This window comes from Lepisosteus platostomus, chromosome 4 (assembly GCF_059453375.1).
Source record: "Lepisosteus platostomus isolate fLepPlt1 chromosome 4, fLepPlt1.hap1, whole genome shotgun sequence".
Lineage (NCBI taxonomy): Eukaryota > Metazoa > Chordata > Actinopteri > Semionotiformes > Lepisosteidae > Lepisosteus > Lepisosteus platostomus.
Window position 1 is genome coordinate 76,056,915 of NC_142614.1, and position 58,794 is coordinate 76,115,708.

At 54.5% G+C, this 58,794-nt stretch overlaps 4 protein-coding genes across 9 annotated transcripts; 2 read left to right on the forward strand and 2 right to left on the reverse strand.

Moving 5' to 3' along the window:
* Positions 1-293: 293 nt before the first annotated feature.
* On the forward strand, positions 294-21,690 carry LOC148673859 (histone-lysine N-methyltransferase Smyd1-like). 2 transcript variants are annotated; one of them, XM_088630770.1, is made up of 10 exons: positions 295-673; positions 7,694-7,870; positions 14,876-15,089; positions 15,481-15,611; positions 16,793-16,831; positions 18,809-19,004; positions 19,479-19,571; positions 20,110-20,273; positions 21,052-21,220; positions 21,339-21,690. In XM_088630770.1, the coding sequence occupies exons 1-10, from the start codon at positions 552-554 to the stop codon at positions 21,492-21,494; spliced, it is 1,461 nt and encodes a 486-aa protein (XP_088486896.1). In that variant the 5' UTR covers positions 295-551; the 3' UTR covers positions 21,495-21,690. The 2 variants fall into 2 exon arrangements, with proteins under 2 accessions (XP_088486897.1, XP_088486896.1); XM_088630771.1 differs by lacking the exon at positions 16,793-16,831 and having other exon boundaries at positions 294-673.
* A 511-nt stretch (positions 21,691-22,201) lies between these two features.
* LOC148673860 (fatty acid-binding protein 1, liver-like) lies at positions 22,202-25,656 on the reverse strand. Its single transcript, XM_088630774.1, has 4 exons — positions 25,499-25,656; positions 23,460-23,632; positions 22,728-22,820; positions 22,202-22,290 (listed from the first exon to the last, which is right to left on the reverse strand). The coding sequence occupies exons 1-4, from the start codon at positions 25,563-25,565 to the stop codon at positions 22,240-22,242; spliced, it is 384 nt and encodes a 127-aa protein (XP_088486900.1). The 5' UTR covers positions 25,566-25,656; the 3' UTR covers positions 22,202-22,239.
* thnsl2 (threonine synthase-like 2) lies at positions 23,632-44,063 on the forward strand. 5 transcript variants are annotated; one of them, XM_088630768.1, is made up of 9 exons: positions 23,632-24,097; positions 28,810-29,036; positions 32,214-32,408; positions 35,166-35,318; positions 36,608-36,835; positions 39,560-39,708; positions 41,539-41,664; positions 42,715-42,869; positions 43,710-44,063. In XM_088630768.1, the coding sequence occupies exons 2-9, from the start codon at positions 28,814-28,816 to the stop codon at positions 43,975-43,977; spliced, it is 1,497 nt and encodes a 498-aa protein (XP_088486894.1). In that variant the 5' UTR covers positions 23,632-24,097; positions 28,810-28,813; the 3' UTR covers positions 43,978-44,063. The 5 variants fall into 5 exon arrangements, with proteins under 5 accessions (XP_088486894.1, XP_088486892.1, XP_088486893.1 ...); XM_088630766.1 differs by lacking the exon at positions 23,632-24,097 and adding an exon at positions 25,671-28,052; XM_088630767.1 differs by lacking the exon at positions 23,632-24,097 and adding an exon at positions 25,671-28,002.
* A 1,908-nt stretch (positions 44,064-45,971) lies between these two features.
* LOC148673862 (uncharacterized) lies at positions 45,972-57,952 on the reverse strand. Its single transcript, XM_088630772.1, has 6 exons — positions 57,764-57,952; positions 53,458-53,745; positions 53,066-53,368; positions 50,534-50,806; positions 49,536-49,649; positions 45,972-46,438 (listed from the first exon to the last, which is right to left on the reverse strand). Exons 1-6 carry the CDS (start codon positions 57,795-57,797, stop codon positions 46,383-46,385), a joined length of 1,068 nt encoding a protein of 355 aa, XP_088486898.1. The 5' UTR covers positions 57,798-57,952; the 3' UTR covers positions 45,972-46,382.
* Positions 57,953-58,794: the final 842 nt, after the last annotated feature.

Genomic DNA, 58,794 nt, shown 5'->3' on the forward strand with positions numbered 1-58,794 from the left:
CACTGTGATGGGACTGGTCAGTGAGACCAGCCAGAGCTGGGGGGTGGCGGGGGGTGGGGGAGGGCTAGCGGAGGTGAGCTCTTTGTTCTGGAGGTTTCTGGAAATGGGCTCAGGCCGCCACTCTGGTAAAAGGTTGCTGGTGGCCACACAGCCCACGCTCTCCCAGCTGCCCCGGGTGACAGGCAGGCACTTCTGGCTGCTAAAAATACACTGGGACGGCCCAATTTCTCCCAAACAAGGGGAAGCTGAAACACACCACAGCCCTGCAGGGCCTGGTCCCGCGGCAGTTGGCCGTGTCTCCCCCCGAGAGAGAGCTCCCTGGGGGAGTGAGTGCAGAGGCGGCCGCGGTCCTGCGCGGGTGTGAGCTGTGCGCAGGGCTCGCTCTGCGGGCAGGACGACCCCCCCCGCGCCCGGGAGCTACAGCGCTTGGGGGCAGAGTCTATTTCGGGCCCTGCTGGGGGAGTGGCCAGAGAAGGTGTTGAAAGCCCGAGTCAGGGAGGGAGCAGGCAGGACATTCCTCTCGGCCAGTGTGAGCAGCAACCCCGGAGAGCATGGAGAGCGTCGAGGTGTTCCAGTCGGAGGGCAAGGGCCGCGGGCTGAGGGCCACCCGGGAGCTCTGGGCCGGAGACGTGCTGTTCGCGGAGCCCAGCTTCGCCGCCGTGGTGTTCGACAGGTAGGCCCGGTCCTGGCCGGGGCGGGTCCGTGCGGAGCGTGCTGGACAGCACCAGAGAGGCGCAGGCAGCTCGTCGGTGTGGAGCGCGTGAGGACACGCTGACCGGCGGCCAGGCGGGGTTCAGGGCGGGAGCTGAGGGCTGTGCACAGCTGCCAGTGGGCGTGCAGTGACTGTCGTGGACTGCCGAGCTGCTGCGTGTTCAGAATCACAGCGCTGCCGCCGGGGGCTTCTGTGTGTCTAGCTGCTCAGTGTTAAGAACGTAAAAATGGTATGTCCATCTAGTCATCTAGTTGTCATCCAGTAAGTGAAAGAAGCCAGGGTATCGGCTCCACCCACAAGGCTGGGCAGCTTGTTCCCAGCTCTCACAGCCCTGTGTGGGGGGACGAGCCCCCTGTCCTCACTGGGGTGTCTCATCCAGCTGTTCCGTGAAAGAAGCCAGGGTATCTGTTCATACGCCCACAACCATGTTAGGGTGCTGGTGTGTTCAGTAGTTCACTGTTAGAGTGCTGCGCTGCAGTGTGTTCAGGTGCCGAGTGTCAGTGTGTTGGGCTGCAGTGCGCTTAGTAGCTCAGTGTCAGAGTGGTGGGCTGCAGTGTGTTCAGTATCTCATTGTCAGTGTGCTGGGTTGCAGTGGTTTCAGTAGCTCAGTGTCAGGTAATGGGCTGCAGTGTGTTCAGTATCTCAGTGTCAGTGTGCTGGGTTGCAGTGGTTTCAGTAGCCCATTGTCAGGTAATGGGCTGCAGTGTGTTCAGTAGCTCAGTGTCGGGGTGATGGGCTGTAGTGTGTTCAGTAGGGTCCTGAGTTTCCAGTGCAGGAAACAGCTAAAAGTCTAAACACCGAAGGCTGTAGATACACTAAAGGGGTAGTGCTGTTGTGCAGTAAATGGAATTGTTATTATGCTTCAGAACCTAAGTCTCAAAGTTGTGTTGAGCTAACCGCAGCAGCGTTACCACCTTGTATTCTGTATTGTGATAAGATCTCAGGAGATAAGCAGTCTGGTCCAGGTCAGTACTGGGATGGGAGACCTCTAAGGAAAACCAGACTCTTTCTGAAAGGCTGTTGGTGGGCCAGTAGGAGGTGCTCTTCAGGATCTGTTCAGAATGTCCAAAGCAATCCCCCAGCACACCTACACTGTGCTGTAGGAGGCATCGCCCTTCAGATTGTCACACTCAAGCCCTGACTAGATATTCACTGAGCTTGGGACACAGTGTTAACCCCAGTGTCCTGGAAAATTCCACCCTGCTTTTATCCAATCTGGACTCCCTCAATTCTTTTAACTTATTTTGCTTTTAAGAACTTTATTTCCTTTTCACAAAGAATTACAGAATAAACACAAACTTTACAATATTTTATGCCTATAATGGTATATACTGTACTGTATATACACATACTGTATTAAGAGAGCAGAATAAAATTCATAATTATTTAATAAAACATTCCTGGTTAGTTTTTAACAAGAAAATTACATTTTTGCTTTACTTTCTTCTCTATTAGTCTGAGAGAGCTTTAAAGTGAAATACCTGGATCTAGTTTTCCAGATACTGGTCTCCACAGATCTCTCAGCTGGATGAGCCAGACCATCTGCACCCCTGACTGAAACTTCTCTTAAATCACCTGGGGCTGCAGTTTCTCTCTCCTCTGATCCACTGTGTAGTGGGGCTGCTGGTGCAGAATGATTCCTGTGTGTCTCCCAGGTGGGGCTGCTGGTGCAGAATGATCCCTGTGTGTCTCTCAGGTGGGGCTGCTGGTGCAGAATGATCCCTGTGTGTCTCCCAGGTGGGGCTGCTGGTGCAGAATGATCCCTGTGTGTCTCCCAGGTGGGGTTGCATCAGTGGGGGATATGGTCCCCTTCTTTATGTGATGAGATTGGTGGACATTTAGAATTCTTATAGTTAGAATTAGAATTATAGAATGATTTTAATTGATTACTCTTAGTCAAATTAAAAATATCATCACATCAGCAGCAGTGCCTCTCTGTCCACCCTGTTTACAAACTCCCCCCCCCCCAGTCCACCCTACTGTTTTCCTGGAAAACTCACGCTGTGCTTCTATTTTCAACCCTCACCTCACAGACTGCCTACTATCACGAGTGTCATCGGCTTTGTCTGCAACACCCGGCACACCGGCCTGGACAGTGTCAGTGTGCACGTTGTCAGAACAAAACCGCAGACCCTTCTCAGTCATCTGCCATTGGACACAGAAAGGACCAGCTGATCACAGTATTCAGTCATGTCTGCATCTGCAGCAGGCCCTGCGCAGCTGTGCACACTTGTGGCTGTGAGGGAGTGAGTGAATCTGTTGTACAGCCCCACTCTCCCTGAGTCACAAGACTGGCAACTCTTAACTGGATACAGCTATAGAAAAAGGTCATCAGAAGTTAAAAGCCAAGTTAAGGAGTTATATCACTGTTTAGGTGATTGGAATTAGTCCAGCCCTGGCTGCAGTCAGGGAAATCGTTTCTGAAGTGTAGTGAGGACTCTCAGGAGGAGTTCGGTTTTTTGTTCTGGTTGTTTATTTTTAAAGGAAAAGGAGTTGTTATTGACTGTGGAAGGGGACCAGCCTGCCTGCAGGACTGGATCTGAGACAAACAGACGTGCTACTGAGCAGGCGGCTGACAGTCTGCCAGGGTCACCATGACTCTCCGGCGCTGAGAGATAGTCTGATCAGCCCCTGATCAGGGACTGTATCAGGGACTGTGAGCTGCAGAGCTCAGATCAGGAATGTGCATCCTGTGGCAGAGGGGGGACTGGGAAAGATGGCTGACTGGGAGAAGTGATTCTGTTCCCTGAGGGTGACTGGAGAAAGTGGACATGGGAAACGCCGCCAGCTCTCGTGAGGTCAGTGCTCACAGGGGTTAGTGCTTGTTGTGGTATTTTCTGTACTTTCCCTCAGAATCTGTTCTGCAGTTTGAGCACAAGGCCTGTGAACAAGCTCAGGTTCAACATGCTGTCTGAATGCCGGTGTAGGACACGTCCCGGGATGGTGACCACAGTGGTACAAAAGATGAGGCCTTACTAGCTCATTGTTATACAATTTCAGCACCCTAAATTCCGTGCTTTAAACTTTAAATCCTACCGTTTGGTTTGCCGAGTAAGTTGCCTCCCCACATTGTCTAGAAGATGTGAAAACATCAACGCCTGACCTACACCCCCCTCGCTGAGACTGGTGCAATCCGATCTGGGGCTGCCCTGCTGAGACCCCAGCGTCGGGTTTCCCAGCTGCAGGACCTCCCGGATCCTCCTGGCTGCACAGGCCTGACAAAACAACGTTACCGGCTCTGCTAGCCCCTGGATGACGGGGCCCCGCGCTCTGCTGTGTGTTTCGAGGTGAGAGGCTTGTCCTGAGCCTGAGACCTGCCTCTCCGGTTGGCGTTCCAGAAGCTCCAAGTCAGCTCTTCTGCTGGGAAGAAGACTCCGTCTTTCAGGGCTGCTCCAGCGCTGGCTGCAGAATTCAGGACACAGTTCAGATTGCCGGCCGTCTCTCCCACATCGCACTCATTCCTGCTCCAATATGGACGCTCTGCCGAAGTGGGTCTGATGAACTGCTACAGCAGTGAACCAGCGTACCAGCTGCCGGCTGATAACAGGTCCTGTTAATCACCCTCTCCTGAGGAGCCGTCAGGCCCTGTCTGCAAACGGCACATTCAACAGCACAGCTCAAGTACTGCCAGCTCATACCCCAAACACTGCCCCCTCCTGGATGGGTCAAAGGGGAGAGGCCAGACCTGCTATAGGGCTGCGTTTGATGGGCCAGAGGTTTTGAGCTCACAAGTTAAACGAGTGAGAGCTTTACTGACCAGCAGTAAGGAGTAAAACTGCTTGTTTTACTAAAGCTAATTTGAAAATGAACCTCATTCTAAAGATTACTTATGAAGCTACTTTAATGGAGTTAAAAATTATAATCAAATTGTATAATGGAATTCTATTACAGAAAAGTATGCAGAATCATTTATAGAGGAACACAGAGCAGGAAAGCAGAAGGGAATCACAGCATTTTCATAACATCATGCATTGGCGCTTAGTAATGGAAACTCTTGTTGATGCAAACTTAAAAATAACATTTCAAAATAGGAATCTGACAAACAGGTTTGTTTGGAGAGAAAATGTCAGCTGTGAAGGAGCTCTGAGCTGAACTTCATAAATACTCTCTGAGTTGGCAGGGATGTGCTTCCAAATTCCTGAGAGGAACCCAGGATTATTTCTTCCCTCTGTTTTGTGTGATCAGCCTGCATCTCCAGATTGCAGTCATTTTCTTTCCTCTTAGTTCTGGAAAATAGATAAAAACAAACACATTTGAACACTGCTTCAAGTATTCCAAATCCTCATGGTATTCTTCAGTGGGCTTCAGTAGAATGAACGGTGAACCATGGGGCGCTAGTGGTTCAGTAGCTACTTGGCAGACAATTTAAAACAGATAACAAGAGGTGCTTCTTTACACAAAAGGTGGTGAGAGACTGGAACAAGTTACCCAGCCATGTTGTTACACCCATTACCCTGGACTCTTTCAAGAGATCCTCAGATTGATTGGTTACTAACTTCCTAATGTCGTAGATAGGCTCCTTGAGCTGTATATCTATTATAAATCTACTGTCAGATCGGCCTTTATCTTACATGCTTAAAGCTGTAATTCATCGGTCATTTGGATCTGAGTGAATGAGCAGGGGCTGTGTCACCACCTGTGCAGTGAGAGCCTTACTTGGACTTGGAGAGCCAGGAAGCCCAGAGGCCAGCAGGGAGGCCTGGGGCAGCTGTGTGGAGACAATCAGATTGACAGCATGTGTGTCAGGCCCTGCACAGACAGCTGCAGTCCGTCTGGCTGCTCTCACAAAAGGGACAGATGTACCAGTCCGAGGAGCTGACCGGGTGTGTGGGAACAGGCGATCTGGGGGTCACCCCTCTGCAGGTGACATCGCTGCTGGCTGTGAGCCCTGCAGTAACACAGCCCAGAGCTGCGCACAGCTCGCCTGCCCTCTGCACTCGGACATTGCTGAGAGCTCTCCGGGTTTCTGTGACACGTAAAGGGTTTCAAAGACGTGCATGATGTATGGTCTGCAGTGCTTTAAATACGTTGCTTTTGGACTGCAGGGAAGTTTTGTCTAGGTGATTTGTGTTGGATGATGAGACTGATAAAGACATGGAGTGTGAGAAGCAGTGAGAGCAGTGAGAGTTTGGTGCTGCACCATCCCTGTGTGTGTGTGTGTGTGTGTGTGTGTGTGTGTGTGTGTGTGTGTGTGTGTGTGTGTGTGTGTGTGTGTGTGTGTGTGTGTGTGTGTGTGTGGGGTGTTGAGACAGGAGCCAGCTTCTCTTCAGCAGAATTACAGTCTGCGCTGACACCTGACCACCTCATGAGCAACAGGGAAGAGATAAGGGTTCTGTGCCCCTGGACGACAGGGGCTCCTAGTCCTCATATCTGTTGAGTTCCTAATTAGTAATGGAACAAACTCTTGAGCACTGCTGCTCTTTGCTGAGTCTCAAGTGGGGGTGATGTAAACAGGCCTGAAGGAGCTGCAGGGCTGTGGCTCTTAGGGTTGGGAAAAGAACGAGATCCACAAAGTTAAAGTTTCTCTGTCAACTTTCCAAAGCTCTATCTGGCTAATCCCAGCCCTACCCCCAGAAGAATGGGGCTGCTGGTGCAGAATAACCTCTGTGTGTCTCCCAGGTGGGGCTGCACTTCGCTGAGGAAGGAAGCATGTCCCTCTTACATTTGAAGCTTTAGGATACTTTTGGATGAAAGGTGCTGTATAAATCAAGGAATTTACTGTTATTGTTACAAACTGGGTGAGTGATAAAGTTACTAATTAAGGAAGTTATCCAATGGGTAAGGAACCCAGGTCCTGACTCTGAATGATAACGCGTGACTCCACTCTGGGTGTCGATCAGGAGAGTCTGCTGCAGATGATCACCGGACTCTTAAGGCCCTTTCGCCAGCTCACATTCACATGGAGCCCAGTGCAGTTCTCCCTCCAGACCCTCCGCCAGTCGATCCTTGGCCTTCATGCCCACCTCCACGGGCGCCTCACCCTGCTCTCTCACACTGCAGAACTTGTCCCAGCAGGAACCTCTGTCATTCTCAACTCTGGTTCCGGGGAAGGGCTTCACCCTTGCACGCACGCACGCACGCACACACACACACAGGCGGTGCTGTTTCCTCTGCAGCTTCAGAAAGAGCTGCCTTCCAACACAGGGGCCCTCTCGAAACCCACAAGCCCCTCCGGGATCGCTGTTCTCTCGGGTCGCTCTCCTCTTCGTCTGCTGCTTCAGCTTCTCCAGCCCAGCTGGCTGCCCTTTAACCAGCGTCTTCTCCGCGCTTGTTTCAGGATCGCTGACTCAGCTGGCTCAATAACAAACAGCCTTCAACCCGCTGCTGTAAATCTTCAAAACACAGCTGTGGGCTTTATACCGCGTTCCTGTCACCTCGATCGCTCTGGCCGCATTCCGTACCACAGCACATTCTCTCTCTCTGCCTGGCCCATGCTGGGTCTGCTGTTCGCTACCGGAGGAGACGAGTGGGGGATTCCTGAACCCTGTACCGCTCTTGACAGACAGCCTGGCTCCCATTGGGACGTATCCGACCCTCTCTGGCTCTGGCTAATTAAACAGTCTCCACTCGGCCAATTTACAGCTTGATAACAGAGTAATAATCAGTTACCCTAGGAACCTCCTACAGACACTGACAGCCCAGAATTCTGTCCTTATAATCATGGAAAAACAACTCTAAAATTGTAATAAAAAAAGAGAGATATCCTGGGACCTGAACCAGGCCTAAATCACACTCTCACAAAGTACCAGCACAGATTCTGCTTTTAAGTCTGAATTCAGAGAGGCGCTATCTCAGGGCACCAGCTTTGTGATGAGGAGGAGGGAGGATAAAGAGTTAAAAGCAAGGGTCCAGTTCTGTTGGGGCAATCTGACTGACCAGGGCACTGTGGGGTATTCATGTTTCCTCACGGGTCATCGTTTCAGTCTGCTGCCACATCTCCCTGCTGACCCTCTCGCCCGCCTCTCGCCCGCCTCTCCCCAGCCTCACGCAGCACGTCTGCCACACCTGCTTCGCCCGCCAGCCCAAGCTCCAGCGCTGCGGGCAGTGCAAGTTCGCCCACTACTGCGACCGCACCTGCCAGCGGGAGGGCTGGGCCGAGCACAAGGGCGAGTGCAGCGCCATCAAGAAGTACGGCCAGACGCCCAACGAGAACGTCCGGTGAGCCCAGGGTACAGTGTGTGTGTGTGGTGAGCCCAGGGGTACAGTGTGTGTGTGTGGTGAGCCCAGGGGTACAGTGTGTGTCCTGTGAGCCCAGGGGTACAGTGTGTGTGTGTGGTGAGCCCAGGGGTACAGTGTGTGTGTGTGGTGAGCCCAGGGGTACAGTGTGTGTGTGGTGAGCCCAGGGGTACAGTGTGTGTCCGGTGAGCCCAGGGGTACAGTGTGTGTGTGTGGTGAGCCCAGGGGTACAGTGTGTGTGTGTGTGGTGAGCCCAGGGGTACAGTGTGTGTGTGTGGTGAGCCCAGGGGTACAGTGTGTGTGTGTGGTGAGCCCAGGGGTACAGTGTGTGTGTGGTGAGCCCAGGGGTACAGTGTGTGTGTGTGGTGAGCCCAGGGGTACAGTGTGTGTGTGGTGAGCCCAGGGGTACAGTGTGTGTGGTGAGCCCAGGGGTACAGTGTGTGTGTGTGGTGAGCCCAGGGGTACAGTGTGTGTGTGTGTGGTGAGCCCAGGGGTACAGTGTGTGTGTCCGGTGAGCCCAGGGGTACAGTGTGTGTGTGTGGTGAGCCCAGGGGTACAGTGTGTGTGTCCTGTGAACCCAGGGGTACAGTGTGTGTGTCCTGTGAGCCCAGGGGTACAGTGTGTGTGTGTGGTGAGCCCAGGGGTACAGTGTGTGTGTGGTGAGCCCAGGGGTACAGTGTGTGTGTGTGTGGTGAGCCCAGGGGTACAGTGTGTGTGTGTGGTGAGCCCAGGGGTACAGTGTGTGTGTGTGGTGAGCCCAGGGGTACAGTGTGTGTGTGTGGTGAGCCCAGGGGTACAGTGTGTATAGTGAACCCAGGGGTACAGTGTGTGTGTGGTGAGCCCAGGGTACAGTGTGTGTGTGTGGTGAGCCCAGGGGTACAGTGTGTGTGTGTGGTGAGCCCAGGGGTACAGTGTGTGTGTGTGTGTGGTGAGCCCAGGGGTACAGTGTGTGTGTGTGTGGTGAGCCCAGGGGTACAGTGTGTGTGTGTGTGGTGAGCCCAGGGGTACAGTGTGTGTGTGTGTGGTGAGCCCAGGGGTACAGTGTGTGTGTGTGGTGAGCCCAGGGGTACAGTGTGTGTGTGGTGAGCCCAGGGGTACAGTGTGTGTGTGTCCTGTGAGCCCAGGGGTACAGTGTGTGTGTGTGGTGAGCCCAGGGGTACAGTGTGTGTGTGGTGAGCCCAGGGGTACAGTGTGTGTGTGGTGAGCCCAGGGGTACAGTGTGTGTGTGTGTGGTGAGCCCAGGGGTACAGTGTGTGTGTGTGGTGAGCCCAGGGGTACAGTGTGTGTGTGGTGAGCCCAGGGGTACAGTGTGTGTGTGTGGTGAGCCCAGGGGTACAGTGTGTGTGTGGTGAGCCCAGGGGTACAGTGTGTGTGTGTGGTGAGCCCAGGGGTACAGTGTGTGTGTGGTGAGCCCAGGGGTACAGTGTGTGTGTGGTGAGCCCAGGGGTACAGTGTGTGTGTGTGGTGAGCCCAGGGGTACAGTGTGTGTGTGGTGAGCCCAGGGGTACAGTGTGTGTGTGTGGTGAGCCCAGGGGTACAGTGTGTGTGTGTGGTGAGCCCAGGGTACAGTGTGTGTGTGTCCTGTGAGCCCAGGGGTACAGTGTGTGTGTGGTGAGCCCAGGGGTACAGTGTGTGTGTGGTGAGCCCAGGGGTACAGTGTGTGTGTGTGGTGAGCCCAGGGGTACAGTGTGTGTGTCCTGTGAGCCCAGGGGTACAGTGTGTCTGTGGTGAGCCCAGGGGTACAGTGTGTGTGTGTGGTGAGCCCAGGGGTACAGTGTGTGTGTGTGGTGAGCCCAGGGGTACAGTGTGTGTGTGGTGAGCCCAGGGGTACAGTGTGTGTGTGTGGTGAGCCCAGGGGTACAGTGTGTGTCCTGTGAGCCCAGGGGTACAGTGTGTGTGTGGTGAGCCCAGGGGTACAGTGTGTGTGTGTGGTGAGCCCAGGGGTACAGTGTGTGTGTGGTGAGCCCAGGGGTACAGTGTGTGTGTGTGGTGAGCCCAGGGGTACAGTGTGTGTGTCCTGTGAGCCCAGGGGTACAGTGTGTGTGTGTGGTGAGCCCAGGGGTACAGTGTGTGTGTGGTGAGCCCAGGGGTACAGTGTGTGTGTGTGGTGAGCCCAGGGGTACAGTGTGTGTGTCCTGTGAGCCCAGGGGTACAGTGTGTGTGTGTGGTGAGCCCAGGGGTACAGTGTGTGTGTGTGGTGAGCCCAGGGGTACAGTGTGTGTGTGTGTGGTGAGCCCAGGGGTACAGTGTGTGTGTGTGGTGAGCCCAGGGGTACAGTGTGTGTGTGGTGAGCCCAGGGGTACAGTGTGTGTGTGTGGTGAGCCCAGGGGTACAGTGTGTGTGTGGTGAGCCCAGGGGTACAGTGTGTGTGTGTGGTGAGCCCAGGGGTACAGTGTGTGTGTGTGGTGAGCCCAGGGGTACAGTGTGTGTGTGTGGTGAGCCCAGGGTACAGTGTGTGTGTGTGGTGAGCCCAGGGGTACAGTGTGTGTGTGTGGTGAGCCCAGGGGTACAGTGTGTGTGTGTGGTGAGCCCAGGGGTACAGTGTGTGTGTGTGGTGAGCCCAGGGGTACAGTGTGTGTCCTGTGAGCCCAGGGGTACAGTGTGTGTGTCCTGTGAGCCCAGGGGTACAGTGTGTGTGTGTGGTGAGCCCAGGGGTACAGTGTGTGTGTGTGGTGAGCCCAGGGGTACAGTGTGTGTGTGGTGAGCCCAGGGGTACAGTGTGTGTGTGTGGTGAGCCCAGGGGTACAGTGTGTGTGTGTGTGGTGAGCCCAGGGGTACAGTGTGTGTGTGTGGTGAGCCCAGGGGTACAGTGTGTGTGTGTGTCCTGTGAGCCCAGGGGTACAGTGTGTGTGTGGTGAGCCCAGGGGTACAGTGTGTGTGTGTGGTGAGCCCAGGGGTACAGTGTGTGTGTGTGGTGAGCCCAGGGGTACAGTGTGTGTGTGTGTGGTGAGCCCAGGGGTACAGTGTGTGTGTGTGTGGTGAGCCCAGGGGTACAGTGTGTGTGTGTGGTGAGCCCAGGGGTACAGTGTGTGTGTCCGGTGAGCCCAGGGGTACAGTGTGTGTGTGTGGTGAGCCCAGGGGTACAGTGTGTGTGTGGTGAGCCCAGGGGTACAGTGTGTGTGTGTGGTGAGCCCAGGGGTACAGTGTGTGTGTGGTGAGCCCAGGGGTACAGTGTGTGTGTGTGTGGTGAGCCCAGGGGTACAGTGTGTGTGTGTGTGGTGAGCCCAGGGGTACAGTGTGTGTGTGTGGTGAGCCCAGGGGTACAGTGTGTGTGTCCGGTGAGCCCAGGGGTACAGTGTGTGTGTGTGGTGAGCCCAGGGGTACAGTGTGTGTGTGGTGAGCCCAGGGGTACAGTGTGTGTGTGGTGAGCCCAGGGGTACAGTGTGTGTGTGTGTGGTGAGCCCAGGGGTACAATGTATGTGTGTGGTGAGCCCAGGGGTACAGTATGTGTGTCCTGTGAGCCCAGGGGTACAGTGTGTGTGTGGTGAGCCCAGGGGTACAGTGTGTGTGTGTGGTGAGCCCAGGGGTACAGTGTGTGTGTGTGGTGAGCCCAGGGGTACAGTGTGTGTGTGGTGAGCCCAGGGGTACAGTGTGTGTGTGTGTGGTGAGCCCAGGGGTACAGTGTGTGTGTGTGGTGAGCCCAGGGGTACAGTGTGTGTGTGTGTGTGGTGAGCCCAGGGGTACAGTGTGTGTGTCCGGTGAGCCCAGGGGTACAGTGTGTGTGTGTGGTGAGCCCAGGGGTACAGTGTGTGTGTCCTGTGAGCCCAGGGGTACAGTGTGTGTGTGTGGTGAGCCCAGGGGTACAGTGTGTGTGTCCTGTGAGCCCAGGGGTACAGTGTGTGTGTGTCCTGTGAGCCCAGGGGTACAGTGTGTGTGTGTGGTGAGCCCAGGGGTACAGTGTGTGTCCGGTGAGCCCAGGGGTACAGTGTGTGTGTGTGGTGAGCCCAGGGGTACAGTGTGTGTGTCCGGTGAGCCCAGGGGTACAGTGTGTGTGTGTGGTGAGCCCAGGGGTACAGTGTGTGTGTGTGGTGAGCCCAGGGTACAGTGTGTGTGTGTGTGGTGAGCCCAGGGGTACAGTGTGTGTGTGGTGAGCGCAGGGGTACAGTGTGTGTGTGTGTGCGTGGTGAGCCCAGGGGTACAGTGTGTGTGTGTGTGTGTGTGTGTGGTGAGCCCAGGGGTACAGTGTGTGTGTCCAGTCAGCCCAGGGGTACAGTGTGTGTCCTGTGAGCCCAGGGGTACAGTGTGTGTGTGTGGTGAGCCCAGGGGTACAGTGTGTGTGTCCTGTGAGCCCAGGGGTACAGTGTGTGTGTGTGGTGAGCCCAGGGGTACAGTGTGTGTGTCCTGTGAGCCCAGGGGTACAGTGTGTGTGTGTGGTGAGCCCAGGGGTACAGTGTGTGTGTGGTGAGCCCAGGGGTACAGTGTGTGTGTCCGGTGAGCCCAGGGGTACAGTGTGTGTGTGTGGTGAGCCCAGGGGTACAGTGTGTGTGTGGTGAGCCCAGGGGTACAGTGTGTGTGTGTGGTGAGCCCAGGGGTACAGTGTGTGTGTGTGTGGTGAGCCCAGGGGTACAGTGTGTGTGTGTGGTGAGCCCAGGGGTACAGTGTGTGTGTGTGGTGAGCCCAGGGTACAGTGTGTGTGTGTGCGTGGTGAGCCCAGGGGTACAGTGTGTGTGTGTGGTGAGCCCAGGGGTACAGTGTGTGTGTGGTGAGCCCAGGGTACAGTGTGTGTGTGGTGAGCCCAGGGGTACAGTGTGTGTGTCCGGTGAGCCCAGGGTACAGTGTGTGTGTGTGGTGAGCCCAGGGGTACAGTGTGTGTGTGTGGTGAGCCCAGGGGTACAGTGTGTGTGTGGTGAGCCCAGGGGTACAGTGTGTGTGTGTGGTGAGCCCAGGGGTACAGTGTGTGTGTGGTGAGCCCAGGGGTACAGTGTGTGTGTGTGGTGAGCCCAGGGGTACAGTGTGTGTGTGTGGTGAGCCCAGGGGTACAGTGTGTGTGTGGTGAGCCCAGGGGTACAGTGTGTGTGTGTGGTGAGCCCAGGGGTACAGTGTGTGTGTGGTGAGCCCAGGGGTACAGTGTGTGTGTGTGGTGAGCCCAGGGGTACAGTGTGTGTGTGGTGAGCCCAGGGGTACAGTGTGTGTGTGTGGTGAGCCCAGGGGTACAGTGTGTGTGTGTGGTGAGCCCAGGGGTACAGTGTGTGTGTGTGGTGAGCCCAGGGGTACAGTGTGTGTGTGTGTGGTGAGCCCAGGGGTACAGTGTGTGTGTGTGGTGAGCCCAGGGGTACAGTGTGTGTGTGGTGAGCCCAGGGGTACAGTGTGTGTGTGTGGTGAGCCCAGGGGTACAGTGTGTGTGTGTGGTGAGCCCAGGGGTACAGTGTGTGTGTGGTGAGCCCAGGGGTACAGTGTGTGTGTGGTGAGCCCAGGGGTACAGTGTGTGTGTGTGGTGAGCCCAGGGGTACAGTGTGTGTGTGGTGAGCCCAGGGGTACAGTGTGTGTGTGGTGAGCCCAGGGGTACAGTGTGTGTGTGTGGTGAGCCCAGGGGTACAGTGTGTGTGTGGTGAGCCCAGGGGTACAGTGTGTGTGTGTGGTGAGCCCAGGGGTACAGTGTGTGTGTGTCCTGTGAGCCCAGGGGTACAGTGTGTGTGTCCGGTGAGCCCAGGGGTACAGTGTGTGTGTCCTGTGAACCCAGGGGTACAGTGTGTGTGTCCTGTGAGCCCAGGGGTACAGTGTGTGTGTCCTGTGAGCCCAGGGGTACAGTGTGTGTAGAGTGAACCCAGGGGTACAGTGTGTGTGTCCAGTCAGCCCAGGGGTACAGTGTGTATAGTGAACCCAGGGGTACAGTGTGTGTGTGGTGAGCCCAGGGGTACAGTGTGTATAGTGAACCCAGGGGTACAGTGTGTATAGTGAACCCAGGGGTACAGTGTGTGTGTGTGGTGAGCCCAGGGGTACAGTGTGTGTCCTGTGAGCCCAGGGGTACAGTGTGTGTGTGTGGTGAGCCCAGGGGTACAGTGTGTGTGTCCTGTGAGCCCAGGGGTACAGTGTGTGTGTGTCCTGTGAGCCCAGGGGTACAGTGTGTGTGTGTGGTGAGCCCAGGGGTACAGTGTGTGTGTGTGGTGAGCCCAGGGGTACAGTGTGTGTGTCCTGTGAGCCCAGGGGTACAGTGTGTGTGTGTGGTGAGCCCAGGGGTACAGTGTGTGTGTGTGGTGAGCCCAGGGGTACAGTGTGTGTGTCCGGTGAGCCCAGGGGTACAGTGTGTGTGTGGTGAGCCCAGGGGTACAGTGTGTGTGTGGTGAGCCCAGGGGTACAGTGTGTGTGTGTGGTGAGCCCAGGGGTACAGTGTGTGTCCTGTGAGCCCAGGGGTACAGTGTGTGTGTGTGGTGAGCCCAGGGGTACAGTGTGTGTGTCCTGTGAGCCCAGGGGTACAGTGTGTGTGTGGTGAGCCCAGGGGTACAGTGTGTGTGTCCAGTCAGCCCAGGGGTACAGTGTGTATAGTGAACCCAGGGGTACAGTGTGTGTGTCCAGTCAGCCCAGGGGTACAGTGTGTATAGTGAACCCAGGGGTACCGTGTGTGTGTGTGGCGACCTCAGACGAGGGGTACAGTGTGTGTGTCCGGTGAGCCCAGGGGTACAGTGTGTGTGTCCAGTCAGCCCAGGGGTACTGTGTGTGGTGAGCTCAGACAAGGGGTACAGTGTGTGTGTGGTGAGCGCAGGGGTACAGTGTGTGTGTCCGGTGAGCCCAGGGGTACAGTGTGTGTCCGGTGAGCTCAGACGAGGGGTTCAGTGGGTGTGTCCGGTGAGCCAGACGAGGGGTACAGTGTGTGGTGATCTGAGATGAGGGGTACAGTGTGTGTGTGGTGATCTGAGAAGTGGGGTACAGAGTTTGTAACAAAGAAAACCTGTGAAAAATGGCAGAGCTCTTTTGAAGTAGCGTGTGTCCTCACTCCTCTTTTCTAAGCCTTTCTCTCTGGCTCTCTGTCCACCTGTCTGTCTGTGCCAGGCTGGCAGCGAGGGTGCTGTGGCGCATCGAGCGAGAGGGCAGCTCTCAGGCCGAGGGCAGCCTGACCTCCCTGGACGAGCTGGAGGACCATGTGGCCGACATGCCTGAGGAAGACAGGAAGGAACTGAAAATCGATGTCCACAACTTCCTGGACTACTGGCCGCCCCACAGCCGCCAGTTTGGAGTGGAGTACATCTCACACATCTTTGGCGTTGTGCGTCACTCTCTCTCACTCTCCTCCTGCCTTCCTCTCATTCTGCTCAACAAGCTTATGGCATGACCAGTGGATGACAGTGTTGCCAAGACAGGAGATCACATGCTGTATTATTATTATTGAGAGACAGGCTCACTGTTCCTGGTAACTCCTCAGAGCTGTGTCATATTAAAATGAGTTTCTTTGACAGATGTTTGATGCTACAGTATATTGTGTGATTGCATACCTTTGCACATCAAGCAGGGACAGATGTTCCTACAGCAGGCTGTATTTGCACACTTGAGAGACTAGTGAGTGCCATTGTGAAACACTAGGTCTCTGTAATTTCTCGCACTGAAGTCTCGCTGTACACCGGGCTGGCTGACAATCCAAACTGTGTTCTCGTTGGCAGATTAACTGTAACGGATTCACGGTCAGTGACCAGCGTGGGCTGCAGGCAGTGGGCGTTGGACTGTTTCCCAACTTGTGTCTGGTCAACCATGATTGCTGGCCCAACTGCTCTGTTATTCTCAACAATGGCAAGTGAGTACAGAGATACACTGGACACTGCAGCACCATACAGAGCCACTGGACACTACAGCACCCTACAGACACACTAGACGCTACAGCACAATACAGACACACTAGACACTACAATATCTTACAGACAGACTGGACAATAGCACTCCACAGACACACTGGACATTACAGCACCCTACAGACACACTAGACACTACAGCACAATACAGACACGCTGGACACTACAGCACAATACAGACACACTGGACACTACAATATCTTACAGAGGCACTGGACACTACAGCACTGTACAGACACACTGGACACTACAGGACCCTACAGACACACTGGACACTACAGTATCTTACAGAGGCACTGGACACTACAGCACAGACAGACACACTGGACACTACAGTATGTTACAGAGACACTGGACACTGTAGTATCTTACAAAGACAATGCCTGATGAGTCCTTTATGGATGTTACTACATGCTCCTATGCTGTATTTACTGCACTTTGCCCTGATCTCTTTCATCGTTGCTGGATTGGGCTGTGCTGCTGTCTGCTCTGCTTTTACAGTGCAGAGCAGTAAATCTCACTCACAAACTCACAGGAATTTTGTAACAAAACCATTTTCCACTCTGTGTGAAGCTTAAGAACAGCTACAGTACAAACAAGAGGAATCCACTCGGTCCACCCAGCCTTTTAAATAGTTTTAAATAGCTAATTGATCCCAGGATTTAATCTGGCATTTCTTGACAGAAGCCAGAGTTCGGGCTCCAATCACATGGCTGGGCAGCCTGTTACTGATTCCCGGCACCCCCACACTCCCGGGAGAGCTCCCTGTCACCCCAGGAGACATGAGGGGTTAGTGCCCCACTGAGCAGTGACGCAGGGTCGGAGGGGGTGAAAGAGCTGGGAATCTGGGGTACAGCAGTCTGGGAAGGGATGGAGAGGCTGAAGGGAATAGCTGCTCTCTGAGCAGGGAGGAAGCCTCTGGCTCCTTCAGAGTTTGTGCACTTTCAGAGTTTGTGTCACACGACTGCACTTTCAGTGTGAGCAGCCTGCCCAGGTTTCCAAGTGACTTTTACTCTTATTTAGTTTAGAACAGGCAAAGTCTGAGTGTGTGTGTAACAGCTCAGGGACTGGGGACACTGCCTAGACAGATACCTTGTTGTGTAAACATTCTCATTTTGTTTTTCAGTCATGCAGCAGTGAACTCATTGTTTCACACCCAGATGAGGTGGGTCTGTGTGCATGAGTCCAGTCTGTAGACATCCCCCTCTATCCCCACCCCCTCCTCCTCCTCACCCCACTGTCCACCATCATATCATGGCCGAGCTCAGAGCTCCAAACCACTGTCCAGTATCTCTCACAGATGAGCTCAGAGCTCCTGACCACTGTCCAGTATCTCCCACAGATGAGCTCAGAGCTCCTGACCACTGTCCAGTATCTCTCACAGATGAGCTCAGAGCTCCTGACCACTGTCCAGTATCTCTCACAGATGAGCTCAGAGCTCCTGACCACTGTCCAGTATCTCTCACAGATGAGCTCAGAGCTCCTGACCACTGTCCAGTATCTCCCACAGATGAGCTCAGAGCTCCTGACCACTGTCCAGTATCTCCCACAGATGAGCTCAGAGCTCCTGACCACTGTCCAGTATCTCTCACAGATGAGCTCAGAGCTCCTGACCACTGTCCAGTATCTCTCACAGATGAGCTCAGAGCTCCTGACCAGTGATCTGAATTCTGTCCTTCTTAACAGAGAAACAGAGATTGAGGAATCATGCTTTTCCCAGTTCAAGCTCTGAGGACTTAAGAGCTCAAATATAATAACTATGAAAGAACACAAGGAGGAAAGCAGAAGAAAGGGAGTGGGTATCTGTGCACAGAGAGTACCACCCTGGCTCCTCCTGTAGCTGTCCCGAGTGTAGACGTGTGTGCCACTGGGCATTTATGTCTAGAGCTTCCCCTCTCCTCCTCTCCCCAGATCCCCCCAACTTACACTCCAACCCCACCAAAGAACTCTAGGTGCTTCTATCTACAAAGTGAATTAAACAACTTTAAAGATATGTTCTGAGGATGCTGTGGCTCTGCTCAGACAGAAATGTCTTGCACTCTGAGGTTCTCGGTGTGGCCTGGCCAGCTCAGCTGAGTCTCACTAGCCTGTTCGTCTGAGGGCGGCTGTCTCCTCTCACGAAGCCACAGCCCGTTGCCTGGCGAGGTCAAGTACAGCTCACGAGAGTAGTCGTTTGCTGGGGCTCACGTGCTCAGGGGAGTTTGGGCAGCAGGGAGCTGAATGGCCCCATCTTGTGTTCTTATGAAGTGACAAGAACTTCTCACCACACAATCCCTGCAAGCAAATGTGATTGCAGTCTCCTTCGAAGATCTCATACCCCGTTTTAATTGCATAAGGTGTTGTGTTCTGGGTGAAACCTAAAACGCTTTTAAAAACGTGAATGTGTCTTATGTACGGTACACTGCAGTGCCACTACTGAGCACTTAGGAACGCAAGAACATAAGAAAAGTTACCGACAAGCCCCCCCTGAACTGTTTCGTCAGATTAGTAGTTAATTGAGCTCAGTGTATCATCCAGTCTCATCCAGCCAAAGTATCAGCTTCAACAACATGAAAGTTCCAGACTCCCACTACCCTCTGTGTAAGGAAGTCCCTCCTGTTTACATTTTGACTGTACTTCCCCTTAGTTTCCACCTGTGTCCTCTGGCCTGCTCTGCCCTAGTGAGAGAGGGCCAGTCTGCAGAGAAAGAGACAAAACCCAGTATTTGCACAAGTGACAGGTGATGAGGAACAGAAACAAAGCAACTGAGATGGAAGTTATTTTAAGGGGGGGATGACAAGACCTTTCATGATTGTCACCCTTCTTTATTTATTTAGTTCCTGCCACTCCAGCTCTGTCAGGTCTGAAATAAACATCACTGTAACTGAGCTAATGCTCTTTCGGGAGCAGGCCAGTCCTGGTCTTGGAGGGCAGATTTTCCAGAAGGTATTCTAGGTCCCTGACTGGCACCAGCATAAGTCTGGTCCAGTTACCACAGTAGTGAGCTGATTGAGGTTGTTAAGAGCTGTGTTACAATGAAGCCCTGCAGACACACCAGCCTGCACCAAGGCATGAAACTGGAGAGTAGGTTCTGGTCGCAGAACAGTCATGCAATCCAAGTGTGTAGCTCAAGACCCTGTCCGACGTGCGATTCTGCCCACAGGATCGAACTGCGCGCCCTGGGGAAGATCAGCCCTGGAGAGGAGCTCACAGTCTCCTACGTGGACTTCCTGAGCGTCGGCGCAGACCGGCGCAGACAGCTGCAGCAGCAGTACTTCTTCGAGTGCTCCTGTGAGCACTGTGCCAAGGGCATCAAGGACGACCTCATGATGGCCGTGAAGGAGGAGGAGGGCAAGAAGGTGGGGCACCTCCCGCACTCACAGCCCCCCACACTACAACCCCAAAAACTACAGCCTCAGACTCGTCACACTACAACCCCATAAACTACAGCCTCCCTCAGACTTGTCACACAACTTCAAAAACTACAGCCTCACTCAGCTTCCCTCACATCACAGTCCCCAAGACTACAGTCCCCAAAACCAAAGTCCCCTCACACCCCTTCACATTATAGCACCTCAAACTACCTCCTTACATCCCATTACATTGCAGCCCCCTGATATCACTACAGTACCCAAAAACCGGTGCCCCTACAGCTGTACACTTCATTGCTGGTTCAACAAAGCACCACTATTTCCTGCAAGACTCTGTGCAGCGAGTGTCCACAGGAGTGTGAAAAGGGCATCGTTCAGCGATGCACAGCCAGGGAGAGGACAGCGGTGTGAGTAAACCCCCCCTCTCCTCTCTGTTCCTCTCTCCCGCTGGCCCTGTCTCAGCCTCCAGAGGAGGTGGTGAAGGAGGTGCTGGAGTTCAGCCAGAAGGCTCTGGAGAAGATTGAGAAAGAACGCTCTGAGGGCAACTACCAGGAGGTACAGCACCCCTGCCCCCAGCAGATCACACCGCGTCCCCGGGTGCAAGGTTCAAGACAATACCAGCAGGATTTCGATATGGCCCTTCAACTTGTACTGTAAATTCAAAATGAGGCCCTTGCTAAATTGAAGTTGTTTCTTAATTACTGTAAAGAGAAAGGAGTTTGTGCTGCTCAGCTGGTTGCTGTTCCTGCCTCTGGAGACAGACAGAAAGCTGGGTCTGATCAGGGAGAATAAGTGCAGATTGGGGTAATAGGATCAATTAACCAATAACCGTTTAAAATATAGGTGATGGCAAAAAATAAAAGACAGAAATTATGAAGATTTTGTATTTGATAGCATCACTGCTGAAGGGCTCTGCTGCAGGCCATGACTGAGGGATGATGAGGACAGCAGAGCAGCTACTTTTACAGTCTGAGGAGCTGTCCTGTCTCTGAGACAGCAGGGCTGCAGGGATCATCCCAGCGGGGGCCTGTTCCCTGTGTGGAGCACTGACGCCACCTGTAGGCCCGTGTGTGAATGGACGGTGTCTCCCCAGGTCGTGAAGCTGTGCCGTAAGTGCCTGGAGAAGCAAGAGCCGGTTTTGGGGGACACTCACATTTACCTGCTGCGGATTCTGAGTGTGATCTCTGAAGTCCTGTCCTATCTGCAGTACTTTGAGGATGCAGCAGAATACGCACGCAGGATGGTGGACGGTTACCTGTGAGTACAGTCTCTGCATCTCCCATTACTGAACACACTGAGACCATCATTACTGTTACACACTGAGTCCTTCATTACTGTTACACACTGCAACACAGATTACTATAACACACAGACCATCATTACTGTAACACACTGCAACGCAGATTACTATAACACACTGAGTCCATCATTACTGTAACACAGATTACTATAACACACAGACCATCATTACTGTAACACACTGCAACACAGATTACTATAACACACTGAGTCCATCATTACCATTACACACTGTAACACCCAGATCATCATTACTGTAACACACTGCAACACAGATTACTATAACACACTGAGTCCATCATTACTGTAACACACTGCAACACACAGACCATCATTACTGTAACACACTGCAACACAGATTACTATAACACTGAGTCCATTACTGTTACACACTGTAACACCCAGATTATCATTACTGTAACACACTGCAACACTGAGACCCAGATTACTATAACACACTGAGTCCATCATTACTGTTACGCCGTGCCAGTGCACCAAGTCCCTCAACACAAAGGCGTTATGAGGCAGCAGCAGTAACTGCAGTGTCTCCATGCTGCCCCCTATCCTTTCTATTAACTAATATTTCCACGTGTTCTGCAACCTTGCTCAACACACCCTGACTCCTTGGCTACAATCTCCAGTAACTCAGCGTGAACAGCTCCATTGTCTTTGCCGTGTATATTGTTTGCGGCTTGAACTTCAGGGGTGTTCCTCCGTGTCTGCGCCCGTCTCACAGGAAGCTGTACCACCCCAACAACGCCCAGCTGGGCATGGCGACGATGCGAGCAGGGGTGACACACTGGCACGCAGGGCTGATTGAGGTGGGGCACAGCATGATCTGCAAGGCCTACGCCATCCTGCTGGTCACGCATGGCCCCACCCACCCCATCACCAAGGACCTGGAGGTAGGACCCCGCCGTCCACACCCTGGCCTTGGGCACCTCCAGTATTTACTGCTCCTGCCCCGTCTCTGAAAGAGCCCCCTCACGCCCCCGAACTCACCCCTGCTCCCTTCCCGTGCAGGCGATGCGCATGCAGACGGAGATGGAGCTGAGGATGTTCCAGCAGAACGAGTTCGTCTACTACAGCATGAGGGAGGCGGCGCTGAAGAACCAGCCCATGAAGATGATGGCCGAGCCCACCCAGGAGGCGCTCAAGATGATGTTCCGCAGGAAATAGTCCCCCCCCCATGCCCAGCCAGGGCTGACCTCCTTCACACCTCCAGGCCCGCTGGACCAGAAGCCCACAGCCGCACCGTGACGCTCTGGCCAGGCTAGAGGACGAGACCTGCGCCCTGCGAGCCAGATCCTGTGCTCCAGCCCCGAGGGCTGACTGCTGTCACGTTCCTGCTTGAAATAAAGATGGTTCTCACTTGCCTGTGGTGTGTGGAGTCTCTTCCTGGCAGCAGCCTGTGCCCTCATGCTGGCAGCGCTGACCTGAACCCTGCGCTTCTTGCAGAGTCACTAGAGAGCAGCAGCTTTAATCCCCCCCATCATGTCTGTGTCAAGACACGTGCTTTTCTGTGCTTCAAGGGGCTCCTGCCTGGAGTGTCTCATTAATTAAAACACTGGACTAATTCCTCATCACCCTAGTGTCCCAACATTGGCCCTGGGACATCCTGTCCCCCTGCGTCCCCCCACTGGACCTGGAGCATTTAACCTGGCAGGATATTTCCCCGGACTCTGGTGCCCTGCCTTTGTCCTCCTGTTCTGAAGTGACACCCTGCTGGACACCCCTGTGTGGAGTCGGGAAAGGGGCAGTGAGACAGGCTGGCCCAGGAGGGAAGCACTTTCCCCCTCTGCCACTGCTGCCCCGGCACAGCGTGTGGCCCCAGGCAGGGCAGCCTGCTGCTCTCGCCGCCCACTCAAGAAACAGACACAGCCAGCTGATCGCTCTCGTGCTTTATTGACACGCCCACTCGGCTCTAAATGCGCTTGCTTATCCTTTTGTACACAATGCCTCCAAGGGTCATGGTCTGAAAGACAAAGAGAGAAGAGATCAGGGGGCGCTGGTACACAATATCCCCTTGTGTGTCACACTTGAGAAAGAGGAGAACTTCGCAGAAACAGGACGGAGGGGGTTCCTAAGGGATCTGGGCCTGTGCAGGCTGTCAGAATGTGGACCGATGTCCCTCACAGGCTGGGGCTGCCTCAGGACAGCAGCGGACAACAGCCTGCAGGCCCAGCCCGGGACAGCCTGGAGTCCTCTGGGCTTCCAGGCCAACAGAACCCAGGGTCCACCTCCTCAGACCTGTAGCACTGATGACAGATCTGGGTCTCCAGGAACATGGCTGGAAACAATTCCAGCTCTGTGTAACAGTGCTGGACACACTGCCCAGGCACACAGAGAGATCAGCTCTCCAGTGGAACCGTAGTCACCACTCAAGAGAAACCTAGTCAAGCCGATACTCACATTGATGATCTGGTCTCCACACAGCTCTGTGACTGAATTGATCCCGTTCAGACACACCTTGAGCTTGTTCCCTCCCTCCATCGTCACCACAGCCTGGGGAGCAGAGGACAGGACAGCAAACACGTCACCGATCGCACGTTTACGGCACAAGTTTGTTCAGCTCTGTCAATGTCATTTATAATGACAGCAGAATCAGTGTCCCAATCTTTACTCTGTACTCTCTTTAAATCATAAGGTTAAGACCCAAGGTGCTTAAATTGGTCACTTTAAGCCTGAACCAGGACAGCTTAACAGAACTGTTCTCCCAAGCTCTGAAATCGCCTTTTAAAGAAACCCACCAGGCCTTGTGCATCAATGGCACAAACTGATAAACCACGCTGGGTTCCTTCGGGCGGGGTGTGGATTTCTGCCGTCAGCCTCTTCCAGATCTGGGCATCTCTTGGCCACTAGCCTGTAGTTCTGCTTAAAGCAGCTGAATACAGTACAGCTTAAGAAACCAAAGAGAGGTTTTCAGAAGGAGAACAATCGTTCGGTCCCGTGGTCAGCAGCTCATTTGGCATTTACCCAGCGGATAAAGAGGCTGAGCCCATTTCTGAGCAGCGCTTGGGAGTGAAGGGAGCCTTTGTTCCGAGAATAAGCCCTTTTCCAAAGGTCGGGTGCTACAGAGGTCTTAACCCAGTGAAGCCGGCGGAGCGGCACTGTCTCCCCCTGCTGGCGGGAAGCGGTGCTGACCTTGACCTTCTCGCCCGTGGGCGTCTGCAGCTCGCTCTCCTGGCCCAGAGTGAACTGGTTCACCAGCACCTTGCTGCCTGTGGTCACCGTCACCTTGAAGGAGTCGCCGCTCTGCTCGATCTCCGAGACGCTCCGGATGTCCTTGCCCTTCTGGACCAGCTCGTCCGGGAGCCCTGGGATTAGGGACAGTCCGGGGCTCAGAAGCAGATCAGCAGAAGGATTAAAAGTTCTCTGAGTGGCTGAAGACAGATCATCCCGTGGCAAGGCGACGAGCCGGTCCGGTCCGGTCCGGAGCTCTCGGATCACGCTGAAACACACCCACCCACCCGGTCCCGGGGGGCCGGAGCCTGTCAGTGGCCACAAGGCAGGGTGCACCCCGAACCCAGGGCAGACTGACGCCCACCTACACACACTCACACTCACACCAGGGCCATCTTCCCCAGAGGACAACCAACCTGCCAGCTTGTCTTTGGACTGTGGAAGGAAACCCACACAAAGACAGGGAGAACATGCAGACTCCACACAGACGGCACCCCAGTAACTGATCCCAGGGCCCCAGCGCTGCGAGGCAGCCATGGTGATCAACCCACCAACCAGGGACAAGCTGGAGATCCGGAGATCCGTCGCCATGGACAAAGGTTCGCAGACGAGCTGTGGGTGATCGTGCAGACGGCACTCCAGGCTAGTAACTGGCTCGGAGTACAGTAACCCGCGACTGCCCCCAGGTGCGGACTAAACTCCTCTGCCGCCAGGGGGCAGCACCCCTCGGCTCGGTGAGCGACTGCTCTTCAGCGACCCTGCTGCACCAGAGGACGGCTTCTCCCCTCTGCACGGCGGTGGGAGCGGAGACCGAGCAGGAGAGTTTAAAGTACAAACTAGATTCAAAATACGTAAACTCAAAGCCCAGCCCGACCTCTTATTATAAGTCAAAACCGAGAAGGGGTTTGAAGACATTTCGAGCATTTGGCAGACATTTCAAATGGCAATTTAACAAAAGCAATTCCAGATAAAAATGTTCTTAAACTGCCACTGCAAGGTCTCTAAAACTCCCCCTGCGTTTCCCGAGCCAGACTTCACTGTCTCAGGAGCAGCCTTGCATCCGCAGACAGGGTCCGTACCGGACCGGACCGTGGTTCCGTGACTCGGACTCGGGAGTCCGGATCAGCCGGAGGGGCGTGCACCCCCGACCCATGTTAGCGCTAGCGAGGCTTATTAAGAGTAGAAACTGTGCTCGTTTCAAACTTTAGGAGTTACAAACGCATTAAACTTTTGTTGTCCTCTACTGCCAAGGTCTACCCAATGTACTGCAAATGCCTGTATACAAACCTGCACTACAAGGCTGTATAGCGTGCACCGAGGGGCTCACAGAGCCCTTATACAGACTATACAGTAGCTTATAAACAACCCTGACTGACTATAGCGTGCACAATCAATCAATCAAGGTTTATTTATCAAATGCACAACAATACAGCGTACTGTACAGCGGTGTTTGTCGGCAATGAAACGCTTTTTTCCGCAAGCTCGCAAGGATAGATAGGACAGGAGCTGATAGAATTAAGGTCACAGAGTAGAATACAACAATTTATACAATTTACACCGCGGCCGACCCTATTACAACAAATTACACAATTTACAAGATTTACGCAATGAATAACATAAGGAGATATGGTGGGGATAGGAGGTGTCGGGGAAATAAAAAAAACGCAGGTGCATCTTATCAGTTTCAAGTGGACTGACTATTTACCAGTGGTCGTTTGGGTAACTGCTGGTAATCAGTCTTATTGCCTGAGGGGAAAAGCTATTCTGAAATCTGTTGGTCTTTGTCTCGATGCTTCGGTATCGTTTTCCAGACGAGCACCGAGGGGCTCACAGAGACCTCATACTGACTACACAGTAACCTACACACAAACCCGACAGAACACACCTAAACAACTAAATAACCTGCGGCATCGCCTGAAGCTGCGCGAACCGGCTGCCCAGATTAATAAAGGGTGCAAGCGGAGAACCGAGCCGGCCCAGCCCGGTCAGCCCGCACTCACCGATCGCCTTCATGAAGGGCTCGAAGTTCTCATGAGACACCAGCTCGTATTTCCCGGTGAACGCCATCGCTGCGGTCGGGCGGCGGGAGCGCGCAGGGACCGGGTGGTTTATAGGGCGGGGGGGCGGCGCGCCGGGGCGGTCGGATGACCTCAGGCCCGCTGAGGACCGCGGCAGGCCCACCTCTAGCCCTGATCAGATAAGATAAGGGCCAAGGAGTGGAGCCTCTCAGCGCTGGTGTCGGCAGCTCCGGGACTTAAAGGATCTCGCTGTCTGCTGTTTTCGGAATTACATCAAAACACAGCGATCATTGGGATACACCAGTCTGATTGGGGTACAGCCCTATATAAACTCCTGTGGTACACTATATAAACTCCTGTACCACACTACACAGACTCCTGTACTACACTATATCAACTCCTGTAATACAGTTTATAGACTCCTTTACTACACTGTATAAACTCCTGCACTACACTACACAGACTCCTGTACTACAGTTTATAGACTCCTGTACTATACTATATAAATTCCTGTACTACAGTTTATAGACTCCTGTACTACACTATATAAACTCCTGTACTACAGTTTATAGACTCCTGTACTACACTACACAGACTCCTGTACTACAGTTTATAGACTCCTGTACTACACTATATAAACTCCTGTACTACAGTTTATAGACTCCTGCACTACACTACACAGACTCCTGTACTACAGTTTATAGACTTCTCTATTGCACTGCAGTATACTGTATACCCCATGCATTGCACCATGTAAACCCTTTAAGTATTTAATAACAAAATTGCATAACCTTTTTTAGAATTCAGTTTTTAATTTTTTTTTAATCCAGAGCACAATTTGTTTCAAGTTGTTAGGAATGATAAAACATATGGACGAAAAGTCAGAGCAGTGTCTGAATTGTCAGTGCTGTGCAGTGGGAGAGTAAAGGTTTCTCTGCTGTACAGAGCTGGGGCTGTGGAGGTCTGGGCTGTCCAAGGTGCACAGAGACACCTGATAACTCGCACTGTTACAGAAGTTACAAAAGTCACAGACAGCAAGAGTTCTGCAGTCAAAGCAAAGATCAGTGTGACCACAGGTTACCTGCTGGGCTGTTATCAGTGCAGGGAGTCACCAGGTACAGGGTGTGTCTGAGCGAAGGTGTGTGTGTTTTAGCATCACTCATGCAGCGCAAATAGCACAAACTGTGAGAAAACGTCCCCAGAAATAACAGTAGCTCCTGACATACAGGTGATGTAAGGATGTCATATTTTCTTAGAAATCAGAAGGCATCTTCTTTTAAATCCAAAGGAGCCTAAACAATTTGTTTCTGGTCTGTTTTCACCTCATGTGGAGCTACTTGAATAGAAAGCGAACCAGAAAGAGAATTTGATTGAAACCCACGCAAACACAGGGAGAGCAGATGAACTCCAGAGAGAAAACGCCCCAGGTCTAGGACTGAGCCCAGGGCCCCAGCACTGCGAGACAGCATTGCTGTCCATAAATTCAGTCCACCTGGCCTGCAGCAGCACAGATAAACAGACACACACAGTGATGTGTCTGTGTCCCAACAGGAGTTCAGACGTGTCTCCAGGGAGCAGAGTCCAGACTGACTCACTCCTGTTACTTGTGACCCTAATAAATGTGATACAAGAGATGCTCATCAGAAAGGCTTAATGTGTCTGAGTTTATTGATCATGATCAGATCTCTGTATGTAAGAAGAAAAACGAGCAAGAAGTGAATCATTTACAAGACTGGCGCCTCTGAGGAACGGACACAGAGCACAGTATCACAGCCGAGAAAACCAGTGAAACATCAGCCCTCGATACAGACAGGTGCAGGGTTTTGGTAGGGTTCAGGTAGACAAAATAACTGTAAATACAAAGTGAGAAATATTGAGCTAGAAGATGATACAGTTCTTGTGAAAAAGACCTGGGTGACTATGTCGACACATCGCTTAGCCTGCGTCTCCCAGGCAATGTGGGAAGCAATAAAAATACCAGGATATCTAGTGAAAAGTGAGGGAACCCTAGGGAAAAGATTTAAATCAAAGCGTGTCGTGTCGAAGATGTCAGGCTGCATTTAGAATGGTGCGTACAATGATCAGAAGAGGGAGAGACTGAGGTTCCCGCTCTGCTGTCAGAGCTGGCCGTGTGTCTGCGTGTCGGCAGCAGAGGGCGCTGTCCGGCAGGCAGCGGGTTCCCTCGCCCCGTGCCCCGTGCCCCGTGCCCCGTGCCCTGTGGGCGGAGTGTGTGGAAGAGCAGGCGTGGACTCTGCCCCGACACCCGCTCCGGGACCCGGGCCGCCCACTGCGCCGCGTCCAGCGCTCGGCTCGGCCGAAGTGACCGCGGTGCGGACGGCAGGACACGCAGTCTCGCTGGTGACGCCAGTCCTAATAATAGCCGCGGTCTGTAACAGGCTGAAGCTGCATTCGCAGCGCTGAGCGTAGAAAGTCCACAGTAACCGCAGCGACGAGCCTGTAAGTGCGGACTGTGTGCCTTCTTGCGTGTGAGAAAACTCTGCAGATACCGTTTCTCTGTGTGAAGTGTGTGTGTCAGGTCAGTGTATTTCTCTTGTGAAGTGTGTGTGTCTGGTCAGTGTATTTCTCTTGTGAAGTGTGTGTGTCTGGTCAGTGTATTTCTCTTGTGAAGTGTGTGTGTCAGGTCAGTGTATTTCTCTTGTGAAGTGTGTGTGTCTGGTCAGTGTATTTCTCTTGTGAAGTGTGTGTGTCAGGTCAGTGTATTTCTCTTGTGAAGTGTGTGTGTCAGGTCAGTGTATTTCTCTTGTGAAGTGTGTGTGTCTGGTCAGTGTATTTCTCTTGTGAAGTGTGTGTGTCAGGTCAGTGTATTTCTCTTGTGAAGTGTGTGTGTCAGGTCAGTGTATTTCTCTTGTGAAGTGTGTGTGTCTGGTCAGTGTATTTCTCTTGTGAAGTGTGTGTGTCAGGTCAGTGTATTTCTCTGTGTTGTCTGGTGTGTCATGTATGTTGACCAGAGTGTTGTCCAGTATGTTATGTGTGTTGACCAGTGGGCAGTCCAGTTTGTAATGTGTGTTGACTAGTGTGTTGTGCGTGTTGACCAGTGTGTAATGTGTGTTTTCTATTGTGTGCATATTGACCAGAGTGACCAGTGTGTCCTGCGTGTTGGCCAGTGTGTTATGTGTGTTGACCAGTATGTTGTCCAGTGTGTTGTGTGTGTTGTCCAGTATGCTGTCTGTGTTGTCCACTGCGTCCTGTGTGTTGACCAGTGTGTTGTCCAGTATGCTCTGTGTGTTGTCCAGTGTGTCCTACATGTTGACCAGTGTGTCCTGTGCTGGCAGGACCATGCGCTACTGCAGCACGCGTGGAGCTGTGAGGGGGCGGGGCTTCGAGGACGTGCTGTTCTCTGGCTTCGCGGAGGACGGGGGCATGTTCATGCCTGAGGAGCTGCCCTCTGTGCCCCCTGCCACGCTGCGCCTCTGGAGCGCCCTGTCCTACCCCCAGCTGGTGGAGGAGGTCTGTGCCCTCTTCATCCCCCCAGAGGTCATTCCCCGAGAGGAGCTGAATGGTGAGACTGGCAGGGCTGCTCTCAGTGTCTCTGCCTGCAGGGCTCAGGGCTGCTCTCAGTGCCTCTGTCTGCAGGGCTCAGGGCTGCTCTCAGTGTCTCTGTCTTCAGGGCTCAGGGCTGCTCTCAGTGTCTGCAGGGCTCAGGGCTGCTCTCAGTGCCTCTGTCTGCAGGGCTCAGGGCTGCTCTCAGTGCCTGCAGGGCTCAGGGCTGCTCTCAGTGTCTCTGTCTGCAGGGCTCAGGGCTGCTCTCAGTGCCTCTGTCTGCAGGGCTCAGGGCTGCTCTCAGTGTCTCTGCCTGCAGGGCTCAGGGCTGCTCTCAGTGTCTCTGTCTGCAGGGCTCAGGGCTGCTCTCAGTGTCTCTGCCTGCAGGGCTCAGGGCTGCTCTCAGTGTCTGCAGGGCTCAGGGCTGCTCTCAGTGTCTCTGCCTGCAGGGCTCAGGGCTGCTCTCAGTGTCTCTGCCTGCAGGGCTCAGGGCTGCTCTCAGTGCCTGCAGGGCTCAGGGCTGCTCTCAGTGTCTCTGCCTGCAGGGCTCAGGGCTGCTCTCAGTGTCTGCAGGGCTCAGGGCTGCTCTCAGTGTCTGCAGGGCTCAGGGCTGCTCTCATTGTCTCTGCCTGCAGGGCTCAGGGCTGCTCTCAGTGTCTGCAGGGCTCAGGGCTGCTCTCAGTGTCTCTGCCTGCAGGGCTCAGGGCTGCTCTCAGTGTCTGCAGGGCTCAGGGCTGCTCTCAGTGTCTCTGCCTGCAGGGCTCAGGGCTGCTCTCAGTGTCTCTGCCTGCAGGGCTCAGGGCTGCTCTCAGTGCCTGCAGGGCTCAGGGCTGCTCTCATTGTCTCTGCCTGCAGGGCTCAGGGCTGCTCTCAGTGTCTGCAGGGCTCAGGGCTGCTCTCAGTGTCTGCAGGGCTCAGGGCTGCTCTCAGTGTCTCTGCCTGCAGGGCTCAGGGCTGCTCTCAGTGTCTGCAGGGCTCAGGGCTGCTCTCAGTGTCTCTGCCTGCAGGGCTCAGGGCTGCTCTCAGTGTCTCTGCCTGCAGGGCTCAGGGCTGCTCTCAGTGCCTGCAGGGCTCAGGGCTGCTCTCAGTGTCTCTGCCTGCAGGGCTCAGGGCTGCTCTCAGTGTCTGCAGGGCTCAGGGCTGCTCTCAGTGTCTGCAGGGCTCAGGGCTGCTCTCAGTGTCTCTGCCTGCAGGGCTCAGGGCTGCTCTCAGTGTCCCTGCCTGCAGGGCTCAGGGCTGCTCTCAGTGCCTGCAGGGCTCAGGGCTGCTCTCAGTGTCTCTGCCTGCAGGGCTCAGGGCTGCTCTCAGTGCCTGCAGGGCTCAGGGCTGCTCTCAGTGCCTGCAGGGCTCAGGGCTGCTCTCAGTGTCTCTGCCTGCAGGGCTCAGGGCTGCTCTCAGTGCCTGCAGGGCTCAGGGCTGCTCTCAGTGTCTCTGCCTGCAGGGCTCAGGGCTGCTCTCAGTGTCTGCAGGGCTCAGGGCTGCTCTCAGTGCCTGCAGGGCTCAGGGCTGCTCTCAGTGCCTCTGCCTGCAGGGCTCAGGGCTGCTCTCAGTGCCTCTGCCTGCAGGGCTCAGGGCTGCTCTCAGTGCCTCTGTCTGCAGGGCTCAGGGCTGCTCTCAGTGCCTGCAGGGCTCAGGGCTGCTCTCAGTGCCTGCAGGGCTCAGGGCTGCTCTCAGTGCCTGCAGGGCTCAGGGCTGCTCTCAGTGTCTGCAGGGCTCAGGGCTGCTCTCAGTGTCTGCAGGGCTCAGGGCTGCTCTCAGTGTCTCTGCCTGCAGGGCTCAGGGCTGCTCTCAGTGTCTGCAGGGCTCAGGGCTGCTCTCAGTGTCTCTGCCTGCAGGGCTCAGGGCTGCTCTCAGTGTCTCTGCCTGCAGGGCTCAGGGCTGCTCTCAGTGCCTGCAGGGCTCAGGGCTGCTCTCAGTGTCTCTGCCTGCAGGGCTCAGGGCTGCTCTCAGTGTCTGCAGGGCTCAGGGCTGCTCTCAGTGTCTGCAGGGCTCAGGGCTGCTCTCAGTGTCTCTGCCTGCAGGGCTCAGGGCTGCTCTCAGTGTCCCTGCCTGCAGGGCTCAGGGCTGCTCTCAGTGCCTGCAGGGCTCAGGGCTGCTCTCAGTGTCTCTGCCTGCAGGGCTCAGGGCTGCTCTCAGTGCCTGCAGGGCTCAGGGCTGCTCTCAGTGCCTGCAGGGCTCAGGGCTGCTCTCAGTGTCTCTGCCTGCAGGGCTCAGGGCTGCTCTCAGTGCCTGCAGGGCTCAGGGCTGCTCTCAGTGTCTCTGCCTGCAGGGCTCAGGGCTGCTCTCAGTGTCTGCAGGGCTCAGGGCTGCTCTCAGTGCCTGCAGGGCTCAGGGCTGCTCTCAGTGCCTCTGCCTGCAGGGCTCAGGGCTGCTCTCAGTGCCTCTGCCTGCAGGGCTCAGGGCTGCTCTCAGTGCCTCTGTCTGCAGGGCTCAGGGCTGCTCTCAGTGCCTGCAGGGCTCAGGGCTGCTCTCAGTGCCTGCAGGGCTCAGGGCTGCTCTCAGTGCCTGCAGGGCTCAGGGCTGCTCTCAGTGTCTCTGTCTGCAGGGCTCAGGGCTGCTCTCAGTGCCTCTGCCTGCAGGGCTCAGGGCTGCTCTCAGTGTCTCTGCCTGCAGGGCTCAGGGCTGCTCTCAGTGTCTCTGTCTGCAGGGCTCAGGGCTGCTCTCAGTGTCTCTGTCTGCAGGGCTCAGGGCTGCTCTCAGTGTTTGCAGGGCTCAGGGCTGCTCTCAGTGTCTGCAGGGCTCAGGGCTGCTCTCAGTGCCTCTGCCTGCAGGGCTCAGGGCTGCTCACAGTGTCTCTGTCTGCAGGGCTCAGGGCTGCTCTCAGTGTCTGCAGGGCTCAGGGCTGCTCTCAATGCCTCTGTCTGCAGGGCTCAGGGCTGCTCTCAGTGCCTCTGCCTGCAGGGCTCAGGGCTGCTCTCAGTGCCTCTGTCTGCAGGGCTCAGGGCTGCTCTCAGTGCCTCTGCCTGCAGGGCTCAGGGCTGCTCTCAGTGTCTCTGCCTGCAGGGCTCAGGGCTGCTCTCAGTGCCTGCAGGGCTCAGGGCTGCTCTCAGTGCCTCTGCCTGCAGGGCTCAGGGCTGCTCTCAGTGTCTGCAGGGCTCAGGGCTGCTCTCAGTGTCTCTGTCTGCGGGGCTCAGGGCTGCTCTCAGTGCCTCTGCCTGCCTGTGTGTGTCCTTGACTCCTGGTTCTGTGTTGGCAGCCCTGCTGTCTCGGGCGCTCAGGGGGTTCTCTGTGCCTGAAGCAGTGCGGATGGTGAGGCTGCAGGATGGGCTGGCAGTCCTGGAGCTGTGGCACGGTGCCACCCTGGCCTTCAAGGACCTGGCCATGAGCTGCACAGCGCAGCTGATTGGACACTTCCTCAAGAGGCAGAAGAGACACGTCACTATCCTCGTGGGTAAGAGACAGGCCTGGACGACTTTTCAGTCTGTGTGCACCTGGAGCTCTATCTGCCTGTAAATTCAATTCAAGAACTGGACTGGTAAATTTCAGTGTTGCTAAGCATATACAGTCAATACATCATCTACAGACATTAGACAACACATAGCTATTGAGAGATAGGCTCAGTCTGTTCCTCAGGCTGGGACAGGAGATCACACACTGTATTATTATCATTGAGAGACAGGCTCACTGTTCCTCAGGCTGGGACAGGAGATCACACACTGTATTATTATTATTGAGAGACAGGCTCACTGTTCCTCAGGCTGGGACAGGAGATCACACACTGTATTATTATTATTGAGAGACAGGCTCACTGTCTGTTCCTCAGGCAGGGACAGAAGATCACAAATTGTATTATTATTATTGAGAGGCAGGCTCACTGTCTGTTCCTCAGGCTGTGATGGGAGATCACACACTGTATTATTATTATTGAGAGACAAGCTCACTGTTCCTCAGGCTGGGACAGGAGATCACACACTGTATTATTATTATCGAGAGACATGCTCACTGTCTGTTCCTCAGGCTGTGACAGGAGATCACACGCTGTATTATTGATACATATATACTGTATGCACAGATGATATCATGCTAAGCTCCCACCCTGGGTGACCTGGAGGCGACCATTGATAAATGTTAGTTTCTTTGTGGTCAGAGAGCCCAAACTTACTTCCTCTTTCTCTCACACAGATGTCTGACACCTTATCTTAATTTAGCATATGTGTGAAGACAAGGCAGTCTTTTGCAAAAACAGCTTAAGTATACTTCTGCTAATGCTTATTTGATTTTATTAAAGCATTATTAAGCATATTATTTTGCAAATGGATAGATACATTTCCGTTCATTCAATATCTCTCTGTCTGTCTGTATCCCTCTCAGTATCTCTCTGAAGCTCTGTCCCTCTGTCCCTTTGTATTCAATTCAATTCAAGATGCTTTACTGGCATGACCAATTAATAGATCAGTGTTTCCAAAGCATATACAATTAGCATAAAATCTAGGCACAATCCTAATACATTTACAGACAAACATACAGTATGGAGCATTATTGGGAGACAGACTCACTGGGTTGTGAAAGGAGATCACACACACTGGGCTGCCAGTTCAACTGAGTTCCCTCCTCCCTCTCCCAGTAGGATTGGGAGCTGTTGTGATTCTGGCAGGTGTGGGAATTCTGAGATTTGTAAGATTTGTAAATTCTAGATTTGTAAATTTGGGGAAGAAAGTCTAATCCCAGAATATGTGTCACAGTGCAGTAGAAAGTGCACCTCTGTCTCTATTTCTTCCTGTTGGCAGTGGGAGCACACCATCCAGAGAATCAATGCCGAGATCTCACGGTGCTGCGCCCTGCTCCCAAACGTCTACCTGGCCCATCACTCCACCCTTGGACCACAGCATCTACACGACCATAAACACCTCAAAAAACAGACCATTGGACTCTTCACAAAAACTCTGAAAGACACCACACCTCCAGAGAGCACCGACCCCACTGCTCCTGTCTCCTCCTCCTCCAGAGAGCACTGACCCCACTGCTCCTGTCTCCTCCTCCAGAGAGCACCGACCCCACTGCTCCTGTCTCCTCCTCCTCCACAGAGCACTGACCCCACTGCTCCTGTCTCCTCCTCCTCCAGAGAGCACTGACCCCACTGCTCCTGTCTCCTCCTCCTCCAGAGAGCACTGACCCCACTGCTCCTGTCTCCTCCTCCTCCAGAGAGCACTGACCCCAATGCTCCTGTCTCCTCCTCCAGAGAGCACTGACCCCACTGCTCCTGTCTCCTCCTCCTCCACAGAGCACCGACCCCACTGCTCCTGTCTCCTCCTCCACAGAGCACTGACCCCACTGCTCCTGTCTCCTCCTCCTCCAGAGAGCACTGACCCCACTGCTCCTGTCTCCTCCTCCTCCACAGAGCACTGACCCCACTGCTCCTGTCTCCTCCTCCTCCAGAGAGCACTGACCCCACTGCTCCTGTCTCCTCCTCCACAGAGCACTGACCCCACTGCTCCTGTCTCCTCCTCCTCCACAGAGCACTGACCCCACTGCTCCTGTCTCCTCCTCCTCCAGAGAGCACTGACCCCACTGCTCCTGTCTCCTCCTCCTCCAGAGAGCACTGACCCCACTGCTCCTGTCTCCTCCTCCTCCAGAGAGCACTGACCCCACTGCTCCTGTCTCCTCCTCCTCCAGAGAGCACTGACCCCACTGCTCCTGTCTCCTCCTCCTCCACAGAGCACTGACCCCACTGCTCCTGTCTCCTCCTCCTCCACAGAGCACTGACCCCACTGCTCCTGTCTCCTCCTCCAGAGAGCACTGACCCCACTGCTCCTGTCTCCTACTCCAGAGAGCACTGACCCCACTGCTCCTGTCTCCTCCTCCTCCAGAGAGCACTGACCCCACTGCTCCTGTCTCCTCCTCCAGAGAGCACTGACCCCACTGCTCCTGTCTCCTCCTCCTCCAGAGAGCACCGACCCCACTGCTCCTGTCTCCTCCTCCTCCAGAGAGCACCGACCCCACTGCTCCTGTCTCCTCCTCCTCCAGAGAGCACTGACCCCACTGCTCCTGTCTCCTCCTCCTCCAGAGAGCACTGACCCCACTGCTCCTGTCTCCTCCTCCAGAGAGCACTGACCCCACTGCTCCTGTCTCCTCCTCCTCCAGAGAGCACTGACCCCAATGCTCCTGTCTCCTCCTCCAGAGAGCACTGACCCCACTGCTTCACCCACAGGGACCTCTGGGGACACGGGCAGCTCTGCCATCCACAGTGTACGCGGACTGGAGGGCATCGACATTGTGGTAGTTTTCCCCAGTGGGCGCTGTACTGGTGTTCAGGAGAGACAGATGACCACTGTGCTGGAGGACAACGTGCATGTCTTTGCAGGTCAGAACACACAGCTCACAGGGTGGATACTGGCCACTGACAGACAGTCTGTCACTGGGCAGATACACTCAGCCCACTGGGAGGTCACTGGGCAGATACACTCAGCCCACTGGGAGGTCACTGGGCAGATACACTCAGGCCACTGGACGGGCACTGGGCAGATACACTCAGGCCACTGGGAGGTCACTGGGCAGATACACTCAGGCCACTGGACGGACACTGGGCAGATACACTCAGGCCACTGGGAGGTCACTGGGCAGATACACTCAGCCCACTGGGTCACTGGGCAGATACACTCAGGCCACTGGAAGGTCACTGGGCAGATACACTCAGCCTACTGGGAGGTCACTGGGCAGATACACTCAGGCCACTGGGAGGTCACTGGGCAGATACACTCAGGCCACTGGACGGACACTGGGCAGATACACTCAGGCCACTGGGAGGTCACTGGGCAGATACACTCAGCCCACTGGGTCACTGGGCAGATACACTCAGGCCACTGGAAGGTCACTGGGCAGATACACTCAGCCTACTGGGAGGTCACTGGGCAGATACACTCAGCCTACTGGGAGGTCACTGGGCAGATACACTCAGGCCACTGGGAGGTCACTGGGCAGATACACTCAGCCCACTGGGTCACTGGGCAGATACACTCAGGCCACTGGGAGGTCACTGGGCAGATACACTCAGGCCACTGGGAGGTTACTGGGCAGATACACTCAGCCCACTGGGAGGTCACTGGGCAGATACACTCAGCCCACTGGACGGGCACTGGGCAGATACACTCAGGCCACTGGGAGGTCACTGGGCAGATACACTCAGCCCACTGGGTCACTGGGCAGATACACTCAGGCCACTGGGAGGTCACTGGGCAGATACACTCAGGCCACTGGGAGGTTACTGGGCAGATACACTCAGGCCACTGGACGGGCACTGGGCAGATACACTCAGGCCACTGGGAGGTCACTGGGCAGATACACTCAGCCCACTGGACGGGCACTGGGCAGATACACTCAGGCCACTGGGAGGTCACTGGGCAGATACACTCAGGCCACTGGAAGGTCACTGGGCAGATACACTCAGCCTACTGGGAGGTCACTGGGCAGATACACTCAGCCCACTGGATGGACACTGGGCAGATACACTCAGGCCACTGGGAGGTCACTGGGCAGATACACTCAGGCCACTGGATGGACACTGGGCAGATACGCAGCCACAGCACATGGTCATACTGCAGCACCCTCGGGTGGAGCTGTCCCGGCAGACTGACAGCGCCTCGTCTCTCCCAGCGGAGGGCAGCTGTGACGACATTGATGTGATCACCCGGCGCCTCTTCGCCGACAGCCGGTTCGTGAAGCGCCACAGCCTGATGAGTCTGAACTCGGTGAACTGGGCGCGCGTCCTGGTGCAGACGGCACACTTCTTCTACGCCTACCTGCAGTGCTGCCCGCTCGACGCCACGCCCCTGCCACTCCTCGAGGTGGTCGTGCCCACCGGGGGGGCCGGCAACATCGCAGGTAGGGGGCGCCGCTGTCACAGTTTTGTATGCTGGGAAGAAGGGCAGCTGGTCTGCCACGTCACCCTGGGCAGGACTGCCCTACCTCCCAGCCCTGCCCACACGCCTGCTGAGGAGTCAGGTCCCGATGCCATCGACACCCGCCAGCCTCAGAACAGCCCTGCTGAAGCACCACAGATCAGAGTCGGCCCAGTTACACACGAGCGTAACAGAAATCCCCCGCTGGGGACACACATCCCAAACTTAGTTACCGTCGGATTCTGAAAACGCCGAGTGACCAGGGCAAGACAAGTAACCAAAGACTCACCCTTACGAAGCACAGGCTGATGGTCTGAGGGAGCAGGAAACAGAGGGAGGCAGTGTGGGCCAGTGGGTAGAGCCCAGAGAGAGGGAGGCAGTGTGGGCCAGTGGGTAGAGCCCAGAGAGAGGGAGGCAGTGTGGGCCAGTGGGTAGAGCCAAGAGAGAGGGAGGCAGTGTGGGCCAGTGGGTAGAGCCCAGAGAGAGGGAGGCAGTGTGGGCCAGTGGGTAGAGCCCAGAGAGAGGGAGGCAGTGTGGGCCAGTGGGTAGAGCCCAGAGAGAGGGAGGCAGTGTGGGCCAGTGGGTAGAGCCCAGAGAGAGAGAGGCAGTGTGGGCCAGTGGGTAGAGCCCAGAGAGAGGGAGGCAGTGTGGGCCAGTGGGTAGAGCCCAGAGAGAGGGAGGCAGTGTGGGCCAGTGGGTAGAGCCCACAGAGAGGGAGGCAGTGTGGGCCAGTGGGTAGAGCTGAGAGAGGGAGGCAGTGTGGGCCAGTGGGTAGAGCCCAGAGAGAGGGAGGCAGTGTGGGCCAGTGGGTAGAGCCCAGAGAGAGGGAGGCAGTGTGGGCCAGTGGGTAGAGCTGAGAGAGGGAGGCAGTGTGGGCCAGTGGGTAGAGCCCAGAGAGAGGGAGGCAGTGTGGGCCAGTGGGTAGAGCCCAGAGAGAGGGAGGCAGTGTGGGCCAGTGGGTAGAGCCCAGAGAGAGGGAGGCAGTGTGGGCCAGTGGGTAGAGCTGAGAGAGAGGGAGGCAGTGTGAGCCAGTGGGTAGAGCCCAGAGAGAGGGAGGCAGTGTGGGCCAGTGGGTAGAGCCCAGAGAGAGGGAGGCAGTGTGGGCCAGTGGGTAGAGCCCAGAGAGAGGGAGGCAGTGTGGGCCAGTGGGTAGAGCTGAGAGAGAGAGGCAGTGTGGGCCAGTGGGTAGAGCCCAGAGAGAGGGAGGCAGTGTGGGCCAGTGGGTAGAGCCCAGAGAGAGGGAGGCAGTGTGGGCCAGTGGGTAGAGCTGAGAGAGAGAGGCAGTGTGGGCCAGTGGGTAGAGCCCAGAGAGAGGGAGGCAGTGTGAGCCAGTGGGTAGAGCCCAGAGAGAGGGAGGCAGTGTGGGCCAGTGGGTAGAGCTGAGAGAGAGGGAGGCAGTGTGGGCCAGTGGGTAGAGCCCAGAGAGAGGGAGGCAGTGTGGGCCAGTGGGTAGAGCCCAGAGAGAGGGAGGCAGTGTGGGCCAGTGGGTAGAGCTGAGAGAGAGGGAGGCAGTGTGAGCCAGTGGGTAGAGCCCAGAGAGAGGGAGGCAGTGTGGGCCAGTGGGTAGAGCCCAGAGAGAGGGAGGCAGTGTGGGCCAGTGGGTAGAGCCCAGAGAGAGGGAGGCAGTGTGGGCCAGTGGGTAGAGCTGAGAGAGAGAGGCAGTGTGGGCCAGTGGGTAGAGCCCAGAGAGAGGGAGGCAGTGTGGGCCAGTGGGTAGAGCCCAGAGAGAGGGAGGCAGTGTGGGCCAGTGGGTAGAGCTGAGAGAGAGAGGCAGTGTGGGCCAGTGGGTAGAGCCCAGAGAGAGGGAGGCAGTGTGGGCCAGTGGGTAGAGCTGAGAGAGAGAGGCAGTGTGGGCCAGTGGGTAGAGCCCAGAGAGAGGGAGGCAGTGTGGGCCAGTGGGTAGAGCCCAGAGAGAGGGAGGCAGTGTGGGCCAGTGGGTAGAGCCCAGAGAGAGGGAGGCAGTGTGGGCCAGTGGGTAGAGCCCAGAGAGAGGGAGGCAGTGTGGGCCAGTGGGTAGAGCCCAGAGAGAGGGAGGCAGTGTGGGCCAGTGGGTAGAGCCCAGAGAGAGGGAGGCAGTGTGGGCCAGTGGGTAGAGCTGAGAGAGAGAGGCAGTGTGGGCCAGTGGGTAGAGCCCAGAGAGAGGGAGGCAGTGTGGGCCAGTGGGTAGAGCCCAGAGAGAGGGAGGCAGTGTGGGCCAGTGGGTAGAGCCCAGAGAGAGGGAGGCAGTGTGGGCCAGTGGGTAGAGCCCAGAGAGAGGGAGGCAGTGTGGGCCAGTGGGTAGAGCCCAGAGAGAGGGAGGCAGTGTGGGCCAGTGGGTAGAGCCCAGAGAGAGGGAGGCAGTGTGGGCCAGTGGGTAGAGCTGAGAGAGAGAGGCAGTGTGGGCCAGTGGGTAGAGCCCAGAGAGAGGGAGGCAGTGTGAGCCAGTGGGTAGAGCCCAGAGAGAGGGAGGCAGTGTGGGCCAGTGGGTAGAGCCCAGAGAGAGGGAGGCAGTGTGGGCCAGTGGGTAGAGCCCAGAGAGAGGGAGGCAGTGTGGGCCAGTGGGTAGAGCTGAGAGAGGGAGGCAGTGTGGGCCAGTGGGTAGAGCCCAGAGAGAGGGAGGCAGTGTGGGCCAGTGGGTAGAGCCGAGAGAGAGGGAGGCAGTGTGGGCCAGTGTTTAGAGAAGCTCGCCTGATCGTCTCCCAGCTGGGTGATTCTCTCTCGCCTCCAGCGGGTTGCGTCGCACTGAGGATGGGGCTGCCCCTGCAGCTGGTCGCCATGGTGAATGAGAACGACATCGTGCGGCGGGCAGTGCAGAGCGGCGATTTCTCCCAGGCACCGTCGGTGGCACACACACTGGCGCCCAGCATCGACATACAGGTATGACCCAGCAGAGCGGGACGTCCTCTCTGCGCTCTGGGGGCTGGTCACTGGTCAGCGCAGTCCTGCGGCCCCTCGTGCCCTCTGCCCCACACCTGCAGCCTCCGGTCCTCGTCCCCCAGACAGCCCAGGCGCAGGAGCTCCCTCTGCTGGCTGGCGCCGAGCCCAGGGGCCGAGTCCTGGCCAGGAGGGAGCAGATCTATAGACAGTCCGTCTGCTTTCATCGCAAGGGGGCGCTAGGGCTCAGCAGAGGAGCACAAGCTTTCCCCACGTGTCCCAGTCATAAAGCAGAGGTGCCCCAGCCCTCCCAGTTTCCTGAAAGAGCTGGGAAGAGTTGTTTGGACTGATGCTGCCGGGTCCTGTCAGGAGTGCACAAAGGTCATGTTTTCTCAGCGTGTTGGAGGCCCCTCCTGCTGTACGTCCTTGTCTGCAGTCCTGTAGCTCTCTCTCTCACTGGGGAAAGTGCTGGTTGTCTCTTCAGTGGAGACGGTTTGAACTTACTGAATCGTCTGAGAGTCCGGTACTTAATGACTCCTAGGAATCGTTCAGCCATAACAACAAGGCGACACGTACAGATTCAAAGGATACCATTTACAAATGTATTTTCCCAATAATAAAAGTGTAAAATGAACTGGTACAGGAATTAAATTCTACAGTATATGAATGAATGTGCCCTGATACAGAGAGCTGGTCACTTGCGCAGGTGATGATAACAGTGTAGAAATGCTTTCACTCTACTGTCATGCCCGAGCAGGCACGGTGATCAGTCCCACACACACCCGCGGGGGCAGACTTTCACAGCGGGTGGCCAATTCAACTATTATTCAATTATTATCTCCTTATTAGTTTGATTTTTCTTTAAATACTCCCCTCTCCGTTCACTCAGGGCTCTGTCATTAGCTGAGCTGCTGTGCGTTTGCTGCCACCTAGTTTCCTTACACCAGTTTTCTGTTTTTTTCTACCTCTCTGCACTTGCTTACTCACTTCAGCGCTTGCCCTGTTCTTGGCCACTACTGCTCTCCAGCCCTGAGTGTTGGGTTTACTTTGCATCTTTCTTTTCGTTTTGGCTGCCCTTTGTGTTGTGTTGCGGTGCCCCCACCTCGCTGTGTCTGAGACCTGCTGGTGAGCTCTCCTTCAGACCCGTGGTTAGTGTGGAGCTGGGCGGCTGCCAGGGTCCTGGAGACAGAGAGGGCGAGGGGCGAAGGTCATGTTTTTCCCCAGACTGCAGGTTCCTCACCAGCAGGTGACCTGCAGGTAGGGTTCGAGGACCATGACTCTGTTGTAAAGTCATAGACAAAGAGGCATCAGTGTGGAAACTGTTGCTGTCGACTCTGGTTCATAGTGAATCAATTTATGACATCCTAGTTTGTCTGAAATCTTCACATTCTGCTTATCAGGGGCCCATTTTACCAGTAATTCCACTAATTACCATCAGAGCTAAGCTGCACTTGGTATATTTTCAGTTCAAGGCAACAGAAAGATAATAAAATCTTTCTGAACACTTCTGCTGCATTAAGGTCATAACCTTCCTACTACAACTGTTACAGTGTTGTGTTTTTAGCTTGCAAGGTGCTGGACTGCTCAGGGCTGCACTTGCACCTTGATTACAAGCTTGCTTCTGGCATCAGACCGTGAAGGTGCTGGAAATCAGTGATTCTGTGAATTGTGGAATTGGAATCTGATGAGAAACATTTAATGTTAGACAGCAAGCAGACATGGAAATTGCATTTGGTAATACAGAAGCTAACACGCATCAAAGAACGGGAGTAGAGAGTGTTGTCCAGTGCAGGCAGTGTGATGAGAGGGCAGAGCCTGGTTCTGTCTCCCTAGGATCCCTACAATATGGAGAGGGTGTTCTGGCTGCTGTCTGGGTGTGATGGGGTCCTGGTCAAGGGGCTGATGGAGGAATTCTACAGGACTGGGAGCCTGGCTCTTCCAAACACACTGCACAGAGAGGTCAGTATATACACACTGGACGGAGGGGTCAGCACACACACTGGACAGAGAGGTCAGCACACACACACTGGACAGAGAGGTCAGCACACACAGACTGCACAGAGAGGACAGCACACACACACACTGCACAGAGAGGTCAGTATGTACACACACACACTGCACAGAGAGGTCAGTACATACAGTACATAGTCTCTGCTCTACAGTGTCTCTCTGTTTTGTACAGTATCTCTCTCTGTGTTGTACAGTATCTCTCTGTGTGAACTTGAACTTTGAACTTTGAACTTTATTGCCATATGTAACTGGTACTGGTACAATGGAATTCTTACTTACAGAAAGTCTCTCGTTTGTAAAACAAGTGTAAAAAACAAAACAAAGTGCAAACAGTGCATCAAGACAATCTACAAACAAACAGTAGACAATGTGCAAGTAAACATGCAGACAGTTTGAATGTAAACAATACAGACGTGTAAACAATGAATGGAGACGTACAATAAATAAATTACAATGAGGTAGATGGTGATGGTGTAGGTGTGGTCCGAGGGGGATGGCTAAATGTGTTCGCCAGTCTCACTGCTTGTGGATAGAAGCTATTGAAGAATCTAGTGGTAAGTGTCCGTATGCTCTTATATCTCTTGCCTGAGGGCAGTGGGGTGAAGAGCTCATGCCCGGGGTGGTGACTGTCCTCTGTGATGGCCAGAATTCTACCACGGCAGTGGTCCTCATAGAGCTGTACAGTGTCTCTTCACTGTACAGTGTCAGTGTCTCTCTGTGTTGTACAGTCTCTCTCTGTGTTGTACAGTCTCTCTCTGTGCGGTACAGTCTCTCTCTGTGCTGTTCAGTATCAGTGTCACTGTGTGCTGTACAGTCTCTCTCTGTGCTGTACAGTGTCAGTGTCACTGTGTGCTGTACAGTCTCTCTCTGTGTGGTACAGTCTCTCTCTTCACTGTACAGTGTCAGTGTCTCTCTGTGTTGTACAGTCTCTCTCTGTGCTGTACAGTCTCTCTCTGTGCTGTACAGTGTCAATCTCTCTCTATGGCTCTCTCTTCCCAGTTGTCAGCAGTGCTGCGCTCTGGCTCAGTGTCAGATTCTGAGATCATGGAGACGATGCGGAGGTGCTGGGAGGAGAGTGGGTACCTGCTGTGTCCCCACAGTGCCGTCGCTGTGTGGCACCACTACCACTGCCCCTTGGTGCCTGGACAGCCCAGGTCAGGCACTGACCAGCACAAAACTGCATCACATTGCACGACCTGCTTAACACAGCACTTTCAGTACTCTCCCCAGTGTCCCTGTATAAAACAGCACGTTTGAATCCCAATCACACTGCACAGCACAGCACTGCACAGCACCCTGATCTCACTGCACAGCACTGCACTGAACCCCGATCTCACAGCACAGCACTGCACCCCAATCTCTCTGCACAGCACTGCACTGAACCCCGATCTCACTGCACAGCACTGCACTGAACCCCCATCTCACAGCACAGCACTGCACCCCAATCTCTCTGCACAGCACTGCACTGAACCCCGATCTCACTGCACAGCACTGCACTGAACCCCCATCTCACAGCACAGCACTGCACCCCAATCTCTCTGCACAGCACTGCACTGAACCCCGATCTCACTGCACAGCACTGCACTGAACCCCAATTTCTCTACACTACACAGCAGTGCACTGCACCCCAATCTCACTGCACTGCACTGCACCCCAATTTCTCTGCACTGGACCCTAGTCTCACTGCACTACACCCCAGTCTCAGTGCACAGCACACCAGTGAGTGCTTCATGCCCAAACAAACATGGCGTCTCATCATTGTGTAGTCTGACGTGTCAAGCTGATCTGCAGTTTCTCCTTGAACCCGACTCCTCGCAGTGCCCCTTACAGCCCGAGTCCTGGAGTTGACTGCTGCTCCGGCTCGGGCTCCTGGGAGAGTCCACAGGGCAGCGGGACTGCCCGGACCTCCCGAAGGAGCCCAGCACTGTCCCCGTCCAGACCCCAGCGGCACCCTGCTTCTGGCGGTGTTGCCACTGTGTGTTCTGCCCCGCCAGGTGTTGCTTGGCAACAGCGTCGCCAGCTAAGTTCCAGGAGGCGGTGCTGAAGACGGGATTGACTCCTGACATTCCTGCCGAGGTGCGAGCCCTGGAAACCATGGCGACGCGCTGTGAGCTGCTGAGGAAGGGAGAGGACTGGGAGGCCACGCTGAGAGAGAAGATGGAGGGCGTCTTCCGAGCCAGGCGCGGTGGGGGCCTGGGGTGGTCCCCTGCTGTGCGGGGGGCTTGTCCCAGCGAGTCTCATGTGCCGCGAGCGTGTCCGTGAGAGCACATGGCCCGGGGGCGGAGTTCGTTAACATGAAATAAAATAAAATCTGTCCGAGCCCTCAGGGGAGCTCTGGGCTGAACATCCTGCTGTTTCTCACAGTATCGCCCTGTCATTCCTTCTCTTACTCTTTCAAAGTCTTGTTTCTCCCAGTGGTCACTCTCTGGCCTCTTTCCCCCAGTGGTCACTCTCTGGCCTCTTTCCCCCAGTGGTCACTCTCCGGCCTCTTTCCCCCAGTGGTCACTCTCCGGCCTCTTTCTCCCAGTGGTCTCTTTCCCCCAGTGGTCACTCTCTGGCCTCTTTCTCCCAGTGGTCACTCTCTGGCCTCTTTCCCCCAGTGGTCACTCTCCAGCCTCTTTCCCCCAGTGGTCTCTTTTCCCCAGTGGTCACTCTCTGGCCTCTTTCCCCCAGTGGTCACTCTCCGGCCTCTTTCTCTCAGTGGTCACTCTCCGGTCTCTTTCCCCCAGTGGTCACTCTCTGGCCTCTTTCTCCCAGTGGTCTCTTTCCCCCAGTGGTCACTCTCCAGCCTCTTTCCCCCAGTGGTCTCTTTCCCCCAGTGGTCACTCTCCGGCCTCTTTCCCTGTGGTCTCTTTCCCCCAGTGGTCACTCTCTGGCCTCTTTCTCCCAGTGGTCACTCTCCGGCCTCTTTCCCCCAGTGGTCACTCTCTGGCCTCTTTCCCCCAGTGTTTAGCAGTCTTACTGCCTGGAGGTAGAAGCTGTCCTGTAGTCTGTTGGACCGAATGCTTTGGTACCGTTTACCGGAGGGTAGGAGGGAGAACAGTTTGTGACTGGGATGACTGGGGTCCCTGAGAATGGACTTGGCCTTCTTCAGACATCTAGCTGAGTACAGACCCCAGTGGTCTCTTTCCCCAAGTCGTCACTCTCTGGCCTCTTTCCCCAGGTGGCCATTCTCTGGTAACGAAGCACAGCCATCTCTGTACACCCCAAGATCCCCATGACTATCACAGTTTCCTTCTTCATTCTTTTTCGTCCTCGTCTGCCTCACAGAGCTGATGTTGCAGGTGGCGTTATCTGGGTGAGAGGGCTGCCCTTTCACCCCCTGCCTGCAGTGCCGAATGACTGGGACAGAACAGTGGAGCTCTCCGCTGAGACTGCCGCTTGATTTGGGGGATCGGGGGGTTTGGGGTCTGGAGCAATGGAAGTTCTGGAGGAAATGGGAGTTTTGGTGATGTATTAAGCCTCAAACAAGGTATGTTGCTGAACCGCTGTCTGAGTGTCAGCAATGAAAGAAAGAGTTCAGGTGGGTAGCTGCGTCAGCATGCGTAGGCTGCAAAGGAACAAGTAATAGGTTTATTCCATGCTGAAAAAAAGAAGAAAGAGAACACAACGTTTCGGCCGTGGAGCCTTCTTCAGGTGTGAGAGAGACAGGGCAGTAGGCAAAGGTAAAGTAGCGGGAGAACAAAGGTTGAGAGGGAGGAGGAGTGAGAGGCGGGAGCAGGGGACAGAAAGAGAGGCCAATCAAGAGGTGTGAAGTCAGAATGGGTGCAGAGAGGTGTGAAATGAAACTTCCAATGAAAGAAAGAGTCAGCCATGAGCATGCCCGATCTCGTCTGATCTCGGAAGGGCCGGGCCTGGTTAGTACTTGGTTGGGAGACCGCCTGGGAACACCAGGTGCTGTAAGCCTTGTGGCGGGGCGGTGGCTCTGTAGCTCAGGATCTGCGCCTGTGGGTGAAGGTTACCGGTTTATATCCTGTGGCCGGCAGAGGAATCCTACTCTGTTGGGCCCTGAGCAAGGCCCTTCACCCCAACTGCTCCTGTGTTTCATGGAGAGCAAGTTGGGGTATGTGAGAAGACAAAATCCTCATACAAGAAATTGTATACGGCCAATAAAGTGATCTTATCTTTATCTCCTCTCTCTGTTGTTTCATCATTTCACTGCACGACTCCGGGCAGGAGCAGCAGTGGAGGAGAAATTAAACGGAGGATTCAGAGGAGACCTGCCATCACACATATCGCATACAGACACAGAGGAAGAATATTATCATGCTCAAACCTTTATTTAGAAATAGCAGAGTCAGCAAAAGCAGTGATAGAAATTGTCCCATGGCTAGAGTTATTCATAGAAGATTATTAAAAATGGATCACACATCCCCATGACAGTATCAGTACCTTTATTTTTAACAATGCAATGTCATCAGAATAACGGAAATGTTATGGACAGTCCTTTCTTGCTGAGCAAAGTATTTTATACCTGAGTTTAAAGTGCAGTGTTTTCTGCTCTGGGTAGCTCTTTTCCCCATGACCTTGTTGGCTCTGTTCCTGCCTATTTCCCTCAGTCTCTCGGCGTTTGGCTCAGCTGTGAGGTGCTGTGGCCGGCAGGGGATGATCAGGAGGGCTGAGGGCAGAGCGGGGGTCACTCGGGGTCAGTGGGTCCAGGTGTTCTGTCATAAGGTCGCCTCTCCCTCCGAGTCGTGCTCCAGGGCCGAGGTGTCCGGCTCACCTGGGGGGAGAGCGGAGGCTCAGCAGGCCTGACAGTGCGGAGAGCAGGACAGACTGGCTCGGTGCTTCTGGGAGTGAAAACAGCCTTCTCCTGCCCTCTGAAACAGCACCTGTCTCTTCACTGTACTGTGCAGTGAACGCACTCTCAGTACTGGCTGTGCTGTAGTCTGTAGTGAGCGCACTCTCAGTACTGGCTGTGCTGTAGTCTGTAGTGAGCGCACTGTCAGTACTGGCTGTGCTGTAGTCTGTAGTGAGCGCACTCTCAGTACTGGCTGTGCTGTAGTCTGTAGTGAGCGCACTCTCAGTACTGGCTGTGCTGTAGTCTGTAGTGAGCGCACCGTCAGTACTGGCTGTGCTGTAGTCTGTAGTGAGCGCACTCTCAGTACTGGCTGTGCTGTAGTCTGTAGTGAGCGCACTGTCAGTACTGGCTGTGCTGTAGTCTGTAGTGAGCGCACTGTCAGTACTGGCTGTGCTGTAGTCTGTAGTGAGCGCACTCTCAGTACTGGCTGTGCTGTAGTCTGTAGTGAGCGCACTGTCAGTACTGGCTGTGCTGTAGTCTGTAGTGAGCGCACTCTCAGTACTGGCTGTGCTGTAGTCTGTAGTGAGCGCACTCTCAGTACTGGCTGTGCTGTAGTCTGTAGTGAGCGCACTCTCAGTACTGGCTGTGCTGTAGTCTGTAGTGAGCGCACTCTCAGTACTGGCTGTGCTGTAGTCTGTAGTGAGCGCACTCTCAGTACTGGCTGTGCTGTAGTCTGTAGTGAGCGCACTCTCAGTACTGGCTGTGCTGTAGTCTGTAGTGAGCGCACTCTCAGTACTGGCTGTGCTGTAGTCTGTAGTGAGCGCACTCTCAGTACTGGCTGTGCTGTTCTGTGTAGTGAGCGCACTCTCAGTACTGGCTGTGCTGTAGTCTGTAGTGAGCGCACTCTCAGTACTGGCTGTGCTGTAGTCTATAGTGAGCGCACTCTCAGTACTGGCTGTGCTGTAGTCTGTAGTGAGCGCACTCTCAGTACTGGCTGTGCTGTAGTCTGTAGTGAGCGCACTCTCAGTACTGGCTGTGCTGTAGTCTGTAGTGAGCGCACTCTCAGTACTGGCTGTGCTGTAGTCTGTAGTGAGCGCACTGTCAGTACTGGCTGTGCTGTAGTCTGTAGTGAGCGCACTCTCAGTACTGGCTGTGCTGTAGTCTGTAGTGAGCGCACTCTCAGTACTGGCTGTGCTGTAGTCTGTAGTGAGCGCACCGTCAGTACTGGCTGTGCTGTAGTCTGTAGTGAGCGCACTCTCAGTACTGGCTGTGCTGTAGTCTGTAGTGAGCGCACTCTCAGTACTGGCTGTGCTGTAGTCTGTAGTGAGCGCACTCTCAGTACTGGCTGTGCTGTAGTCTGTAGTGAGCGCACTCTCAGTACTGGCTGTGCTGTAGTCTGTAGTGAGCGCACTCTCAGTACTGGCTGTGCTGTAGTCTGTAGTGAGCGGACCATCAGTACTGGCTGTGCTGTAGTCTGTAGTGAGCGCACTCTCAGTACTGGCTGTGCTGTAGTCTGTAGTGAGCGCACTGTCAGTACTGGCTGTGCTGTAGTCTGTAGTGAGCGCACTGTCAGTACTGGCTGTGCTGTAGTCTGTAGTGAGCGCACCGTCAGTACTGGCTGTGCTGTAGTCTGTAGTGAGCGCACTCTCAGTACTCGCTGTGCTGTAGTCTGTAGTGAGCGCACTCTCAGTACTGGCTGTGCTGTAGTCTGTAGTGAGCGCACTGTCAGTACTGGCTGTGCTGTAGTCTGTAGTGAACGCACTCTCAGTACTGGCTGTGCTGTTCTGTGTAGTGAGCGCACTCTCAGTACTGGCTGTGCTGTAGTCTGTAGTGAGCGCAATCTCAGTACTGGCTGTGCTGTAGTCTGTAGTGAGCGCACTCTCAGTACTGGCTGTGCTGTAGTCTGTAGTGAGCGCACTCTCAGTACTGGCTGTGCTGTAGTCTGTAGTGAGCGCACTCTCAGTACTGGCTGTGCTGTAGTCTGTAGTGAGCGCACTCTCAGTACTGGCTGTGCTGTAGTCTGTAGTGAGCGCACTCTCAGTACTGGCTGTGCTGTAGTCTGTAGTGAGCGCACTCTCAGTACTGGCTGTGCTGTAGTCTGTAGTGAGCGCACTCTCAGTACTGGCTGTGCTGTACTGTGTAGTGAGCGCACTCTCAGTACTGGCTGTGCTGTAGTCTGTAGTGAGCGCACTGTCAGTAGTGGCTGTGCTGTAGTCTGTAGTGAGCGGACCATCAGTACTGGCTGTGCTGTAGTCTGTAGTGAGCGCACTCTCAGTACTGGCTGTGCTGTAGTCTGTAGTGAGCGGACCATCAGTACTCGCTGTGCTGTAGTCTGTAGTGAGTGCACTCTCAGTACTGGCTGTGCTGTAGTCTGTAGTGAGCGCACTCTCAGTACTGGCTGTGCTGTAGTCTGTAGTGAGCGCACTCTCAGTACTGGCTGTGCTGTAGTCTGTAGTGAGCGCACTCTCAGTACTCGCTGTGCTGTAGTCTGTAGTGAGCGCACTCTCAGTACTGGCTGTGCTGTAGTCTGTAGTGAGCGCACTCTCAGTACTGGCTGTGCTGTAGTCTGTAGTGAGCGCACTCTCAGTACTGGCTGTGCTGTAGTCTGTAGTGAGCGCACTCTCAGTACTCGCTGTGCTGTAGTCTGCAGTGAGCGCACTCTCAGTACTCGCTGTGCTGTAGTCTGTAGTGAGCGCACTCTCAGTACTGGCTGTGCTGTAGTCTGTAGTGAGCGCACTCTCAGTACTGGCTGTGCTGTAGTCTGTAGTGAGCGCACTCTCAGTACTGGCTGTGCTGTAGTCTGTAGTGAGCGCACTGTCAGTACTGGCTGTGCTGTAGTCTGTAGTGAGCGCACTCTCAGTACTGGCTGTGCTGTAGTCTGTAGTGAGCGGACCATCAGTACTGGCTGTGCTGTAGTCTGTAGTGAGCGCACTCTCAGTACTGGCTGTGCTGTAGTCTGTAGTGAGCGCACTCTCAGTACTGGCTGTGATGGACTCTATTGAGCACATTGAGTCACTGATGGTTCCACTTATGGTACTGTTTTAGTGTCTGTACTGTCCGGGTGAATGGCTGTACTCACTCTGCCCCGGGTCTACCTGGTGAAAGAGTGAATACCAGAACTCCAGCAGAACAGCTAGGGTCAGCAGAGAGATGAGAACAGACAGGATGTGACGCCACACCAGACTCTCACTGTCTGAGAACAGAGATGAAAGGCAGTGACAATTACAGATGAAAAAATCAATCCACACAACATCAGTTGTTAGTTTTGAGTAATGGGATTCTCTACAGAAGTGCATAGTACTTCATAGAAATAACCACCAAATTGCACAAGCAATTAGAGGCTGTATATCTGGCTCATTTCTTCTATGTGACAGAGTTGGAGTCTGAGACCTCTGATTGCATGGTCTTTGATAGTGTGTCTCTGATCACATGTTTCTGATCACTGAGCAGTGGCGCAAAGGTCCGTACTGGCTGTAAAGTAACTGAAAGAGTTCAAAGTCTCTTTCCTGGAGCTCTGTTACATGAAGATGACAGGTAGCAGCATCCCATCACCACTGAACTGAGTGACAGAAGAGTGGCCTGACGCAGATGATCACGCAGCAGAACGATTGCACTGCAATTGAAGGTTACGTTTGGTCAATTTGGCACAGCTGTGCTCTGTGAGCTGCAGGGTTTCGCAGAAACTGTACAAGACGTTGATTGGATCCTGGAACAATGGGATGGATGGCAGGTTAATGACCCTGCAGTCCCAGGCTCAACCTCTTTGGTCTTGAACAGAGAAAACTACTAGGGGACCTGATACAAGTATTCACAACCCTCAAAGACACTGACACTAGTTTCTTCAAAACCAACAGGGTACCATGAACCAGAGGACCCAAGAAGAAACTGCGTGGAAGTGCCTTTCAGCCTGAGAACAGGAGGCCCAAAGGGTTGTGGGGGTCTGGAACAAGCTGCCAGCCATGTGGTCATGTTGTCAAAGGAGCAGGTACTCAGATCAGGCAGCTCCGAAACTTCAGTTGCGCTGAACGGGTGGACTGGCCTGTTTATGCTCAAGATTGACGGAGGTTCTGTCCTTGCCTGCAGTGAACTGGACCAGCTCACTCATTGGGGACTCCCTGTTGTCATGTATATAGCGGCAGGAGTATTTCACAGAGGCGTGACTTCTCTCCGCATCAAAGAGCACCCAGCTCCCATTTTGTGATGTCACCCCCTCTTTCCAGTCCACACTTGGCCAGGTCCCGTCACGATGCAGATGGAACATCGCCCCCTGCAGGATGAGGGGCACCCTGCATCTCACCCACACTGCCTGGCCGTCAGCACCGCTGCTGCCAACAGAGATACTGGGGGGCACTGAGGGGACAGGAAGTGAGCATGGAGAGACAGACACAGTCAGACTGCACTACAGCTGCACCCATCACTGAACTGTGTGACAGGACAGCACCCTTCCACCTCTATACTGCACTCGAACAGCACCCTTTCATCACTTAGCACTGTGTTATAACAACACACATTCATCACTAAGCACTGTGTTATAACAACACACATTCATCACTAAGCACTGTGTTATAACAACACACATTCATCACTAAGCACTGTGTTATAACAACACACATTCATCACTAAGCACTGTGCTGTAACAACGTCCTATCATCACTAAGCACTGTGTTATAACAACACACATTCATCACTAAGCACTGTGTTATAACAACACACATTCATCACTAAGCACTGTGCTGTAACAACGTTCTATCATCACTAAACACTGTGTTATAACAGTGCACCGGTACAGAGTGACTGGGACACACAGATAAGAAATCCAGTGCACCGGTACAGAGTTATGGGGACACACAGATCAGAAATCCAGTGCACCAGTACAGAGTTATGGGGACACACAGATCAGAAATCCAGTGCACCGGTACAGAGTGACGGGGACACACAGATCAGAAATCCAGTGCACCGGTACAGAGTGACGGGGACACACAGATCAGAAATCCAGCGCACCGGTACAGAGTGACAGGGACACACAGATCAGAAATCCAGTGCACCAGTACAGAGTGACAGGGACACACAGATCAGAAATCCAGTGCTCTGGTACAGAGTGACGGGGACACACAGATCAGAAATCCAGTGCACCGGTACAGAGTGACTGGGACACACAGATCAGAAATCCAGTGCACCGGTACAGAGCGACGGGGACACACAGATCAGAAATCCAGTGCTCTGGTACAGAGTAACGGGGACGCACAGATCAGAAATCCAGTGCACCAGTACAGAGTGACAGGGACACACAGATCAGAAATCCAGTGCACCGGTACAGAGTTATGGGGACACACAGATCAGAAATCCAGTGCTCTGGTACAGAGTAACGGGGACGCACAGATCAGAAATCCAGTGCACCGGTACAGAGTGACGGGGACACACAGATCAGAAATCCAGTGCACCAGTACAGAGTTATGGGGACACACAGATCAGAAATCCAGTGCATTGGTACAGAGCTATGGGGACTCACAGATCAGAAATCCAGTGCACCAGTACAGAGTGACAGGGACACACAGATCAGAAATCCAGTGCACCGGTACAGAGTTATGTGGACACACAGATCAGAAATCCAGTGCATTGGTACAGAGTTATGGGGACTCACAGATCAGAAATCCAGTGCACTGGTACAGAGTGACAGGGACACAGAGATCAGAAATCCAGTGCACCGGTACAGAGTGACAGGGACACACAGCTCAGAAATCCAGTGCACCGGTACAGAGTAACGGGGATGCATTGATCAGAAATCCAGTGCACTGGTACAGAGTAACGGGGACGCACAGATCAGAAATCCAGTGCTCTGGTACAGAGTGACAGGGACACACAGATCAGAAATCCAGTGCACCGGTACAGAGTGATGGGGATGCACAGATCAGAAATCCAGTGCTCTGGTACAGAGTGACAGGGACACACAGATCAGAAATCCAGTGCACCGGTACAGAGTGATGGGGACGCACAGATCAGAAATCCAGTGCTCTGGTACAGAGTGACAGGGACACACAGATCAGAAATCCAGTGCACCGGTACAGAGTGATGGGGACGCACAGATCAGAAATCCAGTGCTCTGGTACAGAGTGACAGGGACACACAGATCAGAAATCCAGTGCTCCAGTACAGAGTGACGGGGACACAAAGATCAGAAATCAAGTGCACCGGTACAGAGTGACGGGGACACACAGATCAGAAATCCAGTGCTCCAGTACAGAGTGACAGGGACACACAGATCAGAATTCCAGTGCACCGGTACAGAGTGACGGGGACACACAGATCAGAAATCCAGTGCACCAGTACAGAGTGACGGGGACACACAGATCAGAAATCCAGTGCACCGGTACAGAGTGACAGGGACACACAGATCAGAATTCCAGTGCACCGGTACAGAGTGACGGGGACACACAGATCAGAAATCCAGTGCTCTGGTACAGAGTGACGGGGACACACAGATCAGAAATCCAGTGCACCGGTACAGAGTGACGGGGACACACAGATCAGAAATCCAGTGCTCTGGTACAGAGTGACGGGGACTCACAGATCAGAAATCCAGTGCACCGGTACAGAGTGACGGGGACTCACAGATTAGCTGCACAGTGGCAGCGAGGCTCTGCTGGGAACGGGTGATCTGTCCTCCCACTGTCAGGCTCAGGTCACAGCTCAGCTGCGGTGACAGAGACAAGCAGTCTCGCAGGTGTCTTTGGGTCAGCGTGAATCTGCAGGTCCCGTTCCTGTACTCTGTTGAGCCCAGCCGGGCCGCGGCGATGCAGTACAGGTTGCAGTGGCTCGCTGGCAGGGAGGGGGACTCCGAGCACGTCACCGTCAGTGTGCTGGCGTCCCGCAGCTCGGCCTGGCTCGCTGTGATCACAGGCCTGCCGGTGGGCTCTGCGGGGAGCAGGACAGGGGGCAGCACACGTTGGCACGCCTGTGGCCTGTGAGGAGGCGTCACGGAGCGCGGCTGGCTGGGCTCTTACCGAACACCTCCACGCTGACGGGGTGGCTGTAGTCCGGGTCGGGGCCCTGGAGCGGGCCGGCACAGCGCAGGGTGACCTCGGTCCTGATCCCCACGTCACGGCCACGGAGCAGCTGCCCGCCCGTCACGTAGCACGAGCAGCACCGCTCCGTCCGGACCTCCTCTCCGTCGCTGTAGAAACGGCAGCTGGCCCCCGCGGCTTGTACCGGGGAGGTGCAGACGGCGAGAACGCCGCCATTCGGGCTGACCAGGCGAGAGCTCACCTGCAGCGAGGGCGGCTCGGAGACACCTGCAGAGAGGGAGGAGACACACCTGGTCAGAAGACTGGTCTGACTGGGTCAGAGGCCTGGTCAGAAGACTGGTCTGACTGGGTCAGAGCTCTGGTCAGAAGACTGGTCTGAGACTGGGTCAGAGCTCTGGTCAGAAGACTGGTCTGAGACTGGGTCAGAGCTCTGGTCAGAAGACTGGTCTGACTGGGTCAGAGGCCTGGTCAGAAGACTGGTCTGACTGGGTCAGAGCTCTGGTCAGAAGACTGGTCTGACTGGGTCAGAGCTCTGGTCAGAAGACTTGTCTGAGACTGGGTCAGAGCTCTGGTCAGAAGACTGGTCTGACTGGGTCAGAGGCCTGGTCAGAAGACTGGTCTGAGACTGGGTCAGAGCTCTGGTCAGAAGACTGGTCTGACTGGGTCAGAGCTCTGGTCCAGCTCAATATTTAAGCTTGCTGACGACACCACCATTGTAAGTCTGATCACAGACAAAGGTGAAACGAGTACAAGAAAGAGATGACTATGACAATCAAGGATCAAACCCTCCCTGGGAAAGCACTTTTCTCTGGCAGAAGATGTAGGAGTATAAAAGCCTGGGCCTCTAGGTTCAAAGAAAGCTTCTACCCCACAGCTGTAAGACTCCTAAACTCCACCTCTTAAATCCTCCCACCCCACTTAAACCCCACTTAAACCCCTGTTTTCACACTGAACTCAAAACACTTGCATTTTACACACCACTGCTGAGTGCTGCCTAAAAGTATCGGTGCTACCATTTTCCTGTCTCCAACAATTCGCCATGTCATTTGTTCTGTTATTTTCTGTCAAAGTTATGTCTCCTTTTATGTCATCTGCTGTAAAGCTTGTCACCCGTCATGATGTCATTTGTGATGGAAATGTGCGAGCAAGCATGTCATTGTCCTTGGGCACTGTACCTACACGATAAACGTGAACTTGAGCTGGCAGAAGTGACACTTCCAAGAGTGCTCTTGCCGAAGTGAGAGTGAAGGATTTGTGGAGCAGTGCGAGATGCATGTTGATAAAGGATTTGGGTGTTTCTAATGTTCACCTTGAGACCAAGGAGCTTGTATGCTTTTTTAGAGGTGTCAAAGACACATTGAAGATCTGCCTCTGAGTGCTGCAGCTGTACATATTGCAGCTCCATGATGGAGGTTCTGGGAACTTTGCTTCTCGCCTTAAACCTGTTCAGGTTGAAGAGTGGCCTGTCCGTCCTGGAAAGGGTTTGTCTCCCTTGGGCCTGTGGGGTGGAGAGTGGCTGCAATGACAGCAAACAGCAAACCACAGTGCTTCCCTGTTCAAGCCCAGTTTCTCCTCTCTGTCCCACTGCCACTAAACACTGCTGCTGTCCTGCCCCGGTTTGACAGCAGGGAGCTGCGTCAGCCTGCACAGGCTGCAAAGGAACAGGTACAGGTTTATTCTGGCTGAAAACAGAAACACTATTGTAGCGCTCTCGGGTTCACATGGGTATGCGTCCTCGCCGCTGCCGCCTCAGCACGGCCCCCCACCGTCGGGAACTCGAACCCGGGCCTCCGGCATCACTCAACAGAGACCCGGCCCATTGAGCTAAAGGCAAATCTCCCCTCAACCCAACAGCTGGGGTCCCTGCTATTCACAGGGAAGGGCGGTGACATCACCGCGCTGGTCAGCCGGCTCACACAACCTGCAGTGGCGGCCGTATGCGTTACAGTGTGTACCGGCTGTAGAGCCTTCTTCAGGTGTGTCAGGTTTTGACAGTACCTGCCAGACGGCATGAATGTCCACAGAGTCAAAAGCTGTGCTCAAACCAGTGGTCACCATGTAGAGAGGTTGATGTCATTCCCTTCCTTGCTGAAGCCGCCGTGCTGTAAGATCAGCTCAGCTGTACCTCTGGATGGGCACCGGCCACACTGTGACTCTGGAATATTTCCTCTGACAGGCAGCAGCTGGTTTGCTAGCATGCAGGAGAGTGTTTTGCTGGTTGTGGACAGGAGGGGGATAGCTCTGTAATTCCCACAGTCTGCTTTATCCCCATTTTTAAAAACGGTGAATTTAAAAGCATCCTGAGATCAACAGGGATTTCCCCCTGGCTCATGGATGTGCCCCTGAAGAACTATCCCTCCTTCCCTTGGAAAAGAGCTGGAATTCCATCAGCAGAGTCAGATTGGTGTTTCGTCTGAAAGACAGACTGATCCTTAAGTGATTCTGTGAAAACTTGCTGACATGACAGGCAGAAATCAGTCATGCGAACGTTCACATTTACTGCTCACTGTCAACTCACATTTTGCTAGAAAAGCTGCTAAGTTTTCAGAATTAACCATTCCTCAGAATTTTTTACCACAGTGTTGATTTCAGCTGTGAAGCTTTTAGCTGTGTTTCCTCAAACAAGCGGTTGTGTTTCTCTGAACCGGACCTGCAGACTGACCCGGCTGTGTCTGGGGGTGGTCCAGTCTGCGAATGCAGTGTCCAGAACCGGACCTGCAGACTGACCCGGCTGTGTCTGGGGGTGGTCCAGTCTGCGAATGCAGTGTCCAGAACCGGACCTGCAGACTGACCCGGCTGTGTCTGGGGGTGGTCCAGTCTGCGAATGCAGTGTCCAGAACCGGACCTGCAGACTGACCCGGCTGTGTCTGGGGGTGGTCCAGTCTGCGAATGCAGTGTCCAGAACCGGACCTGCAGACTGACCCGGCTGTGTCTGGGGGTGGTCCAGTCTGCGAATGCAGTGTCCAGAACCGGACCTGCAGACTGACCCGGCTGTGTCTGGGGGTGGTCCAGTCTGCGAATGCAGTGTCCAGAACCGGACCTGCAGACTGACCCGGCTGTGTCTGGGGGTGGTCCAGTCTGCGAATGCAGTGTCCAGAACCGGACCTGCAGACTGACCCGGCTGTGTCTGGGGGTGGTCCAGTCTGTGAATGCAGTGTCCAGAACCGGACCTGCAGACTGACCCGGCTGTGTCTGGGGGTGGTCCAGTCTGTGAATGCAGTGTCCAGAACCGGACCTGCAGACTGACCCGGCTGTGTCTGGGGGCGGTCCAGTCTGTGAATGCAGTGTCATGCTCAGTCTCGTATCCTCCTGCATGCCCCCTATTTTGGTGATTTCAAGAGCAAGCCCTGCTTCAGCCTGACACCACACCATGAATGTTGATGCTGTCTGTGTGCAGAATCATGGTCAAGTTGAGAGTCAGACTTGGATGGTTTGGAGCTCTGCAATCTGGCTCCTCAAGGACCACATGGCTCTCTCCCTTCCTAACCCACCCCCCAGACTAACTAGGCATGGTGGACTAATCCTTTATTGAACTAACTGTTCAATAACAACTCAATTTCCTTCAATAACCTTCAATTGCAGCTCGCTGGAGAACGCATTTCTGAATCAGTGCCAGAGAGGAGCAAGAAGCTGTGATCCAGGGTGGTGTCAGATAAGAAGATTTCTTATCTCTCTTACAGCCTCGAAATGCCTGCCTTGCTCACATCCTTGCAGAGCAGCAGAGCAGCCGGTTTACACACAGGGACTTCGCTGTCGATCTGGCTTTCCTGTCTGAACGTGAGCACACACACACGCACGCAGACGGATCGGGGTAGTCGCACACACACGCAGACGGATCGGGGTACTCACACACACACGCACGCACACGGATCGGGGTACTCACACACACGCGCAGGCGAATCGGGGTACACACATCCACGGATCGGGGAACTCTCTTACACACACACACGAACACACGTATGCAGACGGATCGGGGTACTCACACACACACACGCAGACGGATCGGGGTACACACATACGCGCAGGCGGATCGGGGTACACACACACACGGATCGGGGTACTCTCTTACACACACACACGGACACACGCATGCAGACGGATCGGGGTACTCACACACAAACACGCGGACGCAGACGGATCGGGGTACACACACACGCACGCAGACGGATCGGGGTACACAAACACGCACGCGGACGCAGACGGATCGGGTTACACACACACGCACGCGGACGCAGACGGATCGGGGTACACACACACGCAGACGCAGACGGATCTGGGTACTCACACAGCGGAAGAGCCAGGAGACTCCACAGCAGCATGGCCGTGCGCAGCTCGGCAGGACACAGTGTGAGGGGGAGACACCAGGCAAACCGACAGACTCTCAGAAAGGGGAAGTGGGGATTTAGCAACGTTTCAAAACTCTGTCGACTTCTAGAACACTGTGGGCGCAGGTGAGAGGTCTCCCGTGTCAGCAAGTTCATGCTGCTTCCTATGCAACTGAATCCCACAGTGTTTTTGTATTTGTTTTCATCTGTAAACGGCAGTAGTGTCTGTAGTTCATTCTTCTGGACAAGGACAGCACAGTGGTGGGGTCTCAGCATTGCTGGGGCCCTGGGTTCAATTCCAGACCGAGGGGGCTGTCTGTGTGGAGTTTGCATGTTCTCCCCAAATTCACGTAGGTTTCCTCTGGTTGCGCTGGTTAACTTCCACAGTCCAAAGACATTCTGGTAGCTTAGCTGGGCTCTGGGAGAACTGGCCGATGTGAGAGTGTGTGTGCTTGTGTCTGTGTGTCCTGCCTGGTGCCCATCGCTTGAAGGGTTATGTTCCAGCCCCTCTGTGACAATGAATTGGATAAGGCTGTTAGAAAAGGGATCAATGGATGGATGTTCTTGACAAAAACAATAGTTATGCAAAAAGATTCAGAACAAAAAGTCTACTGTATGCTGCCTCCCTGTCTACTTGCTGGCTTGCTAAGAGCCGAGAGGAACACGGCGCTTGCTCAGCCTCATGACAGGGCCGAGAGCTCTGGACTCTGGTGACGGGGTGTCTCAGCAGCAGTCTGTGATGTGTGAGAGGCTCCCAGATGTGGAACCCGCTGGGACTGCGAGAGAGAACTGGCTTCCCTAAGACCCCAAGAATCTGAAGGGATATAAGGCTCTAGGAGCAGGACTGACTGAGGCTAGTGCTTTTGCAGCCAGCTAGGAATGGTCAGCTGCTCGGTGCTGCAGATTGGCTGGTGAAGAGGCACTGACCTTCAGGGCCACGCCCATCTCACAAAAAGCAAAAATTCTGAGAAATACTGTACATCCTGGGATA

Coding starts and splice junctions, on each gene's coding strand:
- LOC148673859 (XM_088630770.1), top strand. CDS start 552: ATGGAGAGCGTCGAGGTGTTCCAGTCGGAGGGCAAGGGCCGCGGGCTG. Junction 20,274..21,051: donor AGGATGGTGGACGGTTACCT/GTGAGTACAGTC, acceptor CCCGTCTCACAG/GAAGCTGTACCACCCCAACA. Junction 21,221..21,338: donor CCATCACCAAGGACCTGGAG/GTAGGACCCCGC, acceptor CTTCCCGTGCAG/GCGATGCGCATGCAGACGGA.
- LOC148673860 (XM_088630774.1), bottom strand. CDS start 25,565: ATGGCGTTCACCGGGAAATACGAGCTGGTGTCTCATGAGAACTTCGAG. Junction 22,821..23,459: donor CCACGGGCGAGAAGGTCAAG/GTCAGCACCGCT, acceptor TCTGCTCCCCAG/GCTGTGGTGACGATGGAGGG. Junction 22,291..22,727: donor GTGGAGACCAGATCATCAAT/GTGAGTATCGGC, acceptor TTTGTCTTTCAG/ACCATGACCCTTGGAGGCAT.
- thnsl2 (XM_088630768.1), top strand. CDS start 28,814: ATGCGCTACTGCAGCACGCGTGGAGCTGTGAGGGGGCGGGGCTTCGAG. Junction 36,836..39,559: donor GGGGGCCGGCAACATCGCAG/GTAGGGGGCGCC, acceptor TCTCGCCTCCAG/CGGGTTGCGTCGCACTGAGG. Junction 42,870..43,709: donor TTGGTGCCTGGACAGCCCAG/GTCAGGCACTGA, acceptor CTGCCCCGCCAG/GTGTTGCTTGGCAACAGCGT.
- LOC148673862 (XM_088630772.1), bottom strand. CDS start 57,797: ATGCTGCTGTGGAGTCTCCTGGCTCTTCCGCTGT. Junction 53,746..57,763: donor TCTCCTGGCTCTTCCGCTGT/GTGAGTACCCAG, acceptor CCCTCTCTGCAG/GTGTCTCCGAGCCGCCCTCG. Junction 49,650..50,533: donor GCTGGTCCAGTTCACTGCAG/GCAAGGACAGAA, acceptor CTCTGTTCTCAG/ACAGTGAGAGTCTGGTGTGG.